The sequence below is a fragment of the Pipra filicauda genome, unplaced genomic scaffold (genome assembly GCF_003945595.2).
Source record: "Pipra filicauda isolate LSUMZ 115617 unplaced genomic scaffold, ASM394559v2 scaffold34_size3990699_pilon, whole genome shotgun sequence".
Lineage (NCBI taxonomy): Eukaryota > Metazoa > Chordata > Aves > Passeriformes > Pipridae > Pipra > Pipra filicauda.
In genome coordinates, this window is record NW_024104476.1 from 3,348,380 (window position 1) to 3,419,757 (window position 71,378).

General features: G+C 42.5%; 2 protein-coding genes across 6 annotated transcripts; one reads left to right on the top strand and one right to left on the bottom strand.

The window, feature by feature from the left end:
• Nucleotides 1-8,046: 8,046 nt before the first annotated feature.
• THBS4 (thrombospondin 4) lies at nt 8,047-48,337 on the bottom strand. Of its 3 annotated transcripts, XM_039384389.1 has the most exons (23): nt 48,220-48,337; nt 43,851-44,054; nt 39,216-39,463; nt 38,059-38,164; nt 31,339-31,421; nt 30,709-30,760; nt 29,191-29,363; nt 25,969-26,106; nt 25,533-25,610; nt 21,837-21,989; nt 19,845-19,949; nt 19,512-19,619; nt 17,869-18,028; nt 17,079-17,197; nt 16,255-16,307; nt 14,985-15,178; nt 14,508-14,686; nt 13,167-13,215; nt 12,870-13,066; nt 12,215-12,387; nt 10,183-10,322; nt 8,751-8,863; nt 8,200-8,276 (listed from the first exon to the last, which is right to left on the bottom strand). In XM_039384389.1, exons 1-22 carry the CDS (start codon nt 48,311-48,313, stop codon nt 8,793-8,795), a joined length of 2,877 nt encoding a protein of 958 aa, XP_039240323.1. In that variant the 5' UTR covers nt 48,314-48,337; the 3' UTR covers nt 8,200-8,276; nt 8,751-8,792. The 3 variants fall into 3 exon arrangements, with proteins under 3 accessions (XP_039240325.1, XP_027572999.1, XP_039240323.1); XM_027717198.2 differs by lacking the exon at nt 8,751-8,863 and having other exon boundaries at nt 8,051-8,276; XM_039384391.1 differs by lacking the exons at nt 8,751-8,863; nt 10,183-10,322 and having other exon boundaries at nt 8,047-8,276.
• A 6,519-nt stretch (nt 48,338-54,856) lies between these two features.
• Nucleotides 54,857-66,728, top strand: MTX3 (metaxin 3). Of its 3 annotated transcripts, none has more exons than XM_027717202.2 (9): nt 54,858-54,985; nt 55,450-55,519; nt 58,421-58,497; nt 60,009-60,101; nt 61,246-61,428; nt 61,576-61,652; nt 62,505-62,662; nt 63,060-63,148; nt 64,835-66,728. In XM_027717202.2, exons 1-9 carry the CDS (start codon nt 54,905-54,907, stop codon nt 64,907-64,909), a joined length of 903 nt encoding a protein of 300 aa, XP_027573003.1. In that variant the 5' UTR covers nt 54,858-54,904; the 3' UTR covers nt 64,910-66,728. The 3 variants fall into 3 exon arrangements, with proteins under 3 accessions (XP_039240317.1, XP_027573003.1, XP_027573002.1); XM_027717201.2 differs by having other exon boundaries at nt 54,860-54,985; nt 64,861-66,728; XM_039384383.1 differs by lacking the exon at nt 64,835-66,728 and having other exon boundaries at nt 54,857-54,985; nt 63,060-63,943.
• The last annotated feature ends 4,650 nt before the right edge of the window (nt 66,729-71,378 follow it).

Sequence of the window (71,378 nt, forward strand, 5' to 3'; positions counted from 1 at the left end):
TTAGAGTCTCAAAATACATCTATCATGAGATCTAAGGGAAGGAGTTTGTCCAGCAGTGACTGTCTCGGTGCTCTTCTCCTTGTTTACACCAATAGTTAAAAAAAAGCAGTTAAATCTTGGCTTTGACATTAGTTAGAAAAGCAACAAATAGCTCTGGAGAGGGAGGCAGGTTTTTCCCTTTCCCTTTGCTTCTGCTGGGAGATTCTGATCCTACCAAGAGCTCTGCTAGCATGGAGACCTGTCAGTATATCTCTGTCTGCATTTGGAGTCTTGTTATGGAGATTCTTCTGCAGCAGAAAAAGGCCTTTGTTAATGCATTTTCAATCTAGAAGCATTTATCTGTCCCATCTCTAAGATAAGAGCTTATGGGCTGTGCAATGACAACTAACAGTTGTCCCACCTACCTCATAGCAGCTATTCTGATAAACAATCTTGATCCAGTGCTAGAGTTGTGTGCTGCAACTGAGATAGTCCAGGCTCCTCCTCCTCCTGCCTTGGCTGGTCCCTAGAGGCTTGCAGGATTTGCCTTCTAGTGCAATATCTGTTGTACTATGAGAAACTGACCTTTTTTTTTTTTTTTTTAAATTAGCCATGTTTTTTGTAATAGAACAATCAGGGCGAGGAGCTTTAGAGAAGAAGGCATGCACTATGTCAAGTTATAAGGCACAGAATGGCGAGTGTTCTCTGGTTCTGATAGCAGGCATCCCAGTCACAAATATAGATGATCTTAATACATATCTTGGCCAATGGATGTTCTTAATTATTTATGAAAATTCTTATTTTATGTAGTACCTACATAAGGACTTTCTGCTCCTCCTTGTACTCTTTTTTTCTATAGTTTGTCTTTAAGGAAATAGGTTTTGCACAGAGGAAACAAGGCTGTAAACAGAAAGTCCGCAGTGAGGCATGAGTCGATTCTTACACAGCACTCACCTCACCGAGCTTCTCCTTCCTCCTTACCGTCTACCAACTATTGATCTTAAGCATCTAGATCTGCAGGTATATGTAGGGTGAGAATGGGGCAGTGTCTGATTACACAGTTTTGTCTGCTACTGAGCAAATGTCGAGAGAAAAAAACCCCGAAAATAATTTTGAGGGCCTGTGTGTCCAGGTTGTTGCCCCAGATCCAACGATGGAGTTCCAGGCCTTTCTAAGTAATTGGTAACTAGTGCACCTGGGTGTGCAAAGCCTCTACTTCCTCATCAAGGCAAGACTTCCTGCTGGCCAGGCAAATGTTACAGCCTTAGTGTTTGCTGTAAAATCTGTACTGTGAACTTCCATGTGCAACTACTTAATAAAATCCTCAGCTCGGGTCAAGGATTCAAATGCCCAGTCCCTATATTCCAAACAGTTCATGCAAATGAAATTTTTAAAAAAACATTTTCAAGAAGTGCCTTCATACCTACTGCTGTATGTAGCTAGTAATTCACGTGGCACTGAAACTGGACTGAGCCTGTGACTGGATGATGCTGCCTCATACATTACACCAGCGTGTACAAGGCACAGGCAGACCCATGGTGCATGTGGAAGACCAAATAATCTGTGCTTGACAAACCTTTGGGGATAAGACTGCTTCGGGTATTACTGTGCAGTGGAAAAGTAACTGGGAGAACTCACAAGTAGCCTGATGCTTTTGTAAATAAACAAGTAGGTTTTGCTTACATTTATATTTAAACTGTAAACAGTTAACTTTCTCTCCCCATACCTGAAAGTGCAGGTGACTGCTCTTCTTGAGGCGGTTAGCTGCACCATGTCTATCCTGCCTTGTGTCACAATTATTGGGTGAATTTGTGTCCAGACGTAATTGGTGCAGCATTTCTGGCTCCTAGTGGTTTTGGACTCTGTGAAGAGAGGAAGCTTGCAAAGACAGGAAGACTAGAGAACATGTCCTGTGCTACATTTCCTCTAGTTAAATTTGAACTAATGCTATCGTTTAATAGACTCTCAGAGAAACAGACTGTGTTGGCAGTTGTTCTGCTAGGAAGGTGAAATGGTTTCGCTGGCATTCTTCTGCTATTTCAAATTTACCATGATAAAGATTTTTGGGACCTGACTGCTGCAGTATCATCTGAGACTGGAACAATTTTAGTTTTTCTCATGAAGGCAATGAAGAGCCACAACCATGATTGGTTCATTTTTGGCGTAAAATCAGTGGGGCAGACTCAGAGAGCAAGTCTCTAAGTCTAAGTAGCAGGTCTAACAAAACAAGACAATAAAACCACATCAGGGAAGTACGGAAAGCAGATGGTTATGCTTGCTTGCTGTTTGCCACCTAGTTCCTCAAAGTGTGCAGGCAGCCCTTGCAGCTGGATGCCGAGTAAGGAACTCCACTGCAATTACACATTGAAGGTATTGTATGTTTGTGATAATCTTAGCTTTCTGCTTCAGGCACTTCCATGAGGTTCAAACGGTTTGTACATGCCCAGCTAATGTGATAGATCCTGGCAGGGTTGGGCCACTTTCCTCTGAAATGCGTAATGCAGTGTTAAAGTATGCATAGTCCAGAGAGAGGGTTTGCCCCCTTGCAGAATCATGAACACTGCATGTCTATTTATTTATTTATTTTGTGGTTTAGCACCTTTTTACAAATCTATAAGCGCTTTGGTATATTATAAGCTGTGCATGTGTAACTGCTTTGTCAGCCACTGCTGCAGCCATTTCTGGGCTAGAACTATGCTATTAAAGTAAGTAACCGTTGCACTTACAAAACAGCTGCTTCTCTGTTTTTTACTGATGCATCAGGAAAATTTGGATACTCAAGATAGTGCTGCTTGTACTTTGGGTAGCAGCCCACAGATCAGCTGAACAGATCAGCAACAAAATAATTAACTGCTTTTAAAACATGCTATAAATATTTTATAAACTATAAAGTGTTAGGCTTTTCTCCTAAGTAAGTTGATGAAGCAAAATACTGTAAGACTGCACCTATGTGGCTAGACAAATTGAGATTATCTGCAGCTAAAAATTTGCTCTCATTTTTCCTTCTGGGCTTTAGAAGCAATGTCTTTTGCTTGCAGGCTGTATCTTATTTTATTTGCCTTTTCTCCTTGGATTTGTTTTTTAAAGGCATTGCTAACCTGTTTCACTTCCAGACAATCTGCTGCCTGTCCAATGGGATGTCTTTGGTGTTAGGAACTAGCAAAGACCTCTTTGCCAGGTCTTATCGATCTTTTCCTTTTCATAGCAGGACAGCCTGCAGCATTGAAGAAAAGTCAATGATCATAGTTTATGGATCAGTTTTCCTCTGTGAAAACTACTTCTTTGTTTTCTGAAGTGGCCTACAAGTTCTTGTCGGAGGGAAATACATAATCAGCACCAGGACATAAACAGTAGTAGAATTCAGTGTTTCATGTGACTGTACAAGGGAATGCCAGGGGTCAAGTGCTTCGAAAGCTTTGGCTTTTTGTACTCATAACAAGATATGTAGCTTGGGAACTGGTATGTCTCTGCATTTTCAACATCCTGATGGCAGAATGCCCAAGTGCTCCACAATGGGGATGCAGACACACTGTGCAGGGTTTGAAGTAGAAACTTTGAGAGACTGGCATGATGACTGCTTCCTAGTGCCCAAAGAAATTCTGTAGGTTTAAATCTTAAATCCTGTTTTGATTGTTTTTATCATCAAACCTGGATTTGATTAATTTCACACCTGTCCATTAATGTTGTTTTTAAAAAGTTGGAATTTATTTCAGATACAAGGCACATTGACTTCCCTCCCTGTTTGCCAGTCTCCAGTAATTGTCAGTGCATAGCGTGCAGCTGTTTGCAGAGACTTGTTTGGAGCCATAGTCATCAGCCCTGAAACCACTCCAGCAGCTTAAAGCTTCCAGGGCTTTTGCTCACCAGAGCTGCAAGGTGCAGCACTGCAGCCGTGCTTTTGCCAAAGAAGCCTCAGTGCAAAGCCAAGAAGAAAGTCCAAAGCCAAGAATTTTGGAAAGCTATGGGGAAATACTGAATTGTTGATCATACTGTAGCTTTGGTTTTCCTCTACTGATTCAAGTCTGGGTGCTTAGGTGTCATTTGACATCCATGCACACTGAAAGCTAGAAGAATTAACTTCCAGAGAAAATCATTCCACTTGTAACATACAAGCTGAGAAAAGATTAAGTAGGAATTTATGGGTTCACTGTCTTGCTTTTTGTTCACCACTAGTGCATGGTGTTCAGTCTCATATATGCCATGTTCAAAAACTGGATGCAAAATAGTCAAAATATGAACACATTTTCTTAATAGTGAGGGGATTTTAATTAGTCTTTTTCAAGATTCTTAGTATCTTAAGGGAACCTTTTGGCATGTATGTGTGGTTTTATTTTATTAAGCTGTAGCTCAGTGAAGTGGAGGTTTGCTAGTTTAATTATTTTTTGCTAGTGTTGTGATCTGTAGCAACTGTAACAGTTTGACTTTTAAGGATTGGTAAAGATTTCAGAATTGTAATATCTTCATTGTAAAATAGTTAACAACTTTGCCTTCATAAAGCATGTTAATGGTTTTTATGGACACTTCCTTTTGTATACTGAGTGAATTTATTGTTATAGATTAATGGACCAATAAAATTTTTCTTACATTTGAAATTAATTGTTGTGGTACATAGAAGTTGAAAAGTCAATTCAGTCTAGGAGAAACTTAAAAAGTACCTAAATGTATGAGCTAAGCAGTTACTGAGCCAGTAAAAGTAAATTGGTTGATTTTTTCGGTCACTGAATTTGGATGTTTTTTAACCACTATATACTATTACAAGGCTTCACTGTCCATGTTATTTTTGTATTCCTCCAGAGCATAATATTGGACAATGACAGATTGCATAGATTTGTCTGTGACATCTGTTTCGTACAATCCAGGTCCTTGAGATGTGTCAGATACTTTGACAGTGCAAACAAAATACCTTCAAGGCTGGTGTAGCACTGAAGCCTGTGGATTTGTTTGAAACGCAGCTGTCTGATTTTTTTTTTTTTTCCACTTGCCCAGACAGTAGAGTGGGTTGCTGCTGAATTTGACATGCCTAGATCCACACCAGGGAAAGTGCTTTGTTTCCGTGGAGGTTTCTTGCCTCTCACCATCCATGTCCTGTTTCAGCATGTGCCCGCTGCAGCCTGCCTGCTGGTACTGGTAGCACCGCAGCTTGCCTGCTGGTAGTGGTGGCACCCATGCCAGAGGCTCTAACAGACCCACACCAGGACACAGTTCCCTGTGCTGACCAAGCTTCCAAGGGTCCAGTGGTGGCTGCTATTTTCTGTGCAGGTCTGGTGCATGAGAGAATTTTGGTGCCCTGTAGCTGGGAAGCATGCATTTTGACCTGAGTGCAAAGCAGAGAGGGGTTCTTGAGTGGTGCCAAAGGGTTGTGAGAGCCGACTATCTTTGCTCGGCAACCTCTCACCAGTCTGCCCACTCTGCCCTCACCCAGCCCCACAGCATCCTGGCAGGATGTTTCGTTCTTGGGATTCAAAACAGGAGATGGTCTTCAAGGACCGGAAACACTTGAAGTGTGTTTGCCGTGGTGTTTGCAGCACACAGGATAGAGTTAACCTTTGTTGAGATGTTAGACCCTGGTGCAGGAGCTACAGGACTCTGAGCTCCAGAGTAGTAACAGCTGCTGCACAGGCGGTGGGAGAAGAGGAGAGAGCTGTATGTTCAGTTTTAAAGATATGGGATTGCACTGTCTTCACTTGCCAGAGGCGACACATGGAGCTATGTCTGCATTGCACAAGAGTCCAGAAGGGGGTCGTGGTGCTAGAGAAGCTAGTTTACACTCTTTTACACAAGGACTGCACAATCCCTGATGTGAATGTGAGGGATAGGTTTCCCAAGGTCTCATCTTCTTGAGGCAAATGTTTGTCTGCAACAGCTGGACTTCACTCTTCCTGAGCTTGCAAGCTGCCCAGCTCTTGGTGTGTCAACATGACAGGCAGTGAGCTCTGGCATCCCATCATAAGGTCCCAACAGCACCTTCTGAAACAAAGGAAAAGTTGTGGTTATCTGAGCTGTGATTTGTTTCTGTGGCTGCCAGTAGAGCAAACCAGTATGTTTTCTGCCAGGGGAGATAAGAGGTTCACAGCTTCACTCAATTACCTTTGACAACAGCTCAAGAGCCAGAGCCTGTATCTCACCTTCCATCCTCCAGTGGCCAGTGGCCGTGGCATAGAAGAGAGCCTGGAAACTGGCAAGCTTCACAGTAGTAAGCCAGCTGGTATGGCAGAGGCCCAGGATGCTCCCTCCCAGCCGCTGTAGCAGGACGAGAGGCTCCAGCTGCAGACGGGAGGGCTGAGCAGAGGTTTGGAGGCTGGGAAGGATTCAGAGGCCTACTGCAATCGTGGTTTTGGAGCTGGTGTGTGCTGTATGTGCTGAAGATGGGTCAGGGTGGGCCAGGCCTGTTGCATCCACTGTAAGGAGATCACTTGTGCAAAATGTGTGCGCTGCAAGCCCCAGTTTTTCTGCACCAGTGTGTGTGTGAGCACAGTACAAGTGACTGCCTTCTGCCCAGTCTGTGGCCAGACTGTTCAGAGAGGAATTCTGCCTGGAGAAGGGGCTCCATCAGTGAAATGCAAATGTGTGACAAGGAAGACGTAAATTTGCTTTACAGTGTGTGTTCTTCATAAATGAACAATACTGCAGTTACAGCCCATGTTCAGCTAGAAAAATACATTTTTTTCCTCATTTTTTAAACATATTTTGACAATGGCCTCCCTGTTGTTCCAAAGTAAGTAGCCTTTCAGTCCTCTGAAAACCTGATGAGTGAAGTTGGGTTTAGTGAAGCTGTGAAACCAAGGGCAAAGGAGGACTGAAACTGGAGGACCTTTCACCGTGAAGCACTGAGCCAGAGGAATGCTCCTGCATCATGCTCTTTGCTGCAGGACTCTGGGATCCCTCATGGGACAGGTCCCAGGGCCACCCTGCTTCCAGAAACATTGGCTATGGTGGACAAGCCCACACAGAAAAGTCTGCCAGTAGTCAAAGCCTTTGATAGCTTGTAATATCCTTAAGGGTATATTTATTGTACTGAAAACAGGAAGCTTTTGTTGTTGTTTTGATACTTTTACCTGATAAATATACTCAGCATTTCACCTGTATCCTTGGGCTGGGAAAGAGCTATGAGTGTTTATTTTCTCAGAGCTATTTCTGATTCCCTTTTTATTTCCTTCTTTCTCCTCCCCCCAGGCTGAAGTGCTGTTTCCCACTGTCCTTTTTAAAGTAACTATCCTAGAAGCTGCAATATCCTTCTATTCAGCGGTCCTTGGAGCTTGTCCTCCCTTCCTTTCCTAGTTCCATTTTTAAAAAGAATGTAGTAGAAATGCACACTTTATCAACACCTTTGTGCACTTCAAATTATAGACTGCATTGTGATACAATTCTAGTCCTTTTCTAATGGTTACTAATGCTTAATGCAGTGTTTTGGGGTTTTAACTTGGCAACCTATTTGCATGAGATTGCAGTACCTGCCAATAGAGCTCTGCTCTGAATGAGGACAGCAGGTCAAAGCCTGGCTTTGTTTATGTGAAAGGATTATTTTCTCTGTCTAGGTGATTCTGCATTTATCTCCGTAGTCTTTTTCTTTTGTTTCAGTCTTGTGCAAGCCATAAGATGTGACTACATCGCCCTGCAGTCAGCTTTTTTTGCTTTTACTGGATGCGGTAGTGTTACTCATACTTTCTGGGAGTGGGAGGGCTGGGAGGCCTAATTGAGTTCTTAGAAGAGGTCTGAAAAGGTAACAGAGTCTCCAAAGGTATTAAACTGTCCTAAAGGAGATACTACCTCCTTTAGAGAAATAACTGTACCAAAGGAGATATGCTATTCCTAGCAGGACTGGAAAGTTACTAAGAAGCCTTTGCCTTGGCCAGACAGCTCCGAACCACTTCATGCCCAGATGCAACCTGTTGTTTCTAACACATCCAAGGTAGACAAAATTTTGCTTTCTGGCCCACCGTGTTTAATACTGAATCCAAAAAGGCAATAGATTCAAACTTTTCCTGAGAATGTTTTAAGCAAGTGTCACTCCATTTACATGCTGCTCCCTAGATTTTAGGACAAATTTGAAAACAACTGAAGCCCAGGTCTATTTTGTCTCCTTTTTATTTTCACTTTCATACCAAAAAAAAGTCTGACATAGTCACATCAATGAGAACAAAGCTGCGATGTGCACTCGGACAACAATGATCATATAAGGATTTAAAATATATTGTTTTACTGTTTGCAATAGCAATGTTAGTTTGCTTTTACTTCTTAAATATCCCCAACACCAAATTGCTGCGCTTGAAATTCTTGGAAGTCCTCTGGGATGGTGTCTGAAAACAGGAAAATATGCAGAAGTTTAGTCTCTTCTGACAAAATCAAGGAGCCATTAAATTAATGAATAAGCCACCTCCTCTTTTTTTTAAGGTAACGTGCTTTTCTTTTGTTTACACCTTAAGAATGAACAGGGAATGTTTTCAGTTTAGCTGTACACCACTGAAAATCACAGAGAGGCTAACAAGGCAGTGAGTGCTGTAGTGCCAGCCCACAACAGAGTATTATCAATCTTCAGATTATATTTTTTTGAAAACTTTGTGCCTTGCACTCTTAAACTTTGATTAATAAATGCTGACTAGAAAGGCAAAAGAAGTGGTTGTCTTGCTCTGCACACCAGACATGTTTGCAGTGTCAGCATTTCTATTTCTCATGTATCCTAATTCAACTTCCCTGTGATGGTTTCCCATGCCACAAGAAGGGACAAAAAACATTAACTTCAGGACAAAGAGCAACTGGCAGAAAGACCTGACCTGAGACCCCTTGGCGAAGGGAGCTGGAGATGGATCAATGTCTTAAGAGTAGCTACAGTTCTGTTTGAAGTGCTGTTTGCAGTCCGCCTTTGCCAGGTCCCAGAACATTTTATCTGGAGAGCCACAGAGCCAACTGTAGAGCTAAAGCTGCAGCCAACAATGAAGCCACAGCAGTGAAACTCAACTGCATAACATCAGCTTTAATATGATTATTTCCACCCTGATGCAGGACAGGTAATTCTAAACTCAAAAAAGGATGTAACTGTATAAACATAACACAGTATATAGAAAAAAAAAAAAGGGATAAGTCCTTTGCTTTTTGTTGAACATTTTTTTAAGGCTTGAAATTATTTTCATGCCTTTTCTGCAAATGTAGGAACTTGTCTGAAATGAGATCAGAGATACCTGAGGACTCCAGAGACTTTTTGACTGGGTTTCATTAACTTCTGTAGCTCCTGCAGCAAAGCCAGCTGCCTGCTTACTGCCAGGTAAGTATGACTCAGTGGCAGTTTTGGGAAACTGTGTATTGTTTAAGATGTATATCAAGTAATTTTTAATTGTAAGCACTGCTGTCTAGAAGTTCCCCTGTTTAACCTTGACCTCCAAGTGCCAGCCTAGTGTACCGGATGTCCAAGAACCAGAGTCCATCAGCAGAACACGCCACAGAGTGGCCATGCAGCCCCCTACAGGAGCTGGACAAGGAAACTATTCCAACTTGGCTGGTAAATTGTTTTCTAAAGGCTGGGTAGGGATTGATGCTACTATCTAGCTGAATCTAGCTGAACTGCTTCAATCTAGCTGAACTGCTGCCAGGGCAGAAATACCCTGACATGATCAGCTTCTGTGTGGAGTGATCAAGGTTGGGGATATTTTACATAGTGGGAGATCAGAGCTAAGCTGCAAGGCTCTTGCACCAAGAAAAGCAAGACAGCACTCTCCCACAGAGTCAGAAAGATTCCTCCATGGGAGGAAAGGCATTTTATGATCTTCCCCTCGCACACACAGGAGCAACCAGCAAGTACATGAGTGACACTGATGCCTAGTGATTGAGCCCACTGGCCCTCCAGGTATATTTCACCCTTTATTCAAAGCTCGAGGCATCCTACATATGTGATGGCCTGAGGTATTTATTGTGTGTGTACAGCTCTCGCGGTCAGTTGGTTTTAAATAATGTTCCTAATTCTCTGATGACAGCTATACTACTCAGTTGGCACAGTCTGCAGCTCTGGGAGGAGCAGCTCTGAGGCATTACTTCCCATCTAGCGGCGCTGCACTGTGCTGCTGGTGTCAGGGGAGGTGTTTCACAGCTGTGAAAAACTTGTAAATGAAAGGCAAAGGAAAGGATCAAAATGGCTTAATCCAAAAGCCACACTACCAGTTCTGCATGGTCACTTGCTAGTTGTGAGCTAAAAGGAAGTAAGAGCTATATTACCATTGCAGCGATATTTCAGGTTAGACCAAATAATGTTTTCCTGAGAGAAGCAGAAAACTCCAAGCCGTCCTCCACGCATTGTGGTGTCTATAGTTACACCAGAGTCTGCCACGAGGTCAGAGCCTTCATAAAATCTTGCCCTTAATGAAAGCAAATAGAAGCTCTATTAGGTCTTTTCTAAGGCTGCAACATTCCTGAAAGTAATGTTGTTATCCATGGAGATTCTAGCCTTGGACATGTTATCCCTCCTGTCTAGCCCAGGGGAGAAAAAGCAGTTAAGCTAGCTCCTCTGTAGGCTGGAAACTAAAGGAATGCTGCATGGTGGCAAGATCCAGCCAGGGAGGGTGTGTTGGGGAGTTTCTACACATCCTAAAAAAGCCCTGGAATGTTTAGTCAATCAGGCTGAGAGCTTTAGCTCTTGAAATTTTCCACAGTCGATAATAATAGGAGAAAGGGAGAACCAGACTAGATTAGTTGAAAAAAGCCAGATGGATATTGTCTCACACAGTTTGAAACTGAGGTTTTTTTGTTTGTTTTTTTTTTAATAGGCAAAGTTTCAAACAAACCATTTGGAACCTTAAACTTGTCTGTGAGATGTCTTCAAAAATGTGAGTATGATTAATTCTAGGAACAGTTTTGCTGATCTAGCATCCTCTTGTTAAAAACCCATCAGCAAGTTCCCAAATAGCTGTGTGAAAGGAGATTAACCTGCCAGCTCCCAGGCACATGCCCTGTATTTGAGGGCAGGAGCCAGCTGAGCTGTTGCAGCACTGTCCACAAAAAGTCCTCAGCCTTTGGGTAAGTTTACTAGGTAAATTGCTTAGAAGATGATGAGCCTGGAGGGCCTTGTTGTGGATGAGGATACTGCTGATGAGACATGCCAGAAAGTAGCACGTGGTGAAGGGAAAGAAAGTTCCTGTGTCTTTTCATAAAATAAGAAAAAACACCCAATTCCTGGTATGTTCCGGAGTTTATTTCCTGATTTGCTGAGGCACTTCAAAAGTATCTACTATAAATAGAACTTGCTGTCTTTCCAATTTTCATGGGAGAGGCTGGCTGAAGTGATTTTTTCCTAGGCTTCCTTGAAGCCTCAGAAAACCCTTCTAGACACATAATGGTCTGTGGCATCTGGCCTAACCAAACCACAGCAAGATGTGGACAGAGACCTGGCAGATGTTTCATTTAGGCTTGGCTGCCTTTAGTTTTTGAAGGATTCTACTACACTGACTTTGCTACCTTCCCCATTTGGAGGGGCCATTACTTAGGCTGACTGGAGAGACTGCAATCATAGGAGATGTTTGCTTCTGAAGCGGCTTGACAAACTGCTTGGTCTAAACAAAACTTGCCCAAGATCTATTCACTACTGCCCTGTGGCTGGGACACAAAAGTAGACAGTGTAAATGTTCTTAATCCATTTTACCATAAAAGTCAAACATGGTCACTCCAATTACCACTGAAGATGATGCTCTGCACTAGAAAAGTGGAGTAATTATATCATCAAGTTACTGCATCTCAACTGCAGGGTGGTGATTTTTTTGAAAAACGACTGACTTATCTGTATTTGTTTTCTATTATAAGGTTCTAAAACCTGAGCTGACAATGCCAGAGCAGTTAATTTTTTGCATTTTATGCTTGATCTGCAAGCATAATTCCTGCTCATTTCTCTGCTGGATGTTGCAGAGTAAGATGTTTCCTCCCAAATGGTGATTTTTGGGTTTTTTTAATAACTTTTTTCTTTCTCTCAAACATCAAAATAAGAATAGATAACATGCGTTACAAAGCTCTGAATATATCCTGAGTAATCTCAAATCTATCACATCAGGATAATTACTCGTTTTAGTTAGGCTCACAACCTTTAAATGACAACTTTTATTAATTCTATTATCCTAGAATACGTAAAGGCTGTTATAAGGCTTCATCAATGCAAAGACCAGACATAATCTAAACTCTCAGATTATCATCTGAATCAGGTGTTGAGAAACAACAGTTCAGGCAGACGTATTGTACTCTTATCTATCCTTTTCTCTCTTACCTGATATAACCAATCTGGGGTCTGTGCTGCAAGAACCAGCGATAGGAGACTTTGTCTTTCCACCCTACATTTCGGGGATCCTTCCACAGCAGCCTGACCTGATCACTGGTGTCCCCCGTGTGCCAGAGGGAGTTGCGGAGGTGCTCGCCAGGACCTGTCTTGGATTTCACAGCCTGCAGAAATACAATTTTCCAATGATGACCGTAGAGAAATGTCACTTTCAGGAGCCATAAGTTTTTTTGTAGTGGGGAGCGAGTCTATACCCTCCCTGCTGCTCACAAGCCGCTAACTTCTGTTGTATAACTGCACCCACTGCCTGCATGAAAAAGCAACTGGGTACCTGGACCAAGGAGAAGGAGGCAATCTGACCAGTTACGGTCAGAGCACAATCACTGCAGAAAACAAATGCTCCAGCTGATAAGAAAGGAAAGAGGAAGTTCCTTAAAAAACAGTGCCATTAAAAGGGCTGTGTGGCAGCTGCCTGACATTTTGACACAAGTTGCAAATAGAGAACTGCAGTCAAGCAGCATGGCTGACATGCGATGGCTTGGCCCCTGCACGGCATGACGGCTTCACCCATGGCCAACACATGGCAGGAAAGCACAGCCAGGCTGCAGTGACCACTGTGTACCCAGCTGGAAGCCACAACCAGTACCTTTAGCTGAATGCCAGGCTCTGCAACAGCTCTGAAGGGAGTCGCTTGCCAGTACGTCTGCTCTGTCTGTTTCCACATCACCACATAAAAGCTAGAGCTGTCTTGATAACCAAAGATAAAGCCAGCATAGTCATCATCTGTCACCGTGTTCACGTGAAAAGTGCCCTCAAAGTCAACGCCATTAAAAGCTGTGTAACCTGAGGATACACGCAGGTTAAAAACAAATTCTGCAGAACACACGTTCATATGCTACATGTTTTCTTCTGTAAAACTTGCATCTCAGAAGAGGGTACATACCCACAGCAAGGCCAGGATCACTGTTCATAGTCTGCACAATTTCCATGCCCTGTAAGAGTAAATTCAGGGTGGTTAGCATGCATGGCAAGCTGGGTTGGCTAAGCCTGGCCTCCCTCTAGCACTCTGTCTATCAGTCTCCTCTGTTTGCTCACAACATATCCGTAAAACTTGTAGTTCTGAATTGAAATGGGAACTACAATCAAAATACTAGTGTTTCGATTGCTTGCATGACCTGCCTGAGTCAGGAAAGATTTGTATTTTCCCATTGTAGAATTGGCCATACTGGTTTTCTGATACTTTCCCTCCCACAATCTTCTGGAAATCACTGAAACTTGCCAAAATGAGGGGCAAGGAGAGAGGGTTGTGGGAGGAAGAGAGCTTTGCCTAGGCTTAGCTCTTACAGTTTGAACACAGAGTTCAGGATTAAACTGACTGCCAGGACTGGTGTAAGGAAGACATATACATCCCAGCTGGCTTGGCAGAGACTTTGGCAATGGGAATAAATTGCATGTTCCCTGTGACTCAGAACACGTTAGCCTCCTGAAAGCTAAAATTTTTTAGTGTAAATAGCAGTTACTGGACTCCGTCTAGGAGTAGTGGAGTACTGCATCAGCTGGGGTCTGCAGCACAGGAAGGACATCAACCTGTTGGAGCAAGTCCAGAGGAGGGCCACCAAGTTGATGAGAGGGATAGAGCACCTCTCCTATGAGGAAGGGCTGAGAAAACTGGGTTTGTTCAGTCTGGAAAAGTGAAGGCTTCGGGGTGACCTAATAGCAGCCTTCTAGTACCTGAAGGGAGCCTACAAGACAGATGAAGAAGGACTTTTTAAAAGAGCATGTAAGGACAAGGGGCAATGGCTTCAAACTGAAAGAGAGAGGTTCAGATTAGATGTTAGGAAATTTTTTTGTACTGTGAGGGTGATGAGGCACTGGAACAGGTTGCCCAGAGAAGCTGTGGATGCCCCATCCCTGGAAGTGTTTAAGATCAAGTTGGCTGGGGCTCTGAGCAACTTGGTCTAGTTGAAGGTGTCCCTGGCTATGGCAGGGGGGTTGGAACTAGATGATGATCTTCCAAGGTCTCCTTCCAACCCAAACCACTCTATAATTCTGTGACATGCTCTGCTATTTAGAATGTCAGACTTTTAAATTTTGGAAAGGATTGTTTGCTACAGAAATATTTTAATAGAGTGACACAAAAGTCTAATGTCTGCCTTCTGGCAGTAATGAAATCCACCCAGAATAAGCTGATGTTTGCCAGAGATCCAGCAACTACAGAGCCAGTTTTACTGTGGTTTTCAAATTATCTTTTTCAGACAGGTAAGAAAGACCAGTGTATTTTTACCTGGTTCAGAACCACCCAGTTGGGATCAATCTGCGCATCCCCCTCTGGGTCCAACACCACAGTCTGATAGGCCCTGAAGTCTGTCAAGGTGATCTCTGCATTCTCAGGGCACACATCGATCCGATCAATCACTGTATCCTGGTCAAAATCAGACTCGCAGACATCTCCAACTCCATCACCTGAATGCATCAGAGAAGTGAAAGCAGATTTATGGCGCAGGCAAATAGTCACACCTGGCCTAGCCACTGGATCAGGGTGTCCAGGAAGCAAGTGGAGTGTCAGCCCTGCTGGCTGCAGTGCCTGGGAAAGGGACCTGAGGACCTCTGCTTTGGCTGAAGGGTCCTTGTGTGCTGGTGTTCCTCTTGGGATGAGTGTATGCACATGTAGTGACTGTGTTGGATCTTGCTACACGTATCTAATGCCTGGAGATGAATGCAGAGCCTAAGAACTGAAATGGCTCCTGAAGGCCCGTCTTACCGTTATCATCTTCCTGCCCTGGGTTGGGAACCAGCCTGCAGTTGTCAGGGCCTGGGGGCAAGAGGTCAGGAATACCATCGTTGTCATCATCCTCATCACACTCGTCACCCAACCCGTCCTTATCTGTGTCCAGCTGGGAGCTGTTAATAACAGCAGGGCAATTGTCTGTGCTGTCCTGGTGTCCATCGCCATCGCTGCAAGCGAAGAAACAAAAAGAAATGGCATACCAGCATCAGGTCCTGCCTCTGCACAGGAAACAGCATAGACACACGAGCAGGAAACATACCAGTGGCACCCCTGGACCTGGAAGCAGACCAGTGGGGCAATACAAGCTGTTGTTGCTCAGGTGGCTGAACTGCAAAGAGGCCATGAACAAAAAGGGACTGTATGATAAGGTGGCAGGAAGACAAAGACTGAGCCAGGAGCTATAGAAATACTCAGATAAGGAAAAGAAAAAGAAGCCTAACATGGTGTGGGAAACTTACCAGAGCCCAAGATCTCAAACAATCTCCACTCCTAAAGGGCATGTAAGGCACAGCCAACAAGTGCAGTGTCACCAATTAAAAGGCACCCAGGAGACAGCATGAGCTGAACACCTGGTGTCCCTTGTCCCATGGGCACATTGTGCACATATGTCTTGGTGCTCATGAACATACAGGTTGGGCGTGAATGAAACTTTTATGGGGGACTACATGAGCACCTGAAATCAGAATTGTTTAAGAACAAGCACCACTCTCACACCCCTGCATATCGTTTTTCGTGGTGAAAGTGGGCTTCCGGCAACTCCTGTTGCAGAGAGCAGCATCCACCAATGGCTCTGGGGTGAAACATCTGTCTGTGGCTGGTGAAAATCTGTACCAGCACAGAATTTATCATTTCCCTTGTCTCTTGCTGTAAGTGAGGAGCACGGGGGAGGACTTACCACCCCTAAAGCTGGTTATGCAGAAACTGCTTCCATACAAGCGATGCAACTTGTCATAGGATGTGCTCCTCTGAATGCCAAGGGCGTGTGAAAGCCATTGATAGCAGAACTCACAGAAGGCCTGTGTGAATGGGGCTAAGGGTGAAGGGCTCCACAGCTGTACTGCTACCCGGAAGTGAACCAACAAGGCTGATAAATCATAACACTGATTTTGAAATGACATCTCTCTGGAATTAAATCCAGGCTAGTCTGAAGAATTACAGCTCTCCAGGAATCAGTGGCATCCTTCAGCTCAAGACTAGCCTCTTTCACTTCCCTGCTGCTGTTACAAGCCACAAGACAACTTACCTGTCCTGATTGGTATCACAGGAATCTCCAACCAGGTCATTGTCAACATCTGACTGCAAAAGGAAACAGAACAAGTTCCAGTATCAGCTGCCATCTACTAAAATAGCAGTATTAAGTCAAAACACAACCAAATCAAAACACAACCAAATCCAATGCCATAACAATAAAAGCATGAGAAAACATCGGTTTTACAGAACATATTTTCTTGCTTGCATCATCCATCTAATCAAAAAGTCAGTTTTATTAAAGAAAAAAAGACAGTGAATAAACAGTGTTATACTTGATTGGCACACTTCTAGACAGATTCCTCTACTACTGAAAATAAGTATCCCTCATTTCTAACAAAGGTTGATTTCTTAAGCAGTTTTAAAAATCTACTATGTTTCTCTATAGTTTCCAACATTTGTCATTAGAATCAGAATTTCAAACATATGAAAAGTTCCAATGAGTTCTCACCTAGGAGTATTGGAAGTTCTGATAAATAAGGACACAGGGATTTTGTCCTAATTAAAGATATATTGAGTGTAACTAAATCACAACCCTGTGTGGAGTCTGGCATTGGACTACAGCCCACATTTCAGAGCATGACAGTAGAAAATACAGGCAGGGCAGAGGTCCGAACAACATCCCAAGCTATGAGAATACAACTGATGCCTCCCCTTTCTCACATCAGAGGAATCTACGGTTCCATAAAACTTCCCTGAATACCTAGATATACTTTATTATTAAAATATAAACACCATGGCTGCATGGGTTGTCTCATTCTTTGCATCTTTTTGGACCTCTCCCTAAACAAGGATATTTTTTTCTTTCTGCCTGCTAACCTGGTTTGGGTTGCTGACTGTAGGGCAGCTGTCACAAGCATCACCAACACCATCATTATCTGTGTCCTCCTGGTCTTCATTGGGGATCCTCTGACAATTATCCAAAAGGTTCTTAATACCTAGGGAAAAATTGATTGGATGTTAGTTAAAGACAATTCCCGTAGCTGTTACTGGACAATATAAACTTTAAGAACAGTAAAGACACTATTCCTTTTCAGCAACTACTTAATCTTGCAATGAAATTATAAGCCTGCACTGCAAAACTTTTTTATGTGTGCATCCATTCATTTAATAGTAGTTAGAAACATCTCACTAAAAGAATAGCTTGCCACCCAACCACACACACTTCATTAATTAGATAAAATTCATTCTATCCTGTTCCTGTATCACAGCTTACAGGATAGGACATTTCATCTTCATTATTACATTTGAAGGGTTTTGATTTTTTTCACTTCTTTCAAGCCTCCTACACCAATGAAAATAATACAGTATGCAACTCTTGGGCATTGGTTACTGGTGGCAGCTGGATGCTCTTTATACCTTTAAGGAAATGCTGAATGACCAACAACCTCAACTTATACATAAAACACGGCTTGGTTTATCTGTTACAATGTTCAGTGCTTCCAACACAGGCTAAAAGATATATATTAAGTAAATTAAAAGGATTTCAAACAGGTTTCATGGAGAAAGACTATGTGCTACAGCTGGTGACAGGAAATCTCCTAATCTAATACACACTCTGGGCAAGTTTGAATAACATCAGAGAAGCTGAAAGTGAAAAATCACCAACCATCTCCATCCATGTCATCATCACAAGCATCTCCTTTCCCATCACCATCTGTGTCCCTCTGGTCATTATTGAGGATATTGCGGCAGTTGTCACAAGCATCTCCAAAGATATCTTGGTCACTGTTTCTCTGATTAACATTGGGAGCCAAGACACAGTTATCCTGCAAGAGACACAGAATCAGACATGAGCCAGGCCCTGAATATTTAGGTCTTATTTTAGTGGATTTATATAATCCTTGTATTTATTTCTACTTTCAAAAAAAAATTATTAGTGTGAGGACTTTGAAATTTTATGTGAATATTAACTCCAGATCAGACTTCACTTGCTCCCTCAAAGCTCTGCTTCGAACCACTCTGAGAAAATCCTAAGCACAAACACCCAGTACCATAAGGCTTTACTTACAACTTTGACTTGTGATTCTCATTTTGGATGCATCCATGGTGAGGAACCTGTTTTGGTGCCCTGGCTTTCTAAAATGGTCCTTCTCAAAAGCTGCAGTTTGGAGTCCCCGAAAAGGTTTGCAGACACTCTCTGTGAAAGGCCATTGCCCCCTTCTGGTACAGACTCAAACTAAAGCTGAAACACTTGGGAAAGCAGAACTTTTTGATGCAAAAAGGGACAAGTCTTTGTTTGGATTTTGATGGGGGGTTTTTTGTTTGTTTGTTTTGTCAAACAAGCTGTTATTGACTCTCAAAGTCCATCAGGAGGCATATGGAGAAAACTTTATTTCAAAGTCGTGTAAAATTTCTACCCCCACCTAGCATATCAACATCCTATTGCATACACAGAGGAAGAACAGAACTCAGCAACAAAATAGAAGTTACTTGATTCTGGAGTTGCTGAACCTGCAAATAGATTTACAGATAAAGGAGGATTTAACATTCATTTTTCCTTATAAACGTTAATAAAACCAGCTGACTTAAGCTACCAGAATTGAGGGTGGGCCTCTGTGGCAAAACAGCCTGAGACAAACCTTCTGTGATTCTTAGTCTGCCCTAGCTCCACGTGGACATTTTTAATCTGGATAAAGTGTCCTTGTTGTTTCCTCAGAAGTGCAGTAAGCAGTATCAGTTATCAGTGAAGGATCTTAATGTAGAACAACCGTTGGCTGCTAAGAATACAGGGTGAATACAAAAGAGCTTGTACAATTTGAATTTATCCTATGATCTATTCTGCCGTTGCGTACCCTCATGGAAACCTCTTCTGCATTGAGGACATGATTCAAAGCTTTTTCAAGTTATTGGCAAGATACCATTAATTTATGTAGGGTTTGGATCCCTCATGAAACATGTCAGATCAACCTGCTTTTGAAAAAGAAAGACATTATGCAAGTAATGTTCCTGAAGGCCACGCTTTGGGAGAGTGTTTCAGAAGAACATAAGTTCTGTACACAAAAAGTTCCAGAATTAAATGCTGAAAGATAATAATGGCAGATACACTGGTGGATTTAAGGCTGGGTGTTTCACGTTTTGTAAGAATGAGCATTTTATAAAAGCAAAAGACAGGATTTAGGGAGTCACTGAAAGTGATGGGTATGGAACAAGCTCTGGCAAATAATGAGTCAGATTTCAGAATCACTGCCCACTGCAGTAATGGAAAGTCCTGTTTGCACAGCCCCCTGCATCCTGATCTATACACAGCACCTGCTCGTTGGGAATGCCATCTCCATCTGCATCATCATCACAGGCATCTCCAATTCCATCGCCATCAGCATCTTCTTGTCCAGAGTTTGGGACAAATCTGCAATTGTCCTAGACAAAAAAGGAGGCAAGTCTGGTGTTCTATGGGTAAACTGCATGCTTTCATAATTTGAATGGCTTTTTTTCTATTATTGTTTTAAATAACTGATTCATCCAATGAAATAGAATCTTTACAGAAGAATTCAATAACTTGAAAATCTAGTCATGTTTCTTCCAGTCTTCCTCTTCATCCCTTCATGCTCTGAATTATTAGAGGATTAAGAAAGAATTTCTTACCTTTCTGCAGTTTTCAGCAGTGCATGAGAGTTCTTCGTTAGGGTAGCCATCAATGTCAACATCTTTTCCACAAATATAACCATCACCAGCCCAGCCAATGCCACACTATCAATAAAACACCATGGTAGTACTATCAAAAGGTTAATGAGTCACTGTAGAAATATTCAAGAGGGAAACTCCACACCCATCTTGAAAACAGTAGCATACAGAAATCATGGCCAGGCACTGAAGTACAATGAGGTACAATTCAATGAGGTACAATGCATCTCTCAGTGTGGAAAGAGAATCTTTGTTTCAAGTTCTCTGTATCTAGACATAGCTAGAAAGAGCTAAAACTTGATGTCAAGTGGAATATGTGCCTGCAACACCTAATGATTTCAGTTGAAAATATGGATTGCTTCGAGCCACTGGCCAGGAACTAACTTTGGTTCCTTACCTGCAAATGGAGTAAAAGAAAATAGACAGAGTATGCACCTAGCATCTCAGCAAGGGGCCCACGGTTAGATGGTGATACTGAAATCTCAGAAAATAAAGAAAACCTTCTGACTCCAACGTGCTTATTCAGAGAGCAGGCATTCTTTATTGACAGTGCTGGATGCATGGGGGATCATTCTGCCTATCATGCATACCATCAAAGAAAAATCCTTCCCTTTTTATTTCATATATACATTAATATTCATTTTAATTCCCCAAAATAGCTTACATATTCATGATGTTTCTGATATATCATTATCATAAATTTCACCTATACAAAGCATGTGTCATTCTAGCTTTGGGTGGTCTTGGGGGTCTTCTACGACCCTCAGTTACTGTCCTTTAAATGAACTTTTTGGTGCTCATGCACAGTTATAACATGTACGTGTAATTTTCCAGTCTCTTGAGCCAATCTGTTCTGTTTAAGTTTGATGATCAGAACATATTGCATTCTATCAGTACATCTCGACATATCCTGCATTTTATAGCTGTGTAAGCTGTAGTTAGAATTAACTAGTTCTAAACCTCCTTTGTTCAACTACAGATTTATGTTCTGATTTTATCTCCTTACTTGCTTAGATCAAATTCTCCTATATCAATGAGATGACTGTGTTTTGCTCAGTATCTCAAGAACTAGAGGAAGTTTTAAGAGAAAACTATTGACATTTACTAAGTTGGCATCAGCAAAGGAAGTGCATTTGCACACAAGTTTCTCCTAGCCAATTAAATTGGTACTGTTTCAAACCAATTCCTAATCTCTGTGAAAGATATATGTATAAAACTGCATGTCAAACTCTGGCCTCCCCTTAAATCAAGGACTTGCCTCTAATACAAGTATCTAGGAATCTTTCCATTACAGCATGGACTTAAAATATCCTGGATTCTTCTTTTTTGAAATAGATGTACTTAAAAATGAGACCAAAGCAAGTGCCAGCAAAAGTATGCACAGCATCCAAAGTTAGGACATGGGATTAGTCTCTTGCTTCCCCTTGCTAGCTGGAAAAACTAAGTAATATACTTCAGTCAGACTCGTACAATAGCAGTTCATATGCCACTTGGTGCCCCTCTGCTCCTGCAGCTGATTAAGCACAGTACAGCCTACCTGTGCCTAGAATCTGTGATCTCACTTGGAAAAATATCATCTCTATCCCCTGGCAAATACAGGCATGTTGACTATGCAGACAGGATCCCTACTCACAGCTACGTAGCTAAGCACCAGGAGAGGAATTTGTCCTTGTGATGTCTTCTGTAGAGTGACACTTGACAGTTTCTTCTGAGGAGGCTACAGAAAGTCTACAAAAGCCATTCCCAAAGACCTAATTACAAATACAATACACAAGTATGTCTGCTTTACAGACAGGCGGCAAGAACAAACCAATGGCAAGATACCTGGTCTGGGCCAGTGAGCCACAATCTAGTAAAATATCCAACTGTTTAAAATGACCACAAAGACTTTCTCAGTTCCAGCTGAGAAAAGGCTATTTTTCACTGGACAAATGCATGAATTTATGAACTCACAATACACGTCACCTCTCCTCTCCTCTCCTCAATACAACGGGCATGGATGCTGCATGGATTGAGGGCTCGATTTCTGCAGCTCCGTTCAGCCTGGCATCCCCTGATTTGGTCTCCTGTATATCCTGGTTTGCATTGGCCACAGTGGTAAGACCCCTGTAAGAACAAAAAATTAGCAGCCAGCCTTTTAACAGGAATTTTTTTCTTTTTAAAACATGCACAAGAGCGAGATTCACATCACACTGCTTACACTGTGCAAGTGTAGTTTTTCATTGCTTGAGGCCCCTTGCACTGTGAACAAACTTTATTTTCCATGTGAAAGTGATGTTTCACTCCCACAGTGCATCCTGGAACACACACTCAACTCTTATTTAGATCAGCCTTTTGTTAAGCCAGAGAAAAGTCATGTAGCAGCAAAAGCTTCTTCATGATGCCTTGTCCCTGCCAGCATCACTCTGAGCCACTTCCAGGTGGCTGAAACTTTGTGTAAAACTCTAAGTAGCACCTGATTAATCATACTGGATGATCTTATTTCAGTGTAAACCACACCCATCAGTTTATTTGAACTCAACTGGGCACAACTTTTAATCGAAGAGAGATAATAAAGTTCATCATGTGTTTGGCCTATTTTATTTCATTTTTTAAACTTACGTGTTTTTAAATCAATTTGAGCTAAATTGTTTTCTTCAGAAAAGAACTCTGTAGTTGAAGACAGTCATCCTCACTTACATTGAAATAAGAACATTCACGTAACTTTTTGCAGTGGTTTACCTAGACACATACATATATACTTTATATTTGTGCCCTCTCTCGTGTAAATGAGCATAAAGTTGCTAAGCCAAGGAATCTCATTATGTTCTGGGACAATAATCATATGAGATATAAACAGATAGATGCAATAAGTTGAGGTCTTCTTTAGGCATCTAATATGCCTTTTGTCTCTGTCTGATATATTTGTAGACTTGTAACTTATGAAATAAAAGTTAATTAAAGAAAACAATCTTTTTACCTTATAGAGAATAACTATTTTTTGACATGTCAAGGAACAGAAATGGGCAGAGCTCTGACAAACATGTGCATCTACCCCTTTGTGAAACTGAGGTCATTCACACAACTTCATTCTTCACATACAAAGTCTGTTGGAGGAACTGTCAGGACTGTCCTATTCCATCCTCATAGAGAAATCTATTTACTACTCAGACAGGCATTATTTTTGTCCTCTAATCCTAACTTCATTACAAATTTTAACTCTGTGCTGCCTGCATGCTTTCAGGATGAAGACAAAATATACTGACGACTGAAGAGTAAAATAGTCCTTGAACCATGCAAATGGTATGGCCTATATAAAACACACCAGCCCGTCCACTTTATCCTAATGGACACTGGGATAGTATTTTCTGAAGTCTGATGAATTTGCTCAGTATATTCTGTCCTTTATCAAGCCCAGGTATGCATTAAAATAGCCTTTAAGGCAGCACTTCCAGACCAAACTGTTTCTGAAGGGAGACAGGATTAGAAACCCCACGTTGCTCTGTTTTGACAGATGGCAGGACACTTGGTGCCTACCCTTTGCAGACAGGGCCTGATGGCTTCCTGAAGATGACTAGTCATGTCTAGTCATGCAGCAAGATACAACATGTGTCAGTAGATGTTCTAGATACTAAAAAAAGAGACAAACATACTGAACAGTGAAAGCAGTCCTAAGAAATCTAGGTTGTTCACAAGGAAAGCTAACACTGAACACAAATGGCAGCCTAAGTAATACCTTGCTGCAGAAAGGACCACCTTTACACCTGAAGGATACTTCCAACCCTTCTCTTGCTATGAAGAAAGACTGTAGCATATACAGGATAACCTGAGGATCAGGCCCAGCCAGCATGGGTTTATAAAAGGCAGGTCATGCTTGACCAACCTGATCTTCTCCTATGACAGGGTGACCCATGTAGTGGATGAGGGAAAGGCTGCGGATGTTATCTGCCTAGATTTCAGTAAAGCCTTTGACTTTATGCTGTCTCCCACAGCATTCCCCAGGAGAAACCTACAGCTGATGGCTTGGACAGATGTGGTCTTCAGTTGGTAAAAAGCTCTCTGGATGGTTAAGCCCAGAGAGTGGTGCTGAATGGAATTACATCCAGCTGGTAGTCCCCCAGGGCTCAACACTGGGGCCAGTCCTGCTTAACATCTTTATCAGTGATCAGGATGAGGGGATCAAGTGCACCCTCAGTCAGTTTGCCGGTGACACCAAACTGGGCAGGAGTCTCGATTTGTTGGAGGTTAGGAAGGCTCTGCAGAGGCATCTGGACAGGCTGGATCCGTGAGCTGAGGCCAATGGTCAACAAGGCCCACTGGTAGGTCCCACACTTGGGTCATAACAACCCCAGGCAGTGCTACAGGCTGGGGAGGAGTGGCTGCAAAGCTGTCCAGGGGAAAAGGACCTGGGGGTGCTGGTTGACAGTGGCTGAACAAGAGCCAGCAGTGTGCCCAGGTGGCCAAGAAGGCCAGTGAAATCCTGTCTTGTATCAGAAACAGTGCGGCCAGCAAGACCAGAGCAGTGATTGTCCCTCTGTACTCAGCACTGGTGAGATCACACCTCAAATTCTGTGTTCGGCTGTGGGCCCTTCACCACAAGAAGGACATTGAGGCACTGGAGTGTTTCTAGAGAAGGGCAATGGAGCTGGTGAAAGGGCTGGAGCAAAGTCTTACAAGGAGTGGCTGAGGGAGCTGGAGGCATTTAGCCTTGGAGAAAAGAGGGCTCAGGGGAGGCCTTATCACTCTCTACAACGACCTTAAAGGAGGTTGTAACAAGGTGGTGGTCAGTTTTTTCTCCCAAGTAATAGGTGATACGACAAGAAGAAATAGCCTCAAGTTGCACTACAGGAGATTGAGTATTAGGAAGAATTTCTTCACAAAAGGGATTGTCACGCATCGGAACAGGCTGCCCAGAGAAGTGGTAGAATCGCTATCCTTGGAAGTATTAAAAAAAAGAGTGGATATGGCACTTGGGGAAATGGTTTTGTGGTGGGCTTGGCAGTGCTGGGTTAACAGTTGGACTCAATGATCTTTAGGGTATTTTCTAACCTAAATGATTCTACGATTATGTTATTCTTGCTTCATAGCATTAATGTGGTTGTATGCCCCTTTTATTGGATCCTAACATCTTTCAAACCATTCCTACTTCTGCTATGCTTGCTTTCCTGGATTTAATATCTATGGATATTAAAAATATTGTACCAATTGCGGCTCTCCTCTTTTCCATTTATTTAGAGGGATATCTGGTACTGTATACCTAACCTGATGAATTGAAGACATTACTCCTATAAAGAGAGCACTCAGGGGAACAGCTTGCTGCAGCAGTTCCCAGGTGGGAAGAAATGAGAGTAAGAAAAGTTTTAATCTTTCAGAGGCTGTTCCTTGCAATGACATACTCACAAACACAAAAAACTGGGTAGTATGGAGAGAAGAGTCCTGCCATTCTTCAGGGAAAGTGATAAAATACAATTCAGATGGATGTGTTAATGACAAATCAAGTATTGATTTTTTACTGTTAGCCAGGAAAAGATGAAGGGATTCTTTGATTTATATGAAGCCAAGAAACAAATTATATTATTCAGCTCTTCAATCAGACGTATAAATCCAATCCTAGCCTCATAAAATTTTAAAACAATCAGTTTTTTAAAGCTGAATGAAAAAGACGCTTACCAAAGTGTTTATGCAATGAGAATTCGGAACGCAGACTCCAAGTCCATCATTCTGACATTCATCAATGTCTAAGCAGACCTAGCAATAAACCAAATCAACAAATAATAAAAACAATGTCAATTTGAGACTGAAGTCTGAAGAAGAGACACTAAAATTTAAGACTAGAAAAGAGACATAGCCTGTCCTGAAACTGCTCTCAGAATGGCACAGACACACCCTTAGGACAGCAGTCCAAATCTGAAGAGACACTGTGATACAGAAAATTTCAACTTTAGGATGTGCTGTGGTTCACCCACAAGAGTTTAGATAAAAACAATGTTCCTATTGTAGGGTGCTACAGGAACATGCAAAAAAATTTACAGTAAAATATAGATGCACTGCTGATATAAAACCAGCACCTTGCAATGGCAGTTGTCACAGGGATGCTGCCACTCACCTGCTTATTGCTCTTGGCATAGCTGATTCCTATCCCTTGCATGGTTTGTCCTGTATATCCTGGAGGACAGGTCTCACATTGGAAACCTGGAGCAGTGTTCACACATCGCACTCCAGGGAAGCAAGGGTTGTAACGGCACTGCAATGAGAAAAATGAACCGAGCACATGTTTGTGCTTCAGTAACATCCAGACTCTGACTAAATCCACAGCCCTCTCACCAAAGACAGTGCTACAAGCAATGTCTGTATGTCATCTGTTCAGAGACAGCTTACAGAGAAAATCATCTCTGCAGGTATTTCTGACCTCAGCAAGTCTTTGGCTATCTCTGTAATTTAAGTAACATTTGCAATCTTCTATTACGGCCTGTAGTTGATGTCTTAAGCTCTCATCCTCAATCTTTCCTTTGGCTGGACAGGTTCAGACCCCTTGGAGGCTGAAAGCCCCCCAGAAGTCTCCAGACCACAATATAAGGAAAGCTTCATAACTCCAACCCTCCAAACAGTCCTGTGGTTTTTTTTGGTACACAGAAGTCGCAGCAGCATTTTCCTTCATTTATATTTGTGCAAATCCCACAGCCAGAAGGAAACCAAACATGAACCAGATAAGCAGGGATGTGTCAGGAGCACCCACATGCTTCTAGAATGGAGGCCCATGGAGAATGGAGGCACTTGTTCCAAAATATCATATGTCCACAAATCACCCTTGGCCTGAAGGCACCATTCACTTCATTGCCTTATGCAGTCTTACAGAACAGCTGTGACTGATTTCACTGAACTGGTGGGTGCCAGTTTGGAAAGCACATCTCACATTGCTGCCTTTCCAACATCAACACTAGCTGCTAGGTAACATTTATAAGAGTACTGCAAATATCAACATGCCATCATGCTGCATTAGACGGGCTCAAAGACAACAATAAATGAGAAACATGAGAAAAAAATATAGAAGAGGTTTAAAAATATGCTTTTTTCCCCCCTTCCATTGCTAACAGAAGAACATCTGCAAGGAGGAAGAACGAACCAGACAATATTCACCTACAAGAGACATACAACTTGTAGCCAAACACACACACACAAGCAGGAAAAGGTATGTTTAATATCCAAGGGTGTTTGACAGAAATGTTTGTTAGAAGTAGATCTGTAAGTAATGTAAGGGAAATGTAAAACCTAGGACAGACATTTTGTGCTCCTTATTTTGCTGTGAATTTTTTATTGCAGGCAGCAGAGGGCACCCAAAGTACACAGCACACAGAGCAGAGCTGCTGCTCCGGAGATACCAGGCACTAGCACAGCAAAGTAATGTCTTTAAACTGATAACGAATTAGGGAGTGTACCACAGAGATGCTAACAGCCTCAGAGAAAATGATGGCAGCTCTTAGTGAGGAATCTTCTAGATTTGTCTTTATCAGAATTCATACATGAACTTATTTTTAAATACCTGGTACGAGGAAGTGCACAAATAGTTCATTCAGTAGAAAAATGCTCTCCCAGAAGAGATTACTAAAAAGCTTTTAAAACAATTTACTTTCCTTCAGAGTCTTAGTTAACTCAGGAAAACAAGTAACATGACACATCCCCTCTAATTAGACAATTCAAAATTATTGCCATTCATTGCTTCTTTATTTCTCCCTGCGTAACTGTAAGTAAAAACCTAGCTGCTAAAGTAGGTATTTACTCTTGAACAAAACCACTTCAGACTAGGTGGTAATTTTAGTAGCACATAAAGACCTCATGTAAGCAAGTCTGTATCTCTATAACACCATTTTGGCAAAATTTCCTTGCTATTTCTAATCTGAGATCCGATCTGTCATGTGGAGTGGTGGCAGGAAGATGAAGGCACATCAACCTCCTGTGGCAGAGCCTGACTGCTCACAGGAAACCATGTTAATATCAAGTCACTATAAACCAGTCTCAGTCTGTTTTCCCATCACTGCTGTAACGGGTAGAGTTGCTCCAACCCTGAAAAGAGCAGAGGAGACTATTGCCATGCTCTGCCTCAGTCTGCAAATAGCTCAGGAGGTGAAGCCTATCCTGTACTGATGGGCTCCACCCAGGCTGGCTTCAGTCTCTCACCATAGCTGTCTGTGGCATGAAACTCATAGCACAGTTGTCTTGGTTTCACCACTTGCCTTCACATTTCAGAGCTGCACCTCCATTTTTCTACACCTTCTGTTGCAGCAGACACAGTTCATGCCATGTGAGGCAAAACAAGACACATTGCCTCCAGCTCAGGAAATGGCCACACTCAACCCACTTTCCCCCCCAGTGTTTTTCACAGACAGAAACAGGACATCCTCCTTGGTGATGGCCTACAGGAAGGAGCAAATCAAAGCAGCAGTCAAAGCACATCTTGGAATTGCTTTTGCTGTTTTACATCATTATTCTGGTACATTGCTAGTACTGTGTTATCCGCAGGCACAGTTTATGACCTCATTGTGCTGGTTCCCTGGTCTACTACATCCAGGTGCTTTTCCACGAAAATTACTGAAGAGTAATGTCAAAAATCATCACACAGAAAAACTGCAGTGAACCTGTAAGTGGTTTTGTTATTTCTGTGCCACATTCCAGTTAACACAGGGGTTTTTTAATCATTTAAGAGACTGTAAAATTTATTAACTCAGTCCTCAATACAAGCAAGCTCTGAACTTCTAATATATAGCACAAGAAAAAAATAGATTTAAGTCAGCATTACTGGATTTCAACACAAACAAAGAAGCAAAAGGAACAATGACAATAAATGTTTATTTTCTTTCATAGACTTTTAATGTAAGGCTGAAAAGATGGGTCCAGTTTGGGTTGAAGAGAACATTTTGGTCTTCAAGGCATGAGTACGAATGTGTCAGGAGCATGACAATTTAAAGAAGCAAAGCTCAATTTGACAAGTGCTTCTGCAGTCTATAACACAAGCTACTGCAACTTCTTGTGGAATAGAAACAACTATATCAAAAGTTCATTTTGTCTGGTTTTAATTTGGCGTTTTTTTCCAAACATTAAATTCTTTTAAGTGACTTCTCAACTAACCAGAGTATTTCAAGTTTTTACACATATAACCTCCATAAAGTTGCAGCAACAGCAAAATAGAGATATAGAATCAAATCAGAATGAATTAATATTCACTGTGCAAGCAGTCAGCAAATGCTGAAGACAGCAAGTACTAGCAATGCATTGATATATATGAAAAATTTGTTTGTTTGGGTTTTAATTCACTGAAAGTCTTTTATTTTACCTCATCAATATCTGAGCACGTAATTCCATTTCCTGTGAGTCCTTCAGGGCAGGGCCCACATTGAAATCCTTCTGCTGTCTCCACGCACCTCACTCCCCTGAAGCAGGAATTAACTTCACATTTGGGTTTAGGGCGCCTAGGAAGCTGAGTTGGAAAACTCACAGTTCCCAAACCTTTAATGCAGAAAGAACAACTGTTTCAGTGACTGAAAGAAACATCCATTGTGGCTTTCAGCTGGCAAGCATTCTGAAGAAATCTCCAAGACACTTTGTGTCTCTGCACTGTGCTGTGGCTGAAGAGACTTTACACTGGGAATGGCCCAGGAGCTTGCTGTGTCCACAACCAGGGGAAATTGATGCTATTTTTTTAGGTCCACGTGCTACCAGGGGAAATTGATGCTATTTTTTTAGGTCCAGGTGCTTCTCCTGGCTACACATGGGAGTCCTCCTGCTAGGTTAGTCCCAGCACAGATCTGCTGCTGGCCAGGGGAAAAAACTCTGAAAGCCTGTGATCTCAGATGGCCCAAGGGACTCAAGTATGAGGGTAGAAGTATAAGGCATTTCTCTGGCTAAATCAGCAACACAACCACTTCATAAGAAAAACAAGGTTGTGGTTTCACAACAGCATCTCTGAAAGTCTACAAATAAGAATAATAAGGAAGCAGCAGCTGGCAGCCCACAAACACCGCAGGAATATGCATGTACATTAGTTTCGGTGCACAGAGAGCAGCCCAAGGTTTTCTGAGACTCTGGCAGATGCCGAACCTTGGTAGGGATGTATGCAGGATTTAGACTTTTTCTTTGACACTCACACATATGGGTTATCCTGCCTAGAGCTCAACTTGAGTTTTGATGAGGCTTACAGACTAGGAGAAATCAAGTAAAAGGTCTAATGCATTTAAGACCTTTCGTCCCACCCAGGAAGAGAGTATATTGGTTTTTTTATGACTGTATGCATGTCCTGATTGTCAGTCTAATGCATTTAAGACCTTTCGTCCCACCCATGGAAAAATAATTATTTCTTTCACTTAGAGAAAAAATCATGACCACCTTTTTGGGTCTTACTGGTGTTAACCAGGGACTGCCTCCTCAGAATCAGATGAACTTCAGGTGGACTGCATAGGATCTTCCTCAGACTGACAACACCAGCTAGAGCAGAACATGATTCCCCCCTTGTCCTTCTACTAAGATTGTGCATGAGATACCTGGGAGACAATGGCTCCCTCCACAGGAACATGTGGCATAGCTTTGTGGCAGAGCAAGAATTGACAGTACAGCCTGAGTAACACTTTTTGGTTTAGTGGTGCTTTATCCTCCAATAAGTGAGTGTCTGGGCTATGGAAGCTTTTTCCTCTAATGAAAATCTATTTTAAATTTGTGTTCAATACATCTAGAACTTTGGACACAGTATTTTTAAAAAAATACTTCTTAGAAACTACATAAAGCTAACCCAATCAATACCAGTTTTAAAACAACTGTGCATCTCATCTGAATTAGAGGCCTTAACAGGAATACTTACCACATGCTTGGCACTCAGCTATGGTATTTCTCAGAAATGTTGTTTCTTTGACCTTGAGAATATAGAAAAAAACCCATTATTTGGGTACAGGCAGTTCCAGTATGCACCTGGCTGCAAGAAAAACCATTATTCCCCAAGATGCCGCTCAAACCATGCAACATAGGTAATCTATCTCAAATGAGATGCTCTTCATACTCCATAAAATTAAGGATAGTGATAATGGATGTACTTCAGTTCAGCCTTCGTCAACAGGACCCTTAAGAATTACATATTTAACCAAAGGATGCCACCAGCAATTCCAGTTCTGATACCCACAAGAAATTGAAACAAATGCAATTTCAGTTCTGTGCAATGGACCTACTACTATCTAACAGTGGGCTAGGATGGCTGCTCTAGTTCCTTAAGACACAAAATTTTCTGGATCTGAAAAAGCAAGTCCCCTACACTCCCACATTCAATGATTCTCCATAGCACAGAGTACCAGGACTTATATAGTTATTTCTTCTCCATTGTGTCACGCCTTCAAGGCAATGGACTCTACACAGGAGTTTACTGCTCACATGAATTCTGCACTGACTCTATCAAAGGGGCACGCTTGGGATATTTCACACTGAAGCCTTTATACAGTACCTGTTGTCTGAGAAGGTCTTTCACATCAGCCAGTATTTGGTTCATCTGCATCATCTGACCCATTAGCTGCCTACTATAATCACCTGTAGGGAAACAGCAATGAAAAAGAGTGCAAAACATAACTCTCTTTCATTTGCCATGGTAATTTCTGAGATATAAGACGGAAACCCCATGAAGAGCCAAGGAGGACAGACATTACCATTATTTAAGCCCTGCAGGAGTCACCACAGCAAACACAGTATTTATCTCAACTTTTTATAGTGTAATTTGCATGAACTCAAGGCTTTTCTGGAACTGAACTTCATGTATACCAGAGAAACAGATAAAGCAGAAACCTCTCCACAGAGAGAAAAACAAGATTGTGATTTCTCTACCATTATTTCAGTGTCAAGGTTCTCTAGGGCAACTAATGCCACCAGTGTTACTCGTTCCCCCTAGACCAGCAACCTTATTTCAGTATTTCAAGATTGGATATCTGTGATAATTCATCTGGGGGAGGAGGACAAGGCTGGGGCAGGAAGTATATGTACATACAATGGGGAGACACCCTGCATAAGTGCATTCCACATCACCACAACTGATTAGTAGATATTTTTTGAAGTGGAGTTACCCAGATTTCTGAGCAAGTTCAGTGGAAAGCTCTGACCACCCACCAACAGCACCTGCACTGAAAAACAGTGCTTTTAGTAACTACAACAGTCATTTGGCTTTTCTTCTGAAAGGCAGCTCATCACACTGTACACAAGTTTCACGGCTGCATTTGCTCCTGGTGGGTGCAGAGTTTGTATGGACTCACAAAACTCAACACACTATCCAGAAGAGGGTCACAAGGATGGTGAAGGGTCTGGAGGGGAAGCTGTGTGAGCAGTGGCTGCAGTCACTTGGTCTGTTCAGCCTGGAGAAGAGGAGACTGAGAAGAGACCTCATTGCAGTCTACAACTTCCTCCTGAGGGGAAGTGGAGAGACAGACACTGACCTCTTCTCTGTGGTGACCAGTGACAGAATCCGAGGGAATGGCCTGAAGTTGTGTCAGGGGAGGTTTAGGTTGGATATTAGAAGAAGGTTCTTCACCCAAAGGGTGTTTGGATACTGGAACAGGCTCCCCAGGGAAGTGGTCACAGCATCTAGCCTGACTGAGTTCAAGAAGCGTTTGGACAATGCTCTCAGACACATGGTGTGACTCTTGGGGATGCTCCTGTGCAGGACCAGGAAATGGACTCAATGATCCTTGTGGGTCCCTTCCAACTCAGAATATTCTGTGATTCTATGAACGCACACCAAAACAATTTCTCAATACTAAGTAACGAAAAGACCTCTAAGACAGACCAACAGTTACATCTGTAATGAGCCATAAGAGAAGAACCAGAGTCAATCCAAGATCTTCACGAGAGACCTGTTAAATGAAATAGTGATTTTGAGCCAGTGACAGAGGAGAAGCAGAGAGCATGTTTAGCACAGTAGCTTGTAATTCCTTCTATTTGTTAATTACTTCTGAGTTTGTACCTCTCTCAAGCAGATATTTGTTTACTTCTCTAAGTCTGTATTTAAAAACAAACTTTATAAATATATGCTCTTTCACACTCTAGGCAGGCAGGATATTTTGATATTATGCCCAATAGCTTCAGGGAGGTTTATTCACATGTTATTTTTGTGAGTACTGAAAGCTTATATGAAAAATGCTTCTCTTAATGTTTACCTCATTGTTTTGTACTTCAAAGCATGTCTAGCTGTTTCCAAACATTCTACTGGGAACTGTCCAACTCTCCAGATACTATGTTTTCTTCACTCCAGATTTTCTCATCAAAACACTGAACAAGTTTAAAGAGTCAGGAATCACCTATTCGAGAACCTGCCTCTGTTCTAGTCCCAACCTTGCCTTATTTTTATTTGGAGGACAGTGGAAGGATATAATATCACGGAAATTTCAGAATTCCATAGTGGAACCTGGCACACACCTGTTCTTGTTTTACTTGTTAGTTCTTTTTTTAAAACAAAGACTGGTTTAGGCATTATTGATTGAGATTTGCAAAAAATTCTCAAGATTTCAGATGCTTTTTGTTGGCTAGCACCTCAATCAAAATCAGATCTATTCTGCAGTTAAGTTTTGCAGACTGCTGAATGTTAAGGTGGACTAAACAGGTTATACTGTCATGAATTACATGTCCTATTTTGCAAATCTAGACAGCAGAGCAGAAACAGATGGCTATTCCTGGTTGGATTTTTTTCTCTTCCACTTAAAACCAATTCCAACAGTAGGCCCCACTTGCAGCAGAATGACCAGTGTTCAGGGATAAGAATTCAGAGATGCCTTTAAAGGAGCTGTCAGCCCAAAATATCTTGCAGGGTGGCTCTTCCCAGGAGGAAGCAAGTTAAAATACCAGCCTCAAGCTGTACAGATAACAGGTCCTACCATGTAGTCTCTCTCATCCACACTCCAGTCACTAAGGCAACTCCTCAGTTCAGCTAGTCATAGAATCATAGAATCATAGAATCATAGAATTGATTGGGTTGGAAAAGACCTCCGAGATCATCGAGTCCAACCCTTGGTCCAAATCCAGTCCATTTACTACATCATGGCACTCAGTGCCACGTCCAATCTGCGTTTAAAAATCTCCAGGGATGGTGAATCCACCACCTCCCTGGGCAGCCCATTCCAATGCCTGATTACTCTCTCTGTAAAAAATTTTCTCCTGATATCCAACTTAAATTTCCCCTGGCGGAGCTTAAGCCCGTGCCCCCTTGTCCTATTGCTGAGTGCCTGAGAGAAGAGACCAACCCCCACCCGGCTAGAACTTCCCTTCAGGTAGTTATAGACGGTGATGAGGTCACCTCTGAGCCTCCTCTTCTCCAGGCTAAACAACCCCAGCTCCCTCAGCCTCTCCCCCTAGGACTTATGCTCCAGTCCCTTCACCAGCCTTGTTGCTCTTCTCTGGACCCGCTCCAGCACCTCAATATCCTTTCTGAACTGAGGGGCCCAGAACTGGACACAGTACTCGAGGTGTGGCCTCACCAACGCAGAGTACAGGGGAAGGATCACTTCCCTGCTCCTGCTGGCCACGCTATTTTTGATACAGGACAAGATCCCATTGGCCTTCTTGGCCACCTGGGCACACTGTTGGCTCTTGTTGAGCTTCCTGTCAATTAGTACCCCCAGGTCCCTTTCTGCCTGGCTGCTTTCCAGCCACTCTGTGCCCAGCCTGTAGCACTGCAGGGGGTTGTTGTGACCAAAGTGCAGGACCCGGCACTTGGCTTTATTGAACTTCATCCCATTGGAATCAGCCCATCTCTCCAGTCTATCCAGATCCCTCTGCAGAGCCCTCCTGCCTTCCAGCAGGTCGACACTCCCTCCCAGTTTGGTGTCATCAGCAAATTTGCTGATGATGGACTCAATCCCCTCATCTAAATCATCAATAAAGATGTTAAACAGGACTGGACCCAACACAGACCCCTGGGGAACACCACTAGTGACCGGCCCTAGCTCCATACTCTGAGTCAGTAACAATATGAGTAACACAACAACTTTCATGGTAATAATTAAGTTCAGAGACAGCTCTGAAGTATTACTGTCCAACAGTGAACTGAAGTCCCTTGACATGCTCATTCTCTGTAAGACTGAAGTCATGTCAGGGAGCCACCCTGTCTTTCTCTTGCCAGGACTTCGTAGTACAGAATCATAAAATGGTTTGGTTTGGAAAAGACCTTTAAAGATCATGTAGTCCAATACCCTGGCCATGTCAGGAACATGTTTCACTTGACCAGACTGCTCAAAGCCCCATCTAGCCTGGCCTTCAACACTTCCTAATGGGGCATCAACAGCTTCTTCGGGCAACCTGTTCAAGTACAGGACCTTGGATTTAGAGCAGGCAACTACTTTCACTGCACTGCTAATTGGCCCAAGCAGGGCAAATGCACAGACGTGTAACTGCAGGCCACCATGAAATGCCTCAAAGATATTTCTTCTAGCTTTCTTGGGACCAATACTGGCTCAAGAAACACACTTGGCACACTCTGGCAAAGTCAGAATCCTGAAGTGTCATTGAAAGAGAATGATATTTGTAGAATCATAGAACATTCTGAGTTGGAAGGGACCCATAAGGATCATTGGGTCAAACTCCTGGCCCTCCATGGGACAACTCCAAGAATCACATCATGTGCCTGAGAGCATTGTCCAGCTTCTTGAACTCCGGAGGACTGTGGTTACTTGGCTAGAGATCCAGCCATGATTAAAGTATGGATGATGACTGACAAGAGAACAGTTTCCTGTCAGTCTATAATCCTCCACCAAAGAAGCTGTACATACAAGTTGCATGTGGAATTAGGAAGAGGCAGGTTCTAAGTAAACAGGAGGAGGTATCTCCTCAAACGTGATAACTTTCTTGCCAGGAGACAATCTTGACTGTGCATTCAAAACTGACAGGACAGATACACCGAAGAAAACATATTCAGTACAAAACACAGAGACTTCATCTCTGAGTTGAGAACTGTGAATAAAGTGAACTGCTGGAGAATAGGGGAGTATGCAGAGAAAACCACACTAAAACTCCACTCCCTTACACTCTTGCCCTTGGACCTATATCAACATACTGTCTCTAACAATAGACAGGTTAAAAGAATCTTTGGTCTTGTGCAACATAGCTAATTTTTTTTACACTTTCTCAGGTTCAGGCACCCTACACGAACCAGATAATCCCCAAAGATCCCTTCTGACCTGAATGATTTTGTGATGATTACATGCAGCATAGTAATCTCATCTACCAAACCTAGTGCATCTTACAATCTATTTTCCTACTCAAACAGAAGACCCAAATACACGGGTTCAACCTGCATCTGATCATCATATTCTCATCTACACTGCTTAGGTGTCTCAGCCTCACAGAGGGAATGCTGCTGCCAAAGCAGTGAGCAATAATCAGGCACACAGTGAAAGCCATGTACAGCTATTCAGGTCCAAGGATTTCCCAATTAATATGAAAGCACACACTTTTACCAAGATACATATGTCTCACACCGCTATACAGCTAAGCATTTGCATTCCAGCTTTTTCTGGCTGAAGGCAAAACTGTGGTTATCTGATATATTGCTCCCATAAAAGGGCATCATGAAGAACACACAAAGTGCAAGGCAGCTGAGCTAATATTGCTGTTGGAACATCTGAACCTTTTCCTTTGGTAAATTTGGTTACGTAAACTTTGAAGGTATTCATGTGAGTTGTCTTTTATTATTATTAATGATACTATTTCCACTTGAACGTTATAAGCAACTGAATTTGAGAGGCTAAGCCATGTGAAGGTAGCCACAAAGAGATGGTATTTGTCTGTATTGCTACCATTTGCATTATTGATTAGTGAGCAAAACGTTACAAATGAGAAAGCAGCTGTAACCTGGAACTTCATTCAGAGAGCTGTGAGATTTTGCAGAAGGAAACAGTGAATTACTCTGCCCTTCTGTGTTCAAATGCCTGTTGATTTAGTGAAAAAGAGAAAGTTGAGGATAAAACTCTGGGTTTTTTTTACCTAAGTGTATGCATGCTAAGAAGCAAGAAAACAGAAGTATGTGCAACTGAGGATTTACATATCTAAAAGGTAAACCAGATTTTGTTGTCATTGCACACCACTGATGCCTACATTCATGTGACTTACTCAGGATGCTCTCATATAAAAATTTTGTATCGTCTCTATTCTTATCAAAACCAGCAATACTGCAGGGTATGGGTTTGGCAGGGGGGACAGGAAAGGGTGTGAGAGAAAAGAACCTCTCATGGATCCTATTTCAAACCTTGATCTCAGTTTTCTCCCCATGGTTGTCACATATTAACACATTGCACACACAGCGTGAACTCATTCTCCCTCACACCCACAGCAGAAAGGCAGATGGACAGGAACTACAAAGGGTTGCAGATGGGGCAGTCTAGCTCACGTTTTCTGTGTCCAGATGTCAGGAAGCACTCTTGCCTAACACAGGGGATTGCATGCAGCCCCTGGGGACCTGCAGGAATTACAGTAGCCTCAGGTCCTTCTTTTCCTCCTAGTTCCCAGCTCAGTCTCTATACTGCTCAGCACAGGCAGAAAAGGAATTGGTTTTAAATCACATGTCCACTCCAGCCGATGACAAAAGCCTCGGCTAACTTGTGGCAGGACTAGTGGCTGCCTTGCAATGGCTCTTCCCACATGGATATACAGGTTCTGTAGCTGTAGCACAAACATGTTCTTCAGTGTCCTGTGACCTTCTTTACACTTTGCTCCTCCCTTCTTGGGGACAGTCCAGCGCTCAACAAAAGATGAATACTGGCCATGAGGATAAGTACATGGACAGGTCTTGCTACGCCATCCATCTACCTATTTTCATAAAGCCTGTATGAATGTATCACATTTAGGACTACTTTATGTCTGCAATTGTCTGCAATTTGAATACTTAAAATATTATTAAGCTGACACAGACAGATCATCATCACAAAAATTTGCCTTCCAAATTAGGCTAAAAAGCTCTTTAATCACTTCTTCACTAGGACAGCAATTCACTGCTTTATCAATAGCAACAGTGACTGTTTTCTCTTCAAACTGAGGTATTTCTAAAACATTGACAGAAATTATCATGTCTATAATTCAGTCAAATAATTTTTATTACTTGATTATAAAGCTCCACATTTTTAATATTCATCATATTAGCTTCCTTGCACTGGTATCATAAGGAACACTTTTAACTCCTGGTTGCAGGTCTTACCAGTGTACTGAGGTACAGGCTCAATTTGTTGAAGAAAACAATCCTGCAGGTTCCCCACTTCGGCAAGGGTTCCTCCAGTCACCAGCTTCAGCTCATCTAGTGTATCCTGAGCTCACAAAAAAAACACAGCTCACAGTTGGGGTACAACAATGAAAAAAATAGGAAATATCAGACAAAGTAAATTATTTTTTTTTAAGAGAGAGATTCCATTTTCTACGCATGCAGGACTTCTACACTGTTCACTTTAGGGTCATCCGTCATCATCTGAAGTGTATAAAATCCCTAATCTTTGCTTTGAAGATTTCCCCATAGCTATGGTTTTATTTTGATTTTTTTTGTTTAATTCATATGATCTCACATACTAGGAAGTTCACATATTTAGATATCTGTGGCATGTGATTTTTTTTAAAGTGAATCCAAAGCAGTCTTTTTTCCCCTCCTCTCAAACAGGTATACATTCATGTCAGGAACGTGGGCACCTCAGTTATTCTATATACAAAAAAGCTTATTTTCAAGCCTGCAATGACACAAAGGGGGTAGACTGCCTTACAGACTTTGGATTAATGATGATGAAAGATGCTGTGGGAGTCACTGTTTATCTTGGACTGCTGATAGGGAGATGACAGGAAGCTGTGTCAACTCCTGGTTGGCAGACAGAAGAAGAAAAGCTGTTGTAGTCAAACAGATGAGGACTGCACTCTGGCACCCCGAGAGTACGCCCTTTCTTTTGTCTTTTTAGTCCCTGTGGTTTATTACGAAGAAGAAAGCCCCATACTCAGTCAAGCACTGCTCATACTGAACAGCTGATGAAGATCTGCCCTTACTGTACCAGCTAAGTCCTGCAAAAAGTCCAGTCCCCAAAAAACACCTATATGGAAGTGAAGGATGCACTAATTTTTTGGTTTTTTTCGCTTAAAAAGCTAAAAACTGTGTTTAAAACAAATAGCATAATTATTACGGGGTTCACGTAAGCTAAGATTTCACCTGTTCCACAGAAGTTATATTTACATTTATTTCACAACTTAATAGTCAAGTATTACTGAAGCACTATTGTACAGAGCTTGGCTGCTGCAAGGGCTGAGATCTGAATTCAGCGATCCAGAGAATTGCTGGTGATCCCTCAAAGTGTTCAGCCTGTTCCCGGTTTTCGTGCTCACCTGTGGTTTCTCCTGGAAAATGCGCAACTCAAGTATCGCCAACTTCTGAGACAGCATTGAAAATGGTTTTGGCAGGTCCTCAATGGCACCTACTTGCAGGCAGTCCAGATACAACTCTATTGTGCACAATCCCTGCTGCAGACCACTCAGCCACAAGATGACAGCATGGGGCTTCCCATCAGCCAGCTGGATGTTGCTAAAGATCACGGAATTCAACCTTCCATTACCCTTCAGATAGCGCAGCACCACTAGGACAAAATACATAGAAGGACTGTCAGAGGGTAACAGACATCCAAGGCTGATCAAGGAAGATCCTGTGAAAATCTGCAATCGACATTTGGTATTTTACCAAATGTCAGCTTTTGTAAATGCATCCCATATGCAGACATAATAAAAATGTAATAATAAATGGGACATCAACTCAGAGCAGCACTAACCAGGACTCTTGCATGACACTCTAGTTGTAAAGCATTGCTCCCTGCACAGTGGTTGCCATTTCTTTGCCCGGCCTCTCTAACTAGCTTAACCACTGTCACTTTACAGAGCATAATGTGCCATAATACAAGAGGTAAAGTTACAGGGTGTAGCAGGCAGCCTGCAGTCAGCACTTTGGCATGTATATATCTTAAAGACTTAGAAGTACTCTGTAGCAGAAATGTATAACTAGAAAACTCAGTTTCAGTGATGCATATAGCAGTCAGTGAAGCCATCTAACAGTGTATCCGAATGCATAATTAAAGAAAGCAAAGGAAGCATGATCCCAAGCCAATAACCTGTTCTTCTCCGTAACAAATAGTTAGTAAAAAGAAATAAAATATCATGCAGGGGTCCTTAGAGAATGGATTTCAGGTCCTGTGATGTTTCTCGTATTGAGAAGGTTTTTATGCAAAAGCTAACATTTTGTAGGTTTTAGTTTAAACTAGTGGGATTATTCCTAGAACATGACATAGCCAGTCCTTGATGTGGGAATGTGCCTAGATCTGTAGATGGTTTGGTTGAGGTTGTATGGGAGAAGACATGAAAATGTATGTACTTCACACATTCATAATATGGCAAAAATTCCTACATGCATAGTATGTCTAATATGCAAAATAATGTAATGCAAAGTAATACATACCATAGAGTATAAATTAGTAAAAACAAATAAAATAACAAATAAATTATCATGCAAAAAAGGCATATCCCACCCCTAAAGATGACTAAGCCTCCTCTCAACTCTTTTTAAAAGTATTAGTGAATGCTTTCAAAATCCAATAAAAATTCTCATTTTATTAAGTAAAACACGCTATGAAAGACCACAACAGCAAACCAACAAATACTCTTACAAAAAATATTTGCTGCATAATACTGAAAAACCATCCCTTTCCCAAGGAAATTGGATCAGTAAGCTAGGATCTGCAAGCTAAATCTCTTAGACCAGCTAGCTAGTTCTCTCCACAAAATCTCTCCCTGGCTCTCTGACTGCACATCTGCAAAAATAAGGAACCGAGTGCATCTGGACAGCATATAACTACCCTAAAATATCAGACAGACCCCGTTTCAAAGATCCCACTGATCACCAGCCTGCACATCCCTTATTTCCTGCTGGTAAGAGTTACATGCATGAGGAGTCAAGCTGCACAGCTGCCAGGCATCTAAACAGTTAAGTGCTGGCTCTTGTGAACATCTGTTTGAAGTTCACAGAAGGCTGCTACTGTTGCATCAAGTGAAAGCTCACAAATGGCCTGACACTAGGTCAACTAAAAACTGTGGATACAGTCGAAGGAAAAGCTCTATCTTCAGAGCTAATAACACCTACTTACCAAAACCATTCCATTTCTATTCATTTAACAAATTATATTCCCATCTCCCCGTTATTAATGTAACTTCTTTGATGTTGTGATACCTCTGTTTGTTGGTGACCTGAGTTACTGCGCACATGCTCCATACAATTTTTCTAATTGCTCAGTTTAATGATTAAAAAAACCCCAGATTTATACCAGCATGAATGGGGCAGGGTACATCCCCATCTTTAAAATCTATGCTAGTGCTAGAGCCTCAGCACTAGCACTAGCATCTGTGACCAATATCAGATTGTTTTCACTGCTGTCTATGTCAAAACACTGCCAGACCTGAGATTTCCGCAAAGGTGCATGAGGTCACCAGTAACTTGCTAAAAGGTAGCATTTCTTGGCAAACTCAAAGATCAGGCAAGACACAGTAGATTTCAGGCATTTTATTTATGTGAATATTATGCATGCTTGGTCATATAAAAGGCAAGATCTTTGGATCTGGGCCCTGCTTTCAGAGTGACCAAACACAACAGTAGCCTAGATAAAGAAAGAGGAGATGGAAGCAGGACCGAGAATGGACCCTGCCAGAATAGTTTCAGGACAAGGAGCAATCAGCCTTGGAAGGAGGACCAACCGTTTTTTCCTCAGCCAAAGCCAAATATCCATCTGTTAAACCAGAGTAGGCTTTTGAAGAGAGATTTTTTTTCTTAGATCACAGTCTCCACCTGTATAAGATTTAACTCATCCACACCCCTGCAGTACATGTTTGCTGCTTGAATATTTTAGACATTCATGAGAGTGTCACCTGTACTGCTTAAGAAACATTTTCAATTAAACTACAACTTCTACTAGGAAGTAGGAGCTGCTTCACAGAATTCGTAAATTACAACACTTTTATGCATTAACTGCTGTTTTCTCCATACAGAAATCATTCAAAAAAGATAAGAAATTCATGGATTTTCCAGAGGCTGTTTGCCTCTGGAAAGCACATTGGTCTAGCCAAAACAAGTTGAGCCACTACTCAGTAATTTATACCTGTGCTTTTAAAAACATTTAGGCATTGTAAAGATGTTACTATCAGGTATACAACAACAAAACCAGAACATTGTAAAGGATTACTAAGGCGTGCTTTGAGCTCCTTAGATCACATTTGGATGCATAACTGGAAATACCATGCAGAAGTAATGCACTTATGCATTCTTCCAAAACTGTAGGTAATTGGACCGTGCATTTTGCTGCGACGCCAACATTGGCTCATCATTTAAGTGATGATGACCAGTCTTGAGAGGATCATAAACAGCTCACACACTCCATATTTTCAGCTCACACAACAATCTCCTGGATGCGTTTTAACTTATTGTACAAAGTAGCCATATGGAATCCTTGACACTTTTGGAGAAATCACAAGTGAAAACACTGCCATATGCTTTGCACAAGGTGCTCTAAGGTAATAAGGAGGCAAAGAGATCCATGAAACAGTCCTGCTGTAAAAAGCTTTCCTCTGTTTGGTCAGTCCTTTACATCAGATATGTTACATCTATTCAACACCAGTCACTGACAGGACAAGTTGCTTCATGCTGCCTTTCTATATGCCACTGTTTGTCCTGTCAGAGAAGCTTCTCAAAAACCAGTATACCAAAAACAAAACCAAAAGAAGCCACATTACCTTCCATCAGAAAGCTTCTTAAGTGTGTTACAGTGTATCAATAACCATCAAACATGCAGGTATTTTTGAAAATGAAAAGAAGAGTCTGATATGTTCAAATTCTTATGTTTAGAGACACATTCGTATGCATTCCTATATATATGTACAACATTTACACACATAATTGTGTGTGAGAGAAGGAGAGAGGGAGTATGTACTATCTACCATTTATTCAGCAAATAAGTCAGTCAGTGTTAGGAATTGCATGACACTTACTGATAATGCTGTGTGGCCACGTATTACCCCCTGTCAACCCACACACAGCTCTTATTCCCTGATCTCAGAAGGATTTTGATAAAACTACCAATGTTTTATCTAACTCCTTCCCTTACAATTGCCAACCAAAAGGTGTGCTTTTCTTTAGCATATTGAATAATTTCCCTATGCATATAGTGAAATTTCTCAGTAGAGTTTCACAGTATATTGGACTCAGTTGCCCAATTACAACACTTGCAGTAGCATATTATCATAGCAGTGGTGAAGCCAGTGGAGCAACAATAATGTACATAATTCAACAATTTTTTGCTGAACCTTAAAACTGGAGTATATCCTAGATCTGGTTTAGTGAAAGCTCTCTATTTCTAAAAATCGGGTGAAGTTTCGACTCTGACTCCTGATTAACGGATTCCAATAGAGAACAAACACTTTAATTCACCCAAAAGATTCTGTAAGTGCTGGGAATGTTTGTCTTTCATAGTCACATCTAACCTCCAGGGTCAGCAGAACAAGAACCTGCCTTTCATATGCATGAGGCAGCATGTGTGTGTGTCCCTCGAATTCCTGCATAATAAGAACCAGTGACTGGCCCAAGGGGAAAAAGGAAAAAAAGAAAAGGAAAAAAAAACCAACCAAAATTGACTCCTTTCTCCATACTCCATGTTTTTTTCCTTCTTTCTTAGCATTGCTCAGAGCAAGTACCACAGTCAAGTGGAGATACCAGCTGATTGTCCAGTAAGCTTCCCCTGGCCAGGAGAGAGCAGCACCAAGGAGAAGGAAAGAAACGAGAACAGGAGTAAGAAGGGATGTGAAAGGTGATGGCACGCAACAGGAATGACTCAAGCACAAAGGTTAATCACACATTTGTCAACATCCATCTGTGACACACCAGTAACTATGGATCCAACACTAGTTTTACCACACATATTCCAAACAACTCACCTTTACTCATCCGTCCCATTACCGTAAATTCAAAATGCTTGCTGTTCTCAGCTGATGAATACAGGCCAAAAACGGTGGCTGTGCTCTTTGGCTGCAGTTTGAAGGTTGAGAGTAAGTACACTTCATTCAGTGTAGGATCCCCAAATGCTTGTTGCAAGAAGTTTGGTACCACTCTTTTGTTGGAATATGGAAGAAGATCAAAAACTGGGGGGAAAAAAAAAAAAGCAAATTTGAACAGCAATTTAAATATAATAATGAACAAAGAAGAATGTGGTCTGAAGCCACTCACTGGAGACCATACACTCTTTGCTATTTTCATACGGACACTTTGACCTACCTAAATTACTATAAACCAAAAAATTATTAATAGGATGATCAAGTCTAAAGATTATGTAGTTCAACTCCTGGCTCTGGAAAGGATATCTTAAGCAACCTGGTTGCTCCCTGCACATGGCAGTGAGTTTGGACTAGATGGCCTTTAAAGGTCCCTGCCAGCTAAAACTATCCTACGATTCTACCAAAATATCATCTAGAATTTGTTGCGACTGGTACTATTTTAGCAACTTTTATTTTCCAAAGGAATTATTGATAACTTACTAACATAGAAATATCTAGTCTTCAAATTGATATGCTTAAATATTTTCAGGTAGATCTCTAAAATTCTTCTCTTCTGAGGATGCACTTCAACAGAAAGCTTTTTAACCTATTTCTGCTTTCATAAATCCAGATATTTGTATTCACGTATCAATTAGACAAAGGATTCAGCATTAAAATTTTCAGACAGATTTCTGGAGTACTTATCCTTTAATGGTATTTACAGGGCACCATTTAAACTGCTGAAAAGCCAGGTAAGCATTATTATGTTCACAACCTCTTTCTCATTTCACTGACTCTTCAGAAGATATATTATATAAATAAGACTCATCTTTCTCCTCTAGCATAGAAAACAAGGAAATACACGCCTGACAAAAAAAAAATTACTCTGAAGGCATAGTGAAAGCTGTTTCAAATTTTTATTTCAGTTTTTCCTCAATGCATCAGCGAAGAGTCTATGGTTACACTCGTACATATGACAGAAATGTCCCTTATGACACTGAAACAACAAACCAGGGTTTTCCTCAATGTTCCTAAATCCACGATGTTTCCAAACTCATTAAACTATTCCATTACGTTTTTTGATTACCTCCTGTTTCAACCCACTGCAATTAAAGTCGTATATACGTTATATTCTTGCAAAGTCTGATAAATGAATATGCACAAGTGTCATTTAAATATAAGGGCATACTTAGCCATTGTATACCACTGCCATTCCATACGCCTGTCATGGCTGGGCCATATTTTTCTCCCACACCAGCACAATACCATAGAGTTGCTACCAGAGAAGATCCACAACACCAGGCAGATGGCAAAGGCACACGACAGCACATTGTGCCTTACCTTGATTCAAGTTTGTGGTTGTAGTACTAAGTTTAGTTTCCTAGGCTGAAAAAACAGTGGACCAGTGCAGGTGAGTCTTGTCTACACAGCATGACCTCAAAGCTGTCATCATCTACTGAAGTGATGAGGCCATCCTACTGATCCAGAGTTTCCACACAATACAAGCAGGAGAAGACTGAAGAGCACTTGGAGGACAATCCCATGGGCACATAGACCTACCCACAGACCTGTGGGAAAGCCTGTTCACTTAGAGCATGGGTTTGTGATGCTTCCATTGCTCATTTTGGAGCATCCATTCATCTAGACACTAATGTTATTCCCAAAAAGACAAAAATGCAGATTTTTCCCTTTATCTCATGAAGCCATTGAAATACAAACCACCACTGAAGTCTATACTTGTATTGAGTCCAAGGATCTCACGACTCTCATGAGTTTTCAGAACACAACACAAAAAATGTAAGGCACTTGATTTGCACGCACTAGTAATACTGTTGTCAAACAAGTAAGAAACACATCTTAGAGGATGGACCTTGTCAAAAGACTTCTCTTTCATTCAGTTCACATTTACAGCACCCCAGGACAACTACTGCTCCAGTAACCCAGACAGCAGATGCAAAAGGCTGGATACTTCATCACATTTACTGCAGGGAGAGCAAACCAAGCGCCCACCCACTCAAGAGACTGAAATGCATCTTTTTTTGAAGAGAGATTTTTTTCAGATCACAGCCTCTACCTGTATAAGACTTAACTCATCCAAGCCCCTGCAGTAAAATGCCGTAAAATGCTTTTTACAACAGCATTTTACAAGTCATAGCCATTTAAAAAATACAGCTGTGTTTTCTCTGCCAGAGCAATGAAATACAATACTTAAGCCTTTGAGAGCATGGAATATAGCTATACATTATGTCCAGTTCTTCTACATCTATTGGCTGAATTTATATCAATTGTTGTGATACTAATTAGTGTATACAAGGGTTAAGCACTTAAAAATGTTATAAAAGTAATGACTAAATATTGGGAAACATCTGTCTAATGTTATGGAAAACATTTATTGAAATTTTTGAAATTTGCATATTTAAATGAATACTCAAACTGGTTTGGTAGTTGCATTCTACAAAGTACATTTCCTCAGCCATGTTATCAAACCCTTTCTTGGGATACCTTCACAATCTACGGTATGTAGATGCAGTATGTAACCAGATCCATCTAAGCATAGCTTACACACATGCTAGCAAATGTGGCTAGTGGAAGAGCAATGGCGTTATGAAAATTTATTTTACATCCTTAGAGAGTTGGCAGAGAGACAACTGTTAGGCGTTAGGGAGACAATTGCTTGTTTGGAAAGAACAGGTAAAAAAGATCCACATGGATTTCAGATTTCATTTTTTGTAGAATCTCTTCCTTCCTCTCCCTGGAAAGGCAGACTTGAGAGCAAATAGATAGAAAAGGACTGCTGAAGCTGAAAGACATAAGCAGCTGGTTTCAATTCATGCGGTGAGAGTGATGCCGCACCACGCCTCTGAGTACAAGCTTGCATTCTCACCAGGCTAAACTGAGGCCACTTGTGAGACAGACCAGGAATTCTCTCCCCCACCTTCTTTCTGTGGTTTTTAGAAGGGGGCTCCTCACCTTCCTATGAAAATGCTAACAAGACATGACCTACACCATGAGACAGTAGCAAAACACTCTTTGGAGATCTGCCCCAAAACATCAAGGCTAGCTCTTTAGGTGAAAACTAAAAGACATGATGAGAAGCCCTAGGAGGACGAAGCATGGAGGACTGAATTTAGTGGCACAGGAGAGGATGGAGCTCAAACTAAAACACCCCTTCTTTCCCTTAACTGTGTTGCCACGTCACACCAGCTTTTTGAGAACATCCAAGTTAGTTCTTCAGTCACAGCTAGCATAATAACTGCAGACATAAACACTGCTTCACTGCTGTTCAGCACTTTTCAAGGTAATTAATGACGGCTTAGACACCTGGAGTGAAACCCTAACTCCCCCCCCCCCAACACAATAGTTTCTGACCAGTTTCAAGAAGTTGAAAACATCACACGCTGAGGGGGGTTTCTCATTGGCTACTGCCTCTAACAAGTTAAAAACCTGCCTTTTTTTTTTTAATATGGCAATATCCAACTTCTCAATGCAACAATTTTCTGAAATGTTTTTACATCATAAAGGACTTTAACAGGCTTTTTGGAAATGCAGCTGAATTTGACTGGCTGTCTTTTAGATCTGCGTAAGTAAGGAATAAACGATTAAAGTCTCAAACATCGTTTGGTAAGGCAAACGAAGGTGTTAAAAACGCAGAGAGAACCAGGAGCAGCTTTAAGGCTCCGGGAGTGGCACTAAGTTACACTAACCGCTGTTCTCAGTAGCCGAGCTGGTTCCAGTCACAGGCTGCACAACTCGAGAGCGATACTACCCATTTTACTCAAGCTCTAGAATACAGCGGCTCCTGACCTACTGTGTGCATAATATTGCCACAGCAATGCTGGGTTTAGAAGTATCACTTTTTCTATGCACTTTATTAAGTAGTAGAGTTTTCCCGGCGAGTTTTCACGGCTTAGCAATTCACTTCTCATTCATGAGAACCTGCAACGGGAAAAGCGCTCTTCAGACGCTCCACACGCCTACCAGCACCCCTAGAAAAACACTTTTTTGCTGACTACAGGGGAGCGGCTGCAACGCGACCTCCTCCAGTCACCACCGCCAGTCGCGCGGGACAGAGCATGGCGGGGCGACGCCGGGACGACTCCTAGAGCGCGCCCCGCGCCCCGACGGCTCCGGCTTCTCTCGCACCTGCAGAGATGTTCCCGTTCCCTACCAGCCAGGGCTCCCGTCAGAGGGCAGAGGACGGGACGCTGCAAGCATTCTCGAATGGAAGAGGGGAAAGGAGATCTCGCCGCAGCCGGGGGAACGGACCCCTTACCTCGCGGGGCGGGCGCTGCGGCGCGGCTTGAGCAGAGCTGCAGGGCGAGCGGCAGCAGCAGCAGCAGCAGCGCGGCGCCGCGCTCGCACCCCATGGCGGCCGCGGGCCGGGCAGGGCGGCGAGGAGGGCGCGCTGCTCCGCGCCGGGGCCGCCGTTTAACGGGGCGGACCCGGGGCCGGGCACGGACGGCGCCAGGCGAAGGACCATTGGCCGGGGCTACCCCGGGAGGCGGGCGGGGGCCGCGGCGGGGATGACCAAGGGCTGGGATGGACCATGCGGTAGCGCGCCGTCGGGGGCCGAGCCGGGAACAACCGGCATCGGTGGGGGTGGCGGAGCTTGGACACAGCCGGAGATCCTGTCGATGGCCCCCAAAATCAACACCTGTTGGGGACCGTGGCTGGAGTCTGCCCTTGGAGGAGTCCTGGAAATTGAAATGTGTTTAATCGCTTTGAATTCATAGCATCACAGAATGATTTAGGTTGGAAAAGACCTTTAAGATCATCAACCCCAACTGTTAATAAGCATCTGTGCTTACTACCAGTCACATGAAGGTGGCCCCAGAAGTGATTTGGGTGTTCTTTGAGAGCCAGTAAGAGCTCTGTCCGTTCAGGAGGGAGAGCAAGTCCAGCACTGATGTGAGCAGCCCATTTGGGAAGCACCAGCCCGGTGAGGGAAGTAGGAGAGCTCTAGAAGCATGAAGATAATGCAGCCTTATTCATCCAGTCCTGCTGAGTGCAGGACACTTAACTTTGAGGCTGGCACCTCCAACAATGTAACCATCATTATATTTTAAAACTTCTTTTTCCTCTTTTTCTATGTTCCTCTATGTTTCTACGTGACCACACCTTTATGTGTCTTTTGCCAATAATACAGCCATTGTCTTTGCAAGGCCTTCTCACAAGTTTCTCTGCCTGTTCAGCAGATCAGGTGTTGAGTCTCAACTGTTAGGGGGTTCTGCGTATATTAGAACAGATTCTCTCTCATGCATATGCTAAATCATAACAAATGAGAATGCTCTTGGTAGGAATTTAAACACACTACTTTTCCTAACTGAAGAATGGCACTAAAAGGGGTCATGCAGATTGCAGACTGGAGCAAACTGGGTTTCTAGAAGACTCTGACTAGCAAAGTGAGTTATCTGCTCCTCTATTTCATTTAAAGAGCTTAGGAGCATTGGCAGTGCTCAAACTGACTAGATTGACATCACTGATGAAGCTTGTTTGTCTTATCAAACCCCCAAACCAAATAATGTAACCAAAGTCAATTTTAAAAAAAACCAACCTTCTTCTTTCAACTACCACAATTTTCAGCATTGTGTGTGCCCTCAGGATGTCATCATCCCATTGTTTGTCTTCTACTTCAAAAAGTCTAGCCTCTGCAATGCTGATGTTAAGAAAGCACAGATAAAAGGGAAGAGCTAGTGAGAAACACCAGCACAGGTAAAAGGGAGCTAGTGAGAAATACCAGCACATGGTGGGCTTCCCAACCTGCTGCACAGCCCTCTGTCCTGTACCTCCCTTTGTGCCTCAGCCCTGTGGATGAACCTGTCACATCAGAAACTCAGGAAGCCATGCTTGCTATTCACATGCAATTGGAAAAGTTGGAGCTGTCTGGTATTATTTACATCATAAAAAGTAGGGCAACAATAGAAGGGAAATTTTATGTTAAGTGAGCAAAGTAGTGTTGATTAATGTTGTGTCACATCAGGATTGGTGCATACAGCTAATGAGCACCACAGAGAACAGCCCCTGGGGGGCTCATTGTATGTGAGGCAAGACACAGCATGCTGCAGGGCTGGGACTGCTGAGCATGCTGTGCAGCGTCTGCTGGAGCAGCTGTGCCACTGCACAGAGCACAGCTGTGGGCTGCTCTCCAGCACAGGCACAGTGAGATTTTCAAATACCTTTGGCTGGCCTATATTCATATGCCCTCCAACTGTCCTCCCCACATGCTATATACCCTATAACACACCCTGCTTCTTAGCTTATCCATGTAGCAGTGTTGACCCAATCTCCTTCAGTTGTTCATTTCTTCCTCCGCCCGTCACCAGGCAGAAGGGTGCTCACCACATCCACTGTGTCCCAGCATGGTGCTATTCCTCCTCCTCACCCCACTGCTCTTCTAAATATATCTCTACAAAACAAGAAACGCCTCGGCTTCACTCCCACTATCCTTGCCCCTGCAGTGGAAGTAACAGGAGGACATGGTGATGTCAAAGGGCTGGCCAGGAGCTGCACCGGGGAGTGAGAAAAACAGAGCATCAAGTGCAGAGTGCTGTGGAACCAAGAGAAAGAGGGAGGCTGGAAGGGGGAGAGCAGGAGGCAAGGACATGGGACAAAACAAGGAAGGACTTACAGTGCCACAAGCTCCCTAGAAAGAAGTTTTAGTCCAGAATTTGTCCCCAACTTAAAGGATGGAGACAGTACAGATCCTACAGAGGCTAATACATGGATCTAGAGCAGCACTGATGTTGCTGTACTGTTTATTATGAAAAAGTCCTTCATCAACATAAAGTGTAAGGGGAACACTATCAATAATTTGCAGCCATTTATTATGTACTTTAATTGAGTTTATCAAAACATTTGAAATGTCTTCTTGAAAGATTTCCTTATCTGAAAAAAATATTTATTAGGTAATTATAACTTATCATATCTCACTTCTGATTTAACTACAGAGGAGTCTCTTGCACTGGTGCTGATCAACTCTATGGGAGGAGGATTTTGTTTGTAGCATTATACATTTGTTAGTGCTAGATATGTGAGAGCCATGTTCTGTTCTTGCTCTGCAGCTGCTTGTTCCTTGAGCTTACTCACAAAGAATGCACAAGGAAGCATCATGTTCACAAACAGACCATGAGGCACAATGCAATATGACAGAAGGGAACCAGTTCACAATGTACAAAACCAGAAGTTTAAGTCCATGTTTAGGAGAATTTACTCAGTACATAAATGTCACTGTAATTTTCTCAGTTTTCATTTCTATGCTGAGTTTTATTCGTGGAGTATGTTACAGACTGAAGGGGATTTTGTGCTCAAGCATAGCCTTCTTTAAGGGATTTCATGAAACAGAATGTTTATCGGCTGTCTGGAAGGGGCTATTTGACCTTCTAATCAACATTTTCAATAAAAACAATGGAATACTAGCAATTGCCTTTTCACTCTTGTGTATTCTCTGAGGTTAATATCCTGAATAAGAATCAAGAATCAAAATATGATTAATGGACATTTTGTTTACAAGAAACTTTCATAATTCCAGTCACATTTGGTAAGGAAGTTATAAATATATGACTAATTTTTCATATGGAATCTGACAGAAAACTTCAAACATTAAAATGTTTGACCTGCTTGCTTTACATAAGTCAATAAGATTTTAAGCATACAGAATACAGAGAAGCTGCAGACATTACAGATTGCACTTTACAGAAGAGTCTGTAACTTGTTCAAATTCCAAGTAATGGGGTAGGGGAAATAAAATAGAATCCCTGCTGCTTAATTCACCTTTCATGTTTTGTTCCTAATATGCATCATGAGACTCACTGTTTTGATGGAATTATATGGGTGATTAAAAATCAGGATTTGTGGGCATTTAAGATATAGAAGTCTTAATGCAAGTGAAATATCAGCTCTAAACCACATAAATACTTCCATATTTATGTCAACACTTATGGGTTTGATCTTGCCTCATTTTCAGAAGAAAAACTGTAGGTTTCAAAGGCTACAAGTTTCAAAGACAGGTTTCAAAAGACTTTTTGCTTTTTCCAAAACACAAATTGAAGCTCCACTTTTTCAAGTCAAGTCATATATCCATCCTCAATGCACCTATTTACTTTTCATTTACAGTAATAGGAATTCCACTTAGGCAACCAAGAGGAAAAAGTTCCTGACATGGGGGAGGGAAGATGCAGATTGCCTTTTTTTTCATCTTTGTTCTGGAACCCACAAAGCCACAGAGATAAATTGGGCCTAAAGGCAATGCAAAGCTTACTTCCCTACTTACCTCCTAAGCCTTCTTTCACCCTGCCTTAAGAAGAGCCATAAGGTGCCTCATAGAATCACAGAATGGTTAGGTTTTTCTTAGGAAAAGACCTCTAAGACCATCAAGTCCAGTCATCAACCCAGCACCACCACTACAACCACCATGTTCACTACTAAAATGTGTCCTCAAGTGCCACATCCACATAGGTTTTTTTTAACATTTTCAGGGATGATTCCACCACTTCCCTGGGCAGCCTGTCCCAATGCTTGACAACTCTTTCAGCAAATAAATTTTTCGTAATATCTAATCCAAACTTCCCCTGGTGCAACTTGAGGCCATTTCTTCTGGTCCTATCACTTGTTTCTTTGAAGAAGAGGCCAACCCACACCTTGCTACAACCTCCTTTCAGGTAGCTGTAGAGAGTGATAAGGTCCCCCATAAGCTTCCTTTTCTCCACAGTAAACAATCCCAGCTCCCTCAGCTGCCCCTCATAGGACTTGTTCTCCAGACCCTTCACCAGCTTCATTGCTCTTCTCTGAGCATGCTCCAGCATGAAAATGATGCTCCTGTAGTAGGGGCCCAAAACTGAACACCTGATTCAAGGTACATTCTCACGAATGTTGAACATAGAGGGATAATCACTGCCCTGGTCCTGCTGGCCACGCTATTTCTGATACAGGCCAGGATGTCATTGGCCTTCTTGGCTACCTGGGCACACTGCTGGCTCTTATTCAGACACTGTTGACCAGCACCTCCAGGTCCTTTTCTGCTGGGCAGCTTTCCAGCCACTCTGCCATCAGCCTATAGGTTGTTGTGAACCAAGGGCAGGACCCAGCACTGGACCTTCTTGAACCTCATACCATAGACCTTGGCCCACTGATCTAGCCTGTCCAGATCCATCTGCAGAGCCTTCCTACCCTCCAGCAGATCATCGTTCCCACCGAGCTTGCAAACTGACTGAGGGTGCACTTGATCCCCTTGTCCAGGTTGTTGATGAAGGTATTAAACAGAGTTGGCCTGGGGAAAATATTCCTTATAGAAATAGATGTTTGGGATCACAGCTGTTAGGAGCCACTGTTCTCTCTAGAGCATGCACATCTCAGTGAGGCACTGTGAACAGGCCAAAGCAAAGTACCTGGACAGATAGAGAAGTCAGCTGGTGCCTTTAGGGAGGAAAATATATGACAAGTGTCCTTAAGAATATTTATCCTAAGTATGTCTTTATGGGGAAAAATGTAATGTATCCATTAAAAAAAAAATTAGCTACTGTTAACATTGCCAGTGGTATGCTTTCCTGAGGAAAAAAGTGGATATGTATTTCTTCTCCCATGTTCCTCATAAAATGAAGCTAAATGATCTCAGATCATATGTTTTATGTGTCATAGGTTTTATGACACTTTTTTCCACAAATTTCAGGTGAATCTGAAATCACAGATCTGGGAGGGAAGAAGGACAAATGAAGCTTTGCCCTCACTCTCCTCTTTATGCATAGAATACCTGAATAAGGGTGGTCAGTGCAGGGTTTTTTTAAAGTCAGTGTGTGCGGTATTTTTTCCCTGTGTGGGAGGAATGGAAACTTGACTTAGTGTTTAGATGTGCTGTAGCACGTCTCCATGAGCTCTGGAACAAACAGCCTGACAGCTTGAGATCTTCAAAGGCCCACAGTAAAACCCACACTGAATGGGTTATCATTATAACCTGGTCAAAATCGGTAACATATGATCAGAGTTCACTGTTTCTAAAGCCAAATTGCTGACAACTGCTCCTCACATTTGATGGAGAGTCACAGTTTTTTTTTGCTCCTGTGTAAAGTAGCACCACTATGTGTAGTAACAGGGTTGGAGGGTAAGGGTTCAGCCAGGCAGTACCAAAAGTGTTTCATGAGGATAGCGATGGTGCCGCAGGGTGGGTGGCATTTCCTCACAGGGTCACGGCTGTGGGGCTGTCTATGTCCCTTCCCAAGAGGTTGACCCCTACCTGGATACAACCTGAAAGGAGGTTATAGCCAGGTGGAGGTTGGCCTCTTCTCCCAGGCAACAAGTGACAGGACGAGAGGACATAGTTCTCAATTCGGGAAGGACATTGAGGTGCTGGAGTGTGTCCAGAGTAGGGCAATGAAGCTGGGCAAGGGTCTGGAGAACAAGTCCTATGAGGGGCAGCTGAGAGAGCTGGGGTTTTTTATTGTGAAGAAAAGGAAGCTCATAGGGGACCTTATCGCTCTCTACAGCTACCTGAAAGGAGGTTGTAGTGAGGTGAGGGTTGGCCCCTTCTCCCAGGCAAGGAGTAACAGGACAAGATAGTCTTAAGCAGCGCCAGGGGAGGTTTGGGCTGGACATTAGGAAGAATTTCTTCATAGAAAGGGTGATTAGAGAGTGGAATGAACTGCCCAGGGAGGTGGTGGTCTCAGTCCATGGAAGTGTTTAAGCAAAGACTGGATGTGGCACTCTTGGTCTAGTTGACATGGTGATGTTCGATCATAGGTTGGACCCGACCGATCTCACACGTCTTCTGCAACCCAACTGATTTCCGTGATTCCCCTCTGGCCCCCTAGCCCCCGTGGCAACGCCCGGCAGAGGTCAAGACACGCTCCGCCCCCAGCGCCGTGCCGCTAGTGCCCGCAGCTCGCCGCCCGCGGCGCCTCCTCCTCCCGCTCCGCTCGAGTGTCTCCGTGTGGCGGCAGCAGCGCCGCCCCGGCCAGTCGGCGGACAAGATGGCGGCTCCTATGGAGCTAAGGTGCTGGGAAGGCGACTGGGGGCTGCCGTCCGTGCACCCGGAGTCTCTCACCGTCATGGTAACGGGCAGCCGCCCGCCCCTGGAGGGAGGGAGGGAGGAAGCGGCGGCGCCCTGGGGCTTGCCTGCCACCGGCACGGCCGTCCGCGGGGCTCCTTCCCGCGGGAGAGGCCGGGAGTGGGAGGCGCGGCGTTCGGCGCGCGGCGCGGCCCGGCTCGTGCCTCACAAAAGCCGCAGGCTGCGCTGCCGCCCTTCCCGGCGGTGCCGAGCCCTTCCAGGGCGCTGCCGCCCTTCCCCCAGGGGCCGAGCCCTTCCCGGGGGCTGCAGGGCCTATGCGCGGCATTTCCTGGAGTCGCGTTAGGGCAAGGAAGCCCTATCGAAACCCATCGCGCATTTCCGCGCACTTGCTGCTAGTCGGTCCTCAGTGCCCGAAGATGTTTAAAACAACTTCTGAAGTGCTGTCTTACAATTTTCTTACCCATAGTGACAGAATTTAACCCTTGTCTCTCCCAATCTTTATTGCAGGCTTACGCCAAATTTTCTGGTGCTCCCCTGACAGTGAATACTATAAGTAGGTCCTGGAAAGCTCCAAAAGGTACCGTCTTTGCAGTCTGTATTCTTTTAGTTACAGCTGCACTATAGATGAACGTTCCAGTTTCTGTATTTGCATTGGGCTTGTGCTAATGAGTGCAGCCTGCCCCAGTTAAATGACTTCACAGGATCAAGTGTGATGAATTTGTGGGAATAAAATAATGGAAGACATAAATAAAGTGCTTCAAAGGACAATTTATTAAAACGTATATGGGTGAAGCAGCAGACCGTCAACAAAGCAGTAGTGCCAAGTACATAACTTTCAGGCAGTCTAAATTGGTGGTATACTGAAAGCAAATTTTTAAGTTTTTAGCACTTTGCATATTTATAATGATAGTAACCAGATTTGTATGTGGAAATAGCTCTTTAATTATACATAATTTAAGGGGCTGGTATAGTTGTAAGTGCAACGTGAGCTTCAACGAGTATACCTTACACTAACTGGGATGTTTAGCACTGTGCTGAATTAGAGTGGTTGACTCAGAAAAAATGGAATATGAGGTGTCAGAGATGACTTCTTTGTGTTGGATGCTCCTACACATTACTTGTTTGCTCAGCATTTAAGTTATTGTCTTGGTGTATTTCAGAGAGGTAACATCGCTGCAGGGTTAAAGTATTCTGTCGTTTATACTTATTAACCACATAATCAGTTTAGCCATTACTGTATTCATACAGAAGTTGATCCTTAGGCTCTTGCTTTTCAGTGTGTTGTTTTCTGTTAGGAGCAAATACCAAGAACTAGCTGGGTGTACTTGCTAAAAGTTTGGTGGCTTTCCTCATAGCAAAAATGCATAAAATCCATTAAAAAATCAATCCAAATAGTAAATGTTGGTGATAGTTGATACTTTAATAGTAGTTAGCAGCACAATCCTTTTGGGCTTATTGAGGCACTTATGTTGTGAATGTGCTCTAAGATAGCCCCTGTTACAGACACTTTGATCTGGCAATCTCATGAGTAAAGGCTTCCAGTAAAGTTCTGGCAGAAAGGAAATACTCAGTTCTTGAGTAGTTCATGGTTATGCTGTGGTAGCTTGGGCAGTGGTTGTAGCAAAGCTAGACAAAACAGGTGGTTAAAATGGATTTGGAGGGAAGGGCAGGAAAAAAACTGGAGTGGAAGGAAGAGGCCCTGAGGTGAATCAGTTGAGGAGACAGTTGGACTGAGTTGGAATTTTTGTCTTAAGATGAACATGTGAATTCCAGAGAAGTAGCCCGGTTCTCAAAGTACTGAGTACCTAGCAGAAAACATTGGCTTCAATCTGATTTTTTGTTACCATTTTTTATGTTCTGTTATTAGTGATGGCCACAGTAGACTAAGCATACTTCTGACCTTGGTGGAGCTCCCCTGCTGTGTAAAACTTCATGTCTACATGTTAGGAAGATCAGAGCATGGTATTGAGAAAAGGAAGGTACATAAAGTGCCTGATTGCTTTCTAGTTATGTTAGAACTCATTCAGTTGGCGAATGTCACACCGATCCACAAAAAGGGCCGGAAGGAGGACCCAGGAAACTACAGGCCCGTCAGCCTGACCTCAGTGCCTGGCAAGGTTATGGAGCAGGTCATCCTCAGTGCAGTCACACAGCACCTACAGGATGGACAAGGGATCAGACCCAGCCAACACGGGTTTAGGAGGGGCAGGTCCTGTCTGGTCCTGTCTGACCAACCTGATCTCCTTTTATGATCATGTGACCCACCTGGTGGATGAGGGGAAGGCTGTGGATGTGTCTGTCTGGACTTCAGCAGCACCTTTGACACCACGTCCCACAGCATGCTCCTGGAAAAGCTGTCAGCCCACAGCTTGGACAGGGGCACTCCGTGCTGGGTTAGGAACTGGCTGGAGGGCCGGGCCCAGAGAGTGGTGGTGAACGGGGCTGCATCCAGGTGGCAGCCGGTCACTAGTGGTGTCCCCCAGGGATCAGTGTTGGGCCCAGTTCTATTTAATATCTTTACTGATGATTTAGATGAGGGGATTGAGTCCATCATCAGCAAATTCGCAGATGACACTAAGCTGGGGGGAGTGTCGATCAGCTGGAAGGCTGATCAGGAGGGCTCTGCAGAGGGACCTGGACAGACTGGAGAGTTGGGCTGATTCCAATGGGATGAGGTTCAACAAGGCCAAGTGGAGGGTCCTGCACTTTGGCCACAACAACCCCATGCAGCGCTACAGGCTGGGGACAGAGTGACTGGAGAGCAACCAGGCAGAAAAGGACGTGGGAGTCTAGACTGACAGGAAGCTGAACATGAGCCAGCAGTGTGCCCAGGTGGCCAAGAAGGCCAATGGATCCTGGCCTGGATCAGGAACAGTGTGGCCAGCAGGTCCAGGGAAGTGATTCTGCCCCTGTACTCAGCGCTGGTGAGGCCACACCTTGAGTACTGTGTCCAGTTCTGGGCCCCTCAGTTCAGGAAGGATATTGAGGTGCTGGAGCAGGTCCAGAGAAGAGCAACAAGGCTGGTGAAGGGACTGGAGCACAAGTCCTCTGAGGAGAGGCTGAGGGAGCTGAAGTTGCTTAGCCTGGAAAAGAGGAGGCTCAGGGAAGACCTCATCACTCTCTACAACTCCCTGAAAGGAGGTTGTAGCCAGGTGGGGGTTGGTCTCTTTTCCCAGGCAACTATCAGTAAGACAAGAGGGCATGGTCTTAAACTGTGCCAGGGGAGGTTTGGGTTAGTTATGAGGAAGAAATTCTTTACAGAGGGGGTAATCAGACATTGGAATGGGCTGCCCAGGGAAGTGGTGGATTCTCCGTCCCTGGAGGTTTTTAAGATGAGACTGGATGTGGCACTTGGTGCCATGGTCTAGTAACCATGGCAGTGTTGGATCAAGGGTTGGACTTGATGATCTCAGAGGTCTTTTGCAAGCCAGCTGATTCTATGATATAAATTGTTGACTGTATTATTTATGCCCTCTAGGAGATATACCAGTCCTCATATCAGAAGACAAGGTGATTTCTCAGCCAGCAAAAATACTAAACTTCTTAAGAAAGCAGGTAGATTTGTTTTCTTTGCCTAGTTGTGACTCTGCAGGTCCCCGCGGTATACATTGATACTGGCTTCCAAAGTCCGGAAACTCAGTTCAGACCCAGTGCTTTTGTGTTTTTCATATATGCATGAGAATTGCAAAATGGTGGGTAAGATATTGCAGTTTGAAGTTTGATTGTCAGTTGTGTGAAAGATTAAAAATAGGCATGAAAAAATGTTTGTTGAAAAGGACAAAAACCTGTCCTTAACTGAGCAGTTTGTTGCTGAGCACCCTGCTTGTAATTATCACATCTTTAATGTCATTATGACTTTTTAGACCTAGGATATCACAGCCTAGGTTTAACTGCTTAAATGGGTAGTCATTTCCCAGTGCTTTTTTCTGAAATATAATACATACAGCATTGCTTTTAATCTGTGTAGTTTATCTGTAGCTTGTAACGTAAAAATGTCTGCAGGCATTTCTTGATCCACATCTACTGCCTTTTGTAGATCTCTTAATGTTTTATTTCCAAAGAATAAAGCTGTGTGATTTTTTCTTTTCATGAAGTATAAAGATGTCTAGTAAACCGTGGCACCATCTTTTTATTTCCAAGGTGGTCCTCTAGACCACTATTCTGCTTTTACATTACAAATGCACCTCCTACAAAGTCAGATGATCTGATCAATGCCTTAGTGACACTTTAAATCTTTGGGGGGGAAAAAATCAGAATCTGAAAACTGCATTTGAGATGAGATTTCAAATAGCTGTTTTGAAATTCAAATACGAAAGTTTCGTATTCATTTGAATTGAATTTGAATTTGGTATTCATTTGAATACTAAAGATTCCATAGTGTTGGGGAAAAAAACCCTCTTTGAGTTAAAGTATAACAATTACATGCTTGCCTTTCAGATATCTTGAAGTATCAGTACTGACCCTTTCTTTATAAATTAATGAAACAGATCTACTCACTTAAAGGAATCCAGTGTTAGAATTAAAAACTCAGTCAGCTGTAATTGGATTAATTTAGCTGTGCATTTGGTCCCTTACATTGTTAGCATCCAATTCCTTAACTTTTAGAATGTTAATTAAAAGCAAAATATGGGAATGCATGCCTTTTTCTTTATGCTTACACCATCTGAAGTGCCAGATGCTTCTTCAGAAATAAAGATGAGGACTTAACAGAGGTTTGCTACATCCCTAAGCACTGAAAAATTGCCTCTGTATGGCTGGATATTTGCTTGGAAACAAATGGGAAGGAGGCACGAGTTATTTTGGGAATAGGAGGGCCCAAAGATCTAAGAATGGGAAAGTGGAAAAGGGAGATGCAACAAGGTTTGACATAGCTGGCCTGAATAAGGGAAGATATTCTAGTGAGTGCCTGCTTTCTGTCCCCAAAAGTGTTTTTATACTTACTGATTTGGTAGCTGTTAAGTTTGAAGTAACTTTGCATTGATCATTTTTTGAAAGGTTCCGTGTAACACTATTTTTAGGGGTTTGGGTTTAGTGTTGTGTGGTTTGTTTTTTTTTTTGATTTGTAGAAGTATAATGCGGATTATGAATTGTCTGCAAAACAAGGAGCTGATACACTGGCATATATTGCACTACTTGAAGAGAAACTGCTTCCAGCTCTGGTAAATATTGATAAATACTTTATAATGGTCAGAATATTTGGAATTGAATGGTACAAGAGGTGCCCAACATGAGAGACACTAAAGTCTCTCTGCCACAGTCCTGGCTGGAATGTATTTGCTTTGTTAGTCCAATTTTTGGAAATACTGCCTAGCATCATTTGAAAAGGAAAGAAGTGTGTGTTTATGGGATGTCAAGTAATAATAGTAAATATATGAAAGACATTTTAAAAGGACACTTACGGGGGGAGGGGGGGACACACACGAGGGACAACACGATGGGAGGTTTATTTGTTTTGTTTTGTGGTTGTTTGGGTTTTTGTTTGGTTGGTTGTTGTTTGGTTTTGGTGGGTTTTCTTTTTTGTTTGTTTGTTTTTGTTTGTTAGGGGGTTTTGGTGGTTTTTCGGGTTTTTTTGGGGGGAAACAGTATCCTGAAACAGCTTATTGTGGCCATGTTTTGTTTCACTTGATTTTCTTGAAAAAGCTTTGATAAGATGTGATATGTCTGAGGAGAACCACACAGCTGGAAGCCTTTTGAACTGTTCAGTTAGAACTTTGATAGATTTAAATGCCCGTCAGTAGTTTAATTTTTCAGTTTTCTCACCATTTCAGTGTAATTACATTAGAGCTATAAAATCCACAGACATTGAGTCCCCTTGAATGACTTTGGTTTCAGTTTGTACAGAAAAAAATATTCTGACCAGATGATATCATAAGCTACCTCTTCAGCTGACCCTGATTTCAAAGTCATCATTTCATACTATCTTTTATTTTAAGATTTATATGTAATTTCAAACCAAATTTTATGAAATTCCAAACCTGTTCCCATATGTCTGCAACTTTTATTGTAATATATTTTCAGTATACAGTGTATGTGTCTGTACGTAGTACATACATAATATTATGCAGATGCATATAGATCTTTTTCATATCTTTGGTGTTTTTCTTTATTTGGAAGGTAGCTATCACCTTAATTATATACTCCACTCAAAGGATTAGTATATAACTGTATGGAGCCTGATTGCCTTAAATTAGAATAAATCCTGGTTCTTCTGCTTCTCTGACAGAAGTCTTACATGGCAAGTTTTATGAGATGTCTACTGTTCTCATTGAAATTTCAGTTATATTTTTCCTCGTGTTGATATAGCTGCACACTTTCTGGATTGAGGCCGAAAATTACTGCAGTGTGACAAAGCCATGGTTTGCCTCAAGAATTGCCTTCCCACTGAGTTTGTATCTTCCTGGAAAGATGTCCAGGGAAGCACTGAACAGGATCTTACTGACCAAGGGAGGGCCTCCACTCTACAGTCTCACTGAAGTGGAAGCACAGGTATGTGTTGTGTAGTAAAGAATTTGTAAGTTGGTTCTGTCAAAGGCAAAAACTGAAACAGTCTAGCACACTGCCGATTGATGAATGGTGCTGTGCATACCAGCCTTGCTACACCTAAGGCTCTTAGACAGTCTTGTGTTTCATCAGATATACAGGGATGCCAAGGAGTGCCTAAATCTCCTGTCGAAGAGATTGGGAACATCTCAATTTTTCTTTGGAGATACGTGAGTGTGATTTGTTTTTTTTTTGTTTGGTTGGGGTTTTTTTGTAGATGGCTAATAAAACACATACCATATGACTCTGTGAGCACTTGAACTCTTTTTTATTTAACCTGCCAGAATTTTAAAAGTGGTGCACAGTAGTTTCATGTCCGATACACTGCTTTTCAGATAAATCTGAATGAGCAAACAGACCACAAACAAGATCTTCAGACTGAGGCAATGTGGTATCTCCCTTATCCAGCATTTTTCCACAGAGAGGCAGATGCTGCCCACAGCTGCTAAGAAAATGTGAGGTGCACTAGAGGACCCTTTTCTAGCCACAGTCACCTCCATTCTTTGTATGTACAAAAAATGCTTTAGGCTTGGGGTATTACTAGTGCCCCTATGGGAGGAGAGCGTAGGCCTGGGAACATTCCACTTCCTGTGGTATATATGCAGAGCAGGAAACAGATAGGGCAAAGAACATAGTGCCAGCAGGTCCTAAAATGGACCTTTAGTTGCTGAAATTGGACAACTCCATGAGAGAGGATCTTGGTCCCCTGGCATAGAACTTGACTTTTGTGGTGCCAGAAATGCATTTTAGAGTGGCTTGTTTATCAGTGTATGTGACAGCATGAATGTGCTTTAATGCTGAAGTTAGTGTTTCAGCTTGCCAGCACATCTCTAGCTCAGAGGTGCTGAAATGAGTGGATAGTTGCTACAAAGCGTTTACCAGGTTGATAGGCAAAGATGGAATCACAGAAGAGCTATGTTCTGTCCTGAGCTGTGTTTGACATACACAGAAAACTGTTAAGTTGTAAAAGTCTTAACTGTCTTACCTCAGTCACTTCGATGTTTTCTTTTGTCACTTTTTAGACCTACCACCTTGGATGCCTTTGTGTTTGGTTTCCTTGCACCAGTTTATAAAGTGTGCTTCCCCAGGGTACAATTACAAGAGCACTTGAAACAGCTTCCCAATCTGTGTCGATTCTGCGATGATATTTTAACTTGCTACTTCAGATTAAGTGTCTCAGGTAAGATGTGTTTCTTTTCCCCTTTTTGTCATATATACTTCTGTTGGGATTAGTACTCCAGGATTCTGTCTGCGAGCCAAGGCAGATTAGGTTTTACTTAGTTTATGCTAGAGTTTTTGTGGGAAGTGAAGTGGAGAAACCTCTGAAGTTCAGCAGAAAGGACTGAAAATTGAAAACAAGGGTAAATACTCAGTTTTAGATTCTGTCAAGCATTGGCAAAATCTTATGGCTCACGCTTAGTACTATTTTTCTCCCACAGAATGGCTTTTTCACTTAAATTCTTCTTTGCATGAAAATACTGCATGAACTTTATCTCCAATATGTGTTTGTTTTGAAAGGATTTAAAAGCTTTTGTAAATACCTTTTCACTCTTCGTCTTTTTGCCTTCACTCTCCAGGCCATTCTCCAGCTGGACAGGATACAGCAGATGCTAATCTGCAGAAACTCACACAGCTTGTAGATAAGGAATCCAACTTGATTGAAAAGGTTACTTTTGCTTCAGTCTCTAATTATTCTGCTTTTTGTGGTTACTTGTTCACAGATATTCTTGCATGGCAACTGCAACTGTACAATGGACTTTGCTTCTTTTCTACTGAGTTACATTGTGTAGAGAGGCAGGAAGAATATTACATTACTTGGAAGGAGTAATTAATGAAGCCTTGTACTTAAAAAAGTGTTTTTAATACAGCCAAAAGAACATTGTCTTGCAGGTGTGCATACCAATAGAGGGATGGTATCTTTCCTCAGCAAAAGAGGAGGCAAATGTATTGATCAAAATTCAGAAATGGTCCTGCAAATTAAGACTGATCACCGGGTTTCCTTGCTCCCAGCTGCATGCGGTAGTAACTAACCTGTAGTCACACTCCTGCTTTTTCTACATCTTGCTTTTATTTCTTATGTTCTTTGTTTCTAAGGCTGTCACTCAGCACCTGCTGAAAACTGTACAACTTATGCGAAAAGTACTTGTGAAGAATTAGTCTTTTCATGCAGACAGAACACTCTAATTGGAAAGATAGAAGGCATTTCTTCCTGAAAAAGACTAGTACATGAAGTAGATCATTAACTATGATCAGCTTCTGTAGCATTAGGTATTGATCCTCTTTCTGGCATTGAAGTGTGGCTATGGAACTTCTAAACAATGGGTTACACAAGCATTTGTCAGGCATGATTGAAGTAAAGGTGATCTTGCCTTGAGGAAATGGGATGGACCACACAGCCTCCACAGATCTCCCCTATGCCGTGTTTTATTCTGTACTAACTAAACTTTTGAGACCACATTACATTTAGGGCATAGGGCCTCTGGTGGTCTAGTGGTTAGAGTGTCTGACTCTCACCTTTGCGACCTGGGTTCGATTCCCGGCCCCCTGGGCAGGTGGAGCTCGTCAGCCGTGGAAGGCAATCCACCTAAGAGAAGGTCACTCTAAACAAACCTACATCCTGGGGACCTCACTGCCACTGTCCAAGCTTTGCTCGGCCCCGGCAGATGAACCTCAGGACTAAAGGGTGGGCTCAGTTCAGCGCACGCTGTGTCTCACCTAAAAATCCACTGCGCAGGCTGGAAGGGTTAATGACCTTTCCCAAAAATCTTCGCTCGCGAAGACTGGCCATTATTATTATTACATTTAGGGCATTAGATTGATTGCCTATGAAAATGTTAATTATTTATATTCAGAGATTAATTTTAACCTACTTTTGAAAAACTGTTATCACCAATTCTTTATTAAGTGCTTTTTGTAATCTGTAACTAATAAAAATTTACTCAGTGCCTCCAGAACATATCTAGTTTGAAAAGGTTTATTCTTGCATGGTGTTGAACATACAAAAAGCATCCATTGATGTTAGCAGTTTGACTCTTGATCTCCATTCTAGCAGCATTTGGCTATTGTACAAAATTTTACCTCTTAGGAACAGGTAGCAGTGTTGCTTCCTTCAGTAATCTTGACAAAGTGACTTGAGCAGAAGCACACCCATTTGCCACGGGTTTGATGCACCATATGTAATGGAATGAGTAGCAGCTCTAAAACAAGCATATATTTGGGAGAGGAAAGAAACCAAAGCACCGGTTTTGGCTGGTCCTAAAGTAAGAGGGTAAAGATATCCCAAACCAGCATTAATGATGGCAACCCTGACAAATAAGACTAATGCTATAATCTGTATTCTACTGCTTGCCAGATCCGGCTCTCATTATTTCTCTGCAGATGGATGACAACCTTCGTAAGAGCCCTCAGCACCCCCCTCGTAAGCTGACAACGCTCAAGCTTGCTGTGCATGGAGAAGAAAGCAGCCCATTTAATCGTTTGTCCCCTTGACACCTCTTGTTGCCCATACACGTGTGTTTGCCTTCAGCTGAGTGCCACAGTAAATTTTTTTCACGTGAATGTTGTTTTGCAAGGGAAGAATCTGCTAATGGGTAGAAGTAGAGAAGACATACAGCTTTACAATCTTCTGTCTACTTATTTTTTTACGAAATTGCATAGTTAAGGCTGACCGCACACTAAGCTTGAGGCTAAGCTAAACAAGGCTTATTACTGCAGATGTTAACATGATTTTGTGCAGCATAGTTTTGCCTTTACCCTAGGAGAAATGTTTACCAAAAGTTAAAATTCTGCTTATGGAATGTTCACCATTATTTTATTTTGTGGTTTTTGATTTTACTGTAATCATGTTACTGTATGTGAGTAGGTATACTCTTGTATCTGTCTGAAAATGGCAGAAGTCCAGTTGTGAAGTCTGAAAAGAAACATTGTTGCCCTTTGTTGCAGTTGAGAAACGAAAAGCAATGAGAGGAAGGTAATTTTTTTTATCGAGCTTTAATGAACACACTTGGGTTTTGTGTTTTGGGTTGTTAGCATTTTTGAAAATTTGTCTTTGAAGGGGATTGTTGAAAAGCATGTGCACTATGGGGATTCAAATGATGCACAATGCTAACATTTCAGTACCTCGTAACAGTCCTTTGTGAAACAGGCTTGACCTGTGCACAGAGTAATACCATATGCTGCAAAACTGTTAAGTCAAAATCATAGAAGACTGGTAGTGGATGGAGAAGTTTGATTGGTTGCTGTCGGGACAAGAGACTTGACTAGCAAGCACTGCATCTCTGGATTGAAAGTAGCTGGTTAGAGCTTTGTAAGAAAGCCAATGTAGGCTTTTAAATTTGTCACAGATGCCTCTTGATCAGTTTTATCTTTTCAGTAAGCACTACAGTTCATTCAAAAACTAAAATGAGAAAAATGTCTATATTTTTATTGTGTGACAGTCTGTCTAGTTCAGAGCTCTTTTCTCTCTGCAAACTGTAATACGTTGCAGGGCACAATTCTTCTGCTTAATTAGTTTTCTCTGTAACAGCAGCCTTGCCAGTTCTAGAGACCCAAGCGATTCCATTACAAGAGAGATGCTGTAAACAGCAACGTACTGGTGGGGACTTCATGAGTGGGTGTAAAGAGAATTAGTCAAGGAGACTGGCCAAAATGGCAGCTCTTGGGATACAGAATTCTGATAGCTGTATGTGTGGGATGGCTGTTCAGGGGATTTTTTTCTCCTTTTTCTGGCCAAATCAAAATAGTCTTTCAGCTTCCCTTCAGCTACTAGTCTTGTGTGAGATACACAGATAAATTATTTCCTATTTGTAAGGACAAGACTGTAGATTGTGTACATACTGAACTTTCAGACTTGATATGTAAGGAATGTAATATCTTTAACGTTTCTTAATTATAATCAAAATGTTGGGTTTCTAATGAGCCCTTTAAAATAATGTTTAAGCTTCATGCTCTTACCAGAGTATTTGTTGCAGTGATTTGAAATTAATTTAGCTCATACTCATGATAACTGTATAAACTGACCATCCACTACATGCAGAAGTAATTCAAACGGTTAAAATTTTTAACTGCCTATATCTTGACAAGATTTACATGAGATAAGTCACATGGCTTTTCAAAGTTTTTAATTTATAAACATGGCTGTGGAGAATATGCCTTAGTTTGTTGCTTTTGTGAATATGTACAGTCAATGTATAAAATCTCTTTGTAAAAAGGGTCATTGAGATTAAAATTTTGGATTTGTAGTGGAATTTTGGTGGAGTTTTTTTGTGGAAATTATGTTGAGTTTTTTGAATGTTATTCTTTTTTCCTTGTAAAAAGGTTTATTTTTGTCCATTAAAAAAAAAAAAAAAAGAAGAAAAACTGCTGACTGCTAGGACACAGAAGTTGAAGCAACTGAGCATATCCATGAGATGAGATTTTAGATTTTAATCACACCTCTTCAGTACCATTTCTTTCTTTCAACACGGTTGCTTTTGGGAAGGGGGCAATAGGGAGGCACACATCTTCTAATCTTACTAAATGTGAGCTCTGGGCAATGTGACAGCAAAATTTTGGCAAACCAATGCCCAGGGAACTTCATTCACTGGATGACAGAGGACAACAGGGCTGGAGATAACAGCAAACATTGCCTGCAGTTGTGCACAGCATCCCAGGCAACCAAGGAGGCTGCACAGCCTTGCACTTCCCTATTTTACTTTTTACCCAAGGTGAATTCAAAACCAAACTCCTTTATGTGTAAAGTGTCATCTCTGGCCTCGTAGCTCAGGCTTGCCCCTTAGTTTATTGGCACATTTTGTGTGCCTGAGTTCTGAAGCAGGGAGGTTAATGATGTCCAGGATGGGATCAGTTTGAGTAACTCGCTACCTGCATCTGAAGTAGTCAAAGCTCCTTCTCTGGCTAGGGGAGAAAGATGGGATCTAGGTGTGATTTGTCTTAAAGCAGATACCTAAAATAGTGAAGTGAATCCTGGACAAGTGCTGTGACTGCTCAGTGTAGAGGAAGTGGTAGCTGCCTAACTCAGCCATAAAATGAAAACCTGCTGTGGCAATTGGCTTTTCCACTTCTGCCTGAGCTGGTGGGTGGTCCAAAAACACAAGGAGTCAGCCAGCCTTCTGTACAGGCAGCAGTGGTGGGGCTGTGAAATTGCTGTGTGCAACCTGCTCCCTGTGCAGAGCTGCTGACTGCTGTACCTACTCCAGCTCTGCAGTCTCAAAATGCTGGGCTTTTGGCACACGCACCTACAAAGCGCAGGTGCAGAATATACCCTTGGGTTTCCATTACCTTTCTCCTACCAGGGAAGCTAATGAGCCTTGTCCTTCCTACTCTCCCCCGGAAGGCAGTGGCTGGGAACAGATCACTACCTAGAAAGCAACTCATCCAGCTGCCAGTTCTAAGTGGAGTGGACCGCTATAGCAGGTTGCAAGTTTAACGCCTCTGCTCCAGGCGGTTGTGTGTGGAAATCATATGTGTAGATATCCTTAAGGCTGTTCTCTGTATTTCTGTATCAGCTGGAGACTGAAATGGTTGATGATTTATGCATTCTAGGAGACTCTTTCAGGATTTTGACCTTTGCATTGTATCTCTGATGGGCAGTTGGGCTCATCCCTCCCTCCAGTGCTGAAGGTGTCAAGCCCTGAAAAGGCAGGACCTCTGATGGCCCATCAAAGCCATTCCCCCCCTCTGCCAATCTCGAAAGGCAGGAACCAGGCCAGACACAAAAACTCTGCGCAGGCCCAGGAGAGGTGGGAGGCTCGAGGCATGGCCCATGAAACTAACCATGGATATAATAACTCATAACTTCTTGGCATGTGGGGGCTTCCCTCCTTCACCCCCAGCAGATCAAGGCCACCACTTCAACTGACAGACATGGAAGCTGCAACTACCAAGTGTCATCGCTGGACCCCGTGGGCGGTGACTATATATGTTTTTTCCACTCTCTTCTTTTTCCTTACTCTCCCTTACTCTTATCCTGTCTTTCTCTCCCCTATGCATTTTCTCCCCCCCCCAAAGGTTATCTCTGTCACATTGTTATATGACAACACCCAGAATGCTAGCATACCTGTTGATACAGAATTGTTAAAATAAACCTTATCAATATATGTTTTCAGATACCAATTATTCAGTGTCTTTTCACTCTAATCCACCCCAAGAGAATTATTGATAAAAACCTGGGTTATCCCCTTTTCCTGGGGCGGGTCGTAACAGCTGGTTGTAGGAGTAGATATATTTCAGAAGAAATAAGATGAAAAACATTACAAATTAATTGCTACGAGTATGTTCTATTTAACATTTCCAAGATAGCTTTAAAAATGTCTTTTCCCCCACTCTGAAAATATTGTTACATTAGGCTTTTATATACACTTACCCATTGGTGAAGTCACATTACTTTTGCTAAGGTAGTGAGGCATTCCATTAAGAAAAAACACCCTATTTGATTCCGTTAAAATGGTTTGCAGACTCCCTTGAGTAGTTTCTTCTCTTGCTTGGTATGATTCTTGGCATTGCAGCAGGAGCCATTCATAGTGCTATTTTTTTTCCACATTGAAAGGCAGTGCATTAAAAAAGTACTGTTCCACAGTACAAATGTCCAGTTTCACAAATCATTTAAGCCTGTTGTTAAGTGTTTAGTCTGAAGCAGTAAAATGTTCCATACTCCCGTCTGGTGCTAACCACTTCCAGCGAGGTGATGTATTTTGATGCACTTGCTAGAGCACTGGTGCAGGATTAGGCCATTCAGGAAAGCAAGTGCAGAGGGTTGAGCTGGTCAAATATGAAAGCACACAGTCCAGAGCTTTTGGAATCAGGCCACTGTCCTCATTCAGCCCTAATGGTGATAGCAGAAAAGGCACTCTCCTCCACCTGGCTGGGCATTTCAGCCCCCACGGGTGCTCTGGCTCGTGTTGGTAGGAGCTGCCTGGTGTGTCCCTGCTATGCAGCAGCTTTCAGCAGCTTCAGCTCATTAAGCATTTTACCTCCTGAAGGATGTGAGAGAGCACCCATGGGGCAGCTTTGCTGCAGAGCTTGGGAGTGCCAGTCCCTGCTGAGAAAGTGTGGAGAGTGGTTGATCATAAGCATGTTTCTTAGTGAGGAGCTATTCCCCACACTCAGCCACTATCCAGGCACATGGTCACATGATGTCTGGCCTGCAGGGCTCTTGGCAGCAGTGCTGTTCTGCCTCTGTGGGAGTTCTAATCATGCAGGGATAATGGTGGTGTGGGGCTTAATGCTCCAATAGTTCCTTGTGTCCGGGTCTGGGCAGCAGGGCAGATGGCAAGCCCTGCCATAGAGTCTCCTCCTTGCACTAGGAGACTGTCCAGCAGTGGTGATGGCTAGGGACAGCCTGTTCAGGAGCTGGGTTCTGTATCAGAGGTAGCTGCCAGGATGGCAAGTGAGTTTTTTACACAATCTCAGGGATGTGTAAAGGGAAGAAGGGAATAATAGTCCAGGGTTCCCTGTACCACACTGGTTTGCTGTTTGCGCCTGGAGCAAAGCTCCCAGGAGCAGATCCCAGCTCTCGAAATCAGATAAGGTTAGAGTGAGAAACTGGGAAGGAGGAGGAAAGAAAAGGTGAGCAAGGAAGACACATCAGGGGCATCTGTTTTCACCCTCAATGATGTATAGTTTGAGGGATGTATCAGTGTCATGGCACTTGGGACTGAAAGACTCTACTTCATGAGCTACAACATACTAGTCTTGTGGGCAAAAGCTGAGGGGAATCCAATGACTTGGTGCAAGTTTGATTAAAAAAAAAAGAGAAAGAAATTACTTGCAATGTGCTAGGTCAGTCTGCCTCAGTGCAGGAGCAAGCAAGAAAAGTTTACTGAATTTCAGTAAAAGTCTAACTGAAACCAGGAATCAGTGATGGGACAACTGTAGTTTCAGAGCAAGTAACATCTTGCAGTATATCAGTCCGTAACACAAGGATATTCCTCAGTGCTGTTCACCTCCCTTTTGCTCATTCCTGTGTTAAAACCACATGGGCTTTACTCATCATGAAGGTCAATGTTCCACATTTTTACAATGTTGAAGTGTTCCATGTTGGTGATTTACTGTTATCAAAATACAGAATGTGGTCCTCCAGTTAAACCCTGAGTACGGAGAAATTGCATGCAATGGGTATCAAGCAGTTCATTAAGTAGAAGCAGTCCCTGTGTAAACATTTTGGTGCTCAACTCAAATTTGCCAAGCCATTTTCACAAGGGTGGCTAGGCAGCCTGCCAACTCACACAAACACCTCACAGTTTTTTTTTCCAAGAATGGAGAGGTGAGAGGAGGAGAGCACACACAAGGAAGTGCAAGTCTCTGCAAAGCTCTGACTTACCCAAAGCAACTTTCAAGCAAGCGATGGAGTTAGGAATCCATTTTCACTTGTATTTGTCAATTGCTGCGGTGAATGATCATTTTACCAGTTGCTGCCAGCTGATTTTCTGTTGGCACAACAACAATTTTGCAAGTGGTAATAACGGTCATGTTGGGAGCTGTCCTTTGTGATTTGAGGAATAGGCTGTTGTCCTTACTGTGCTTGCAACCCTGTCCCCATGTCTGCCCTCTCACCTTTGATGCATCATTCTCTGTAGAATTCCACATAGATATTATCGCCCACTGACATTCTTACAGGGGTTTGTCACTGACAATTACTGCTTATTTAGGTAATTATTTCAAACAAATATGGCTGGTTTTGCTAGGCATTTTGGTTGGTTTTATTTTAAATCTTAACTCTCCCTCTCCTACCTTTTTCCGTTACTGCAGTCAGTTATTTCAACTTTTATTTAACTTGCATTTGAATGTCATAGCATTAGAGTCAGATGCTGAAGGGCAAGTCCTCAGGTTTTCATGTGGGTTCCAGCTATGATGTGTCTTTATGTTCTGAGCATTAATAAAGGCACAAAAAACCCCAC

Excerpts from the sequence above, each read along its gene's own strand:
- MTX3 (XM_039384383.1), top strand. The coding sequence starts at position 54,905 with ATGGCGGCTCCTATGGAGCTAAGGTGCTGGGAAGGCGACTGGGGGCTG. Across the intron at positions 54,986-55,449 it reads CGGAGTCTCTCACCGTCATG|GCTTACGCCAAATTTTCTGG; the intron begins GTAACGGGCAGC and ends TCTTTATTGCAG. Across the intron at positions 60,102-61,245 it reads AGAAACTGCTTCCAGCTCTG|CTGCACACTTTCTGGATTGA; the intron begins GTAAATATTGAT and ends GTGTTGATATAG.
- THBS4 (XM_039384389.1), bottom strand. The coding sequence starts at position 48,313 with ATGGGGTGCGAGCGCGGCGCCGCGCTGCTGCTGCTGCTGCTGCCGCTC. Across the intron at positions 38,165-39,215 it reads TTTTCCAGGAGAAACCACAG|GATACACTAGATGAGCTGAA; the intron begins GTGAGCACGAAA and ends TTGTGAGCTCAG. Across the intron at positions 30,761-31,338 it reads AAGACCTTCTCAGACAACAG|GTCAAAGAAACAACATTTCT; the intron begins GTACTGTATAAA and ends TATATTCTCAAG.